Source organism: Lagopus muta, chromosome 3, assembly GCF_023343835.1.
Source record: "Lagopus muta isolate bLagMut1 chromosome 3, bLagMut1 primary, whole genome shotgun sequence".
Lineage (NCBI taxonomy): Eukaryota > Metazoa > Chordata > Aves > Galliformes > Phasianidae > Lagopus > Lagopus muta.
In genome coordinates, this window is record NC_064435.1 from 28,950,560 (window position 1) to 29,021,353 (window position 70,794).

At 39.5% G+C, this 70,794-nt stretch overlaps 1 protein-coding gene across 2 annotated transcripts; it reads right to left on the reverse strand.

The window, feature by feature from the left end:
- Positions 1-25,848: 25,848 nt before the first annotated feature.
- Positions 25,849-60,520, reverse strand: ZC2HC1A (zinc finger C2HC-type containing 1A). Of its 2 annotated transcripts, XM_048939355.1 has the most exons (10): positions 60,435-60,520; positions 48,855-48,928; positions 48,033-48,149; positions 47,697-47,832; positions 44,324-44,472; positions 43,238-43,340; positions 42,245-42,353; positions 36,085-36,207; positions 32,096-32,203; positions 25,849-31,530 (listed from the first exon to the last, which is right to left on the reverse strand). In XM_048939355.1, the coding sequence occupies exons 1-10, from the start codon at positions 60,448-60,450 to the stop codon at positions 31,344-31,346; spliced, it is 1,122 nt and encodes a 373-aa protein (XP_048795312.1). In that variant the 5' UTR covers positions 60,451-60,520; the 3' UTR covers positions 25,849-31,343. The 2 variants fall into 2 exon arrangements, with proteins under 2 accessions (XP_048795312.1, XP_048795313.1); XM_048939356.1 differs by lacking the exon at positions 36,085-36,207.
- Between the last annotated feature and the right edge of the window lie 10,274 nt (positions 60,521-70,794).

Genomic DNA, 70,794 nt, shown 5'->3' on the forward strand with positions numbered 1-70,794 from the left:
TCAGACCTATTTATTATTTTCAGTGTTGTAGCTCTGTGCCCAGAGATCCTGAAAGCTGGGATGGGAAGGCTGTCACACCCCAGTTTCCTGTGAACACCAGCCACCTGTGAGACTGCTTTATTCTCAGCACTCTCAGGCTGGCATATCAGGACATGCATCCCCAGTGCACGCCCTGGGTGCAGGGCTGAGGAGGGATGGAAGGAATCCCTGATTAACTAATAAGTTTGTTTTCCAATTGCTCCAGTCCTCTCCTGTCTTTGCATATGCCATGGTTTTTCCTAAGGCATTCATCCAAGCCTTGCTCTAGCAACTACAACCTTGAAAGCTTGAAGCTTTTTGAAGTGGCTCTAGAAAAGGCAGAACAGATTTCCTCAGCACCTGGAGAATCTGGGAGATAAGTATCCCACTGAAGGCATCTCATTTGCTTCTTTATTTGATGTCCCAAGGAAAACACTTTGATCGCTTTCTGAAGCTTGTATTGGAAATATCTCCTGAGCAGGGATCAGAAGAAGGTTGTTTCCCCTCTATTTCTGGACTGCCTGAGTATTAGACCTCCATCTTGGTTTTAGGTGAGCTTGAAAGTTCACTGGAGGATGTAGAGTTCACTGGCAATGGATGGAATCTTTGCAGATCAATGGCTAGTAAGACAACTCATGACAGAGTTAGAGAGGCAGGTTTCCAGCAATGTAAACTTGATTCCAGCATCTGCTTTCAAATCATTTCAGGACCTTTCTCAGGTGGCTTTTAGATGATTATAGGAAGCTCGTTACATGAGGAATGTGTACTCCAACCAGCGTGAATACAAAGGACAGAATAGGAAGAGACTAATAATCTTTCAACAAATGATGTGAAGCTGAAAATCTGTCAGCTGAAAAGCACTTCCTACATAGTAGACTGCTAGTCCACTCACATGCCAAAGTCCACGAAGAATCTAATCCAAGAGAGATTAGTCCTTGAGAGACAGTCCAGCTGGTCATGATGACAGCAGCACCCATACACCATTATATCTTCATGTTGTTCTTTATGTAGTTCACTTTCAAGAGAAAAAACACTCCTGATATTTCAGACCAAACTTCATATACAGTGTTAGCTTTGCAGTCATACAGGTAACTGTTCTATCAGCTAAAATGCTGCTCTGTGCAATGCACTTAGCTTTTAAACTATTTTCTAACTTGGTCATGTAGCACAGGGCTTGTTTCTGCTGTTTTACTCAGCTGTGAGGAGGCAGTGGGAGAGGCGTACTGCATACAGGGTGTTTCAAGTCGCAGACTGCTGTGGATCAGTGGAGTTTTTCATACCACACCGAGATGCTGAGTGCTACTTTTATGGGTATGTTCTCTGTTTACCATTTCCAAGTGCTAAGAGACAAGGCAGCTGGTTTATTCAGCTTGTATCAGTAAAGAGTTCTTTTTTGCCAGAGGTAGAACACATGGTACTTTCTTTGTATCATGTCTTCTGACTCACTTCCCCACAGCCTCTTTTCTTGAAAACACAAACCCAGGAAGGTCCCATATCTTCTGATTGCCAAACTAATAATAATGGTGAGATCTGATTATAGCCTACAGGCTCTTCCTAGAGAGGAGGAGAGGTTTACATGCCAGGGAAATGGAAGAGACTGAAGTTCAAGCTTCTGCTCGACTGAATGCTCCACTCCAAATCCATGAAAGCAGATGCTTGAGGTTTTGATCTGCCAACATATACCCATAAAGAACTGGGGAAAAGTTTTTGCCCAGGTTCACATGCTGTGTTATGAGCAACACTGTGTAATGTTTACATTCAGACAAGACCCTTTTAAGTAGACCAGGGGACAAGGAATCCTGAGTTGCAGCAGAATAATTACAAGAAGGTTGCAATATAGATTTGAGACTGGTGTTTTGACAGAGTACCTCAAGTATGGGAGCTCTGGAAGTAAAAGCAATGCCTTAATGGCTCTTATCAGAAATATGAAAACACTGGGAAACTGGGATCGCTTTTAGGGTGCTCCTCAGAAGCAACTGAAGATGTTGCATATGATGTCATGATATCTACAGGACTCTGCCTCCATGGAATAAGATGCATTAGCACTACAGCCTTCTAAAGCCACTCCTGATTTAGGAGCACAGGTTGCTAGCAAGGGAAAAAAACTCCCAGAGGCCCACATTCACCTCACTGCAACACTCACTTATCCCTTTTCAGTGTCACAGTCACGTGGTCTTACCTAGACACATTTTGCTGGCTTGCCCACTGTCATGCCCTAATCTTAGCCATACACAGGAAAAGGCACCAAATTGCATCATCTGCTTCAGACAAGATAAGAGACAACACTGGGTGTGACACACATTGAAAATGCCACAACTTCTCATGACCCATATAAAAATGCATCAAACAAAACCAGCAGCAAAATGGAACTTTTTTTTTTCTTCTGAGAAATGGATGTGAATTAATAGCAAGATACTTTTCCTCCCAAAACTGTACAGCCCAAGAATCAAAGAAATAAACCAAAGATTAGAGATAAGAAGTGCAGAGTATACATACTTCTTCAATATTTCCAGAAAAGATGAGTCTAAAAACTGCTGATTCAGGAGACCTGTTTTATAGGACTCTACCTTCAAAGTGACACAAATGTTCAAAGAAAAGTGGTGCATTCTAGAATGTTTTCAAAATCACAATATCTTATTAGAAGCGGAGTAATTGTGATGTGAGGAAAAGAGAGAGAGTTTGGGAGATAATGTTTAGCTTTGGTCATTCACCATCATTTCAATAAATGTAACTGTTGAATATTTTGAGAAAAATTTCTGAGTGTCATATAAAAGAATTAAAAAGCTACTATTGATCAATATTTTCTTCCCTTTAGTTTTAGAGTTTAGATCAGAATTTGGTCCATTTTTGTAGGTTAGAATGTAAAGCTCTTTACGTATTTTCATTTCAGGTCAACTGATATCTTTGAACCTGTGGTGATGTCACCTTTGCTAAAGAAAAGAAGATAAATCAGACACTGAAGGTCTTGAACACCACCTTACAAGCACCCACTTACCAATTTGCTGTTTCAGAGTGAGCCCTTTAAAATGCTACAAATGAAGCAAAACCTGAAGTATCTGTATAGTGTTCTTACTACAAAATACATTTGGTACATCTTCAGGTGATATTTAGATACACATTCTCTCATAAAAAGATATTCAAGTCTCAGCATGACCCACTGGCTTTGACTTCCCAACTGGTGTTTGTTGGATATATTCCATTAGCACACCATATTTTGACTGTAATTTTGTGTCCTCCTTTACACTCCTCTCCCATTCTATGCACATATCTACCTATCGTTCACTTCAAATGATGAAGAAAGGCACATTTGTAAACAGGATCTTGAAAAAAGATACGTGTTTGCAAATATTTTAGGGTAATTGCAAACATATGCAAAAAAGTCAGAAATACCCTAAGCTTCAAAAAGCAGATGCTTCATTTTCATCTAAGTTTCAAACCTCCAAACAAAACTTTTGCTTAGGAGTAAGCACATAAGTTAGGCGTGCTGAAAGGGGAGCTAAACAGGCACTTGTCTGTAGGGTTAGGCCCACAAAGTCCACAATTACAATAAGTAATCTCTCTTTTTAAGACTGTATTTTTATCAACTGATTTTTTATATCAATGTGCTGAACATACTTCCTCTTCAAGATCATTTGCTACCATGCAACAACTGAAACTGCTTGGTAGAAAAGAAAGCATTTTGTAAGAATTTTTTAAAGTACATGGATTTAAGCAGGTTTAAGTAATGATGTTTGAATTTATTTTCACCTTCGGGGAAGCTGGTAAGAAGTTAGAAGTTAGCTTTTTGTTACGTGTTAAAGACACCGAATATTCTTTCATAAGATTAGCATTATTCTGAGAAGGGATTGTAGATAATAATGATAATAATAATAATAGTAGTAGTAATAGTAGTAGCAGTAGTAATAAACCTTTCCACTGGAAAAACAATTTACCAGAATGCTTGTAATGGGACACATACATGCATTCATTAATTTACATCAAAAGCAAGAAAATAATCATGAGTGTCTTGCAATATATTCCCAACAGTTCATGTCTGAAATTATTTCCTAGGGAAGGGACTTGCTCTAGAAAATTGAAGATATATAATTTGACCCCCTTGCAGTGGCTCCACTAAAATTGCTGTCCTGTCCCAGGGTGAAGCTCTGGACTCCAGAAGAAAGAAATAATAAAAAATAATATAGAAAAAAAAAAAAGAAAAAAAAAAAAAAAGAAAAGAAAAGAAGAAGAGGAAAGAAAAAGAAAAAAAATGAGGGGACAGGTTATTGTGGCTACTACTCACTGAAACGCATTTTCTAAAGAAGGGAAGGGAAGGGAAGGGAAGGGAAGGGAAGGGAAGGGAAGGGAAGGGAAGGGAAGGGAAGGGAAGGGAAGGGAAGGGAAGGGAAGGGAAGGGAAGGGAAGGGAAGGGAAGGGAAGGGAAGGGAAGGGAAGGGAAGGGAAGGGAAGGGAAGGGAAGGGAAGGGAAGGGAAGGGAAGGGAAGGGAAATAAATGCCCTTTCGTATACATATATGTAACACTGTAAAAAAAGAGAACTCACTAGAAGAAATGCGAGTTTTCAAAAACAGCAAAATATAATTGATTATAATTTTAGGAAAACATTCCTAAAACCATGTACCCAAAACCACATGAACTCCCATGACTGTAAAATGCAATGAAATTTTTGTAATTACAGTATGGGTGTATGTCTGTAAAGACAGTGCTAATATCAAAAAGAAACATAAAGGAAAAAAAAGGTTAAAAAAATAAATAAAAAGACAAAACATACTACAAAGTTGTATTTTTTAAGTAGGAAAAGCAAGAGAAAATGCATTAAAACAGAACCCTTACCCCAATTCCTTCTTTCTTTTATGGCTTGTTGAAGCAGAAGCAGGCTTTCCATCACTTATCTTGGCTGTGGTATTTTTTTCTCCCATTCACAGCACTCTTCTGTAAGGCACCAAACAGCCATCAAGCAGCTCAGACACTTCCACACAATTATCAGGACAGCTACACCAAAGTCCTTCATAGCAGTAACGTGGAGAGTAAGCTGCTTCTCACCCACAGGCAAAGCCAGTGCAGATTGCTGTCATACCCAAGTGTCGACGTGCAGAAGCCCCAGTGGCTGGGAGTAGATCTGTATCTTGCCCTGGAGAACAGGTCTGTATCTTGCCATGGGGAGTAGGTCTGCATCCTGTCTAGGGATCAGGTCCACATCCTTTCCCAGGGAGCAGGCCCGCATCCTGCCCCAGTACCAGCCACCACTGCTGAGTGTGTTGTACAACTGAATGAACAGGGAATGGGAGCACTAACAGAAAGTCTTGATGGTCCATTTAAAGTTCTGTAGCGTATTTCTGAGGCATTTGGATAATGCCCTCAATAGCATGCATTAGATTTCTGCAAGCCGTGAATTGGTCAGGAGCTGAACTTGATCACCTCCTGTTGGGATTCTGCTCTAGCAGGATGGTGAACTAGCTGATCACCAGAGGTCCCTTCCGACGCCTATGATTCTGTGATTCTCTGGTCTTTGTAGCATCCTTCCAACCGAACTATCATAAAAAACGTAAAAGCAGGATGTTAGGTCATCGGTTCCTTCTTCTTACTGTATCTCTTCCTACCTGCCTTCAAATAACATCTGCGGTAACTCAAGAGCAAATGGAAGAGCATTAGCAGAGAGGCCAAGAGAGCCCAAAACCCAGCACCAACTTGAAGCCATTGACTCTAGCCCTGGCAGGCAAACGGGCCTGGGATTTCAGGGCATCTCTTGCATGTGGGGTGAGGATACCAACAGCCTGGCTTGCAGTGTGCAGGGACACGAGTAACCCCTTCGCCTGCCTGATGCCCAGATGGGTTCAGCTGTAGTTCTGCAGCTGGGTGGCAGTACCCAGGCAGACAGCAGCTAGCAGCCTCTTCCCACTGGCACTGCCCTGAACATACAGTCTCTTGAGCCTTTGCAGTGACGTGCTCAGGAAACTTCCCCACCCCACTGGGGGTTTATCAACACCCCCTCAGTTATCACCTTGTCCTTGGTGCTATAAGTTTCTCTAGTCATCCACTTGTCCCACGCAATAAAAAAGATAAATAAATAAATTACTGCTTTCTATTGAAGAAATAAGGTTTTTCACAGTTTAACAAAAAATTCCCATAGCTTTCCCAATCCCTGTCTTAAGTTTTCCAGGAATATTTTCTTTTCTTTTCTAGCTTCCATTGATAAAATTACTTTAAATTCTCATCCCCTAAAAAAATGAACTAACAAAAAAAAAAAAAAAAAAACAACAACCAAAGAGGCAGACACCTTGCAGCTGAACAAATGTATGATACAACTCTGCATTAAAGCAGCATGTCAGCCATTTCAGTTGTTCTTCCAGCACAGGCTCCTATGACAGTGATCTGTGCAGAAAAAGCAGCAACTCTAATTCAACGAAATGCGTGTTCTAGTGCAACAAAGTTAGATTGCTTCTTCTTGCCTAAGTATAACAGAAGATAAGAGCTTCCCAAACCTGAAAACCAGGGAAAGCTTTGTGTGTACAACAAACTTAACGCCAAATGGCAGTTCGGCTGGGATCCTTTTGTGGTTTGGGGTTGTTTGGAGAGTGTGAGTAGGACGGAACATGTCTGTGCTTGTCCTCATCCTCCTCAATTAGATGAGGACAATTTAGGTACCAGGAAGATTCATTCTTAAAATAAACTTTCACAAAAGTGACTGTGCTTTCCTGAATTGCACCATGCGTGACAACTACAGCATTTACCTTTTGTTCTAAAATAAAATCTCTTTTTTTTTTTTTTTTAATTTTTCAATTAACTTTATTCAGTAATAGAATAATTCACTAATGGTTATGAGGGCTGCAAGCAACCTGATGTGAAATCTGAAGTCATGAGCAAAAGATCTCAAACCGACAAACAACGGCTGCAGCAAGACAGCAAGATTCCCAGAAATATGCCTATTTATTTTTCTGACAATTGTATCTTAACAAGAAATCATGTGCTTTGCAATCATGGCAAAGGAATATTGGCATATTGGCATTCTGATGGATATTAATGTGTGAAATAGCTGTTCTTCCAAGAAGCAGATTTTAACAAGTCAGGAGGCAATTAGATCATTAAATTAAATGCTTAGAGAAACTGCTGCACAGTTCTGCTTAGTACACAGAGTGTGTTCATTCTTGTACAGATAAAATCACCAATGCCTTTCAGGTCTCAGCTGTGCAATTTTGAGTGTTTTCTTTTATGGTTTTAAAAGTTATTCCTGAATACTAAGTAAAAGGAAAACCTGCATACATCTGTGCTAATGCCCTGCATAAGGCTGCTTCTTTCCAGAAGTCACTTGCTTGTAATCTTACTCAGTCAAATTATTTATGGAGCAAAGGCAGCAAACCTGTATCAAGACAGCTCCATGAATGGCTCTGTTAAAAAGAGGTGGGACATTTAACACCTGAGAAATCCAACAGGAGGCTTTCAGTGCCACTGCCCTTCCCAAGCCTCAGCCACAGCCACAGCTCCGTTCTGCCGCACAGGGGCTGCTCGCTACAGCCTGGCACCGTGCAGGATGGGCAGGCTGGTGTCAGTCATATAGACTGGGTTTCAGGGCAGGGAAACTTTTATAGCAGACCTTCAGGAATCTTTGCGTGAGTTCTTGATTAAAACTAGCTATTAAGACAATATTAATATAGTCAATATCAAATGCTTTGCTTGAATTGCAACTGGGAGGTATCTGTTCATTCTTAAAAAGAAAAAGCAACTGTGGGACATATTCTTCTGAAGGTTTGCATTCGATCTTTTTAAAGATGATCTTTTTTTGAGAAAAATCTTTATCACAAATGGAAACAAAAGGTATGGAATGATTCAAAATATTTTTTTAAAAAGGCATAAAAGTTACAGTCCAACATAAAATATTTAAGAACTTCCCGCAGATGAATACATCAAATAACATCTATATCATAAGTTGTATGCTCCAGTCCAAGTTTAGGTCACAGAACACGGATTCATTTGGAACTAAAGATGTGATTAGGACCAAAGAACAGATCACATTGCTCAAAATTTGTCATTTTGACTAAAGGAAAAGTTCCACATCTGTTCAGCGTGCAGACTCTCAATCTCCTTACACAGCAGCAAGGATTCTGTCCCTACCACAGAACAGAACCGATTCCACACTCCCGCATCAACTCTCAGAGCCTTGATCTTAGTGATCCCACTAAGATGCAGTGCTGCCACGCTGACTTGTTCCATGAATCACAACCAGGTTTTTTGAAAATTGACATGGGAACAATGATCAGACTGCCTGGCATTTCAGACAGCTGGAAAATCAATGTAACCAAACCAGCTCGGGGTTCAACCTAAGCTAAGGATGTCTTTCCATGTGTTTTCCAACCTGACGATTTACTGTGCATCTGCACAAAAGACTTCATTTTGTGAGCACACATGTATTGCCATAAGAAAACAGGACTATGTGCTTGGAAGGAAAGCTGATCTTGTGTTCTTGTGTGATTCGGGCTTTATACTCCACAGCAAGTTTTGAATGTGCACAGAGAGATATCTTCATACAGCATTTGGTAGAAGAGGGAAGACAATAAATAATAATAATAATAAAAAGGTACAGCTGAAGAAACATTTAAGAATTGGATCAGGTACTTATTAGAGTGACAAAATCCTCTTTCAAATTCAAAATCCAAGCCACCTGCCAAATACAGTCTGGCATATATGAAGGGAACAAGCAATGACAGGATCTGGCAGTCTGTCTGGAGCTCTGTTGGTATTGATCACTGCACACAAACAGTGCCTTAGTAATGAGCCACTGTTACTAAAGTCAAATTGCTCAAAGCTGAACAGGAGGAAAAACATCCTCATTCTCGGTTCTTGTTATAATACAAGAATTAAAATGCTTTCCAAAGAAATCCCAGTGAGAAATGTACACCCAAACCAAAGCAGAGACAAGTCCCCTGCAGGTAAAGCGCCAAGTACCGCCGAGGCACGGGTGCCTGAATAAAGTGGCACAGTTCCAGAGAGACTCGGTGGAAACCATTCTGAGCAGTGCACAACTTAGCCAAGTCCTCCTTGTTGTTCCTTGTGGTCACACCCTGGCAGCTCCTGCCTTACTCAGGTAAGCAGTCGTGTGAGAAGGGAGAGGGCTCTGGGAGTTGGAAAATGTATGCGGGGTGGGAGGAAGTGGGGAGAGGACTCGACAAAGACATTTCACGTCCTATTTTATTCCAAGCCTTTCCACTTGCAGTGAAGCATCAATTTTTGCATTCTGAATTTACCGAGGAAAAACCCAAGCTACAGCCGTGCCTGTTAGAACTCGAACTGCTTCTACGCTACGCTTTGCTCTGCCATTCAGAGCTTCCACTCAACCCTTCCGGATTTCTCACACGTCGTGTGGAACAACAGTTCGGGCAGTTCGGGTGAAGCCATCGCTTCGTTCCTCTCCTCCGACAGCGGCCGCCCTGCCAGCCCGGACCTGGGCCGGAGCGCCGGGGCAGCCCCGCCTCTTCGCCGCACCCGTGGACAGCGCTCTGCAGCCCCACCACGCATCAGCCACTCCGCGACATCGCTGTTTGCCTTTTTTTTTTTTCTTTTTTTTTTTTTTTTTTCACCCCCTCCAGGATTTCCTCCCCGCGAATGAGCGGCTCTTTCCACACGCACTGCCAAGGTCCATCCTTCCTTCCCTGGCCGCGCACCCGGCGCTGGGCGTGTAACCGGGGCCCTATGTAACCCCCGCTCCAGTGAGCCTCGACGGGCCGCTGTCCGCCCGCTCCGTTCTTCCGCGGCTCTCCGTTCTGCTCCCGGCCCCGTGGAGGAGCGGGGATGCCTCCTCCCCTGGCGGCCCGCCAGCCGCCCGCCTCGCCGCGCTGAGGCCGCGGAGCCCGGCGGCGCTGCGGGGAACCCGGCGGCGGCCGCGGAGCAGAAAGCGAAAGTACCTGGCGGCCGGCGGAAGCCCCATGGGCACGGCGGAGCGGGGCCGCGCCGCAGCCGGCTCTGACAGCGCCGCGCCCAACCCCTGCAGGCGGGCGTCGGGGGCCCGCTGAGCCCGTCCGGCCGCCGCTCCGCTCGCCCCAGCTCCGCGGGCTCCGCGCACCATGGGCGAGACGGAGCCGCCACCATGACCGCCGGGCCGCCGCCGCTCCCTGCCACCCTCCCCCGCGGACAATGTCCCATGGTAAGGAGCGCGCCGCACAGCACCGCAACGCAACGCACCGCACAGCACCGCACCGCACCGCACCGCACCGCACCACCTGCGCCCGGCCGGGCTCCGCCGCTCCGCTTCACGCTGCCGTTCCCGTCGTTTCTCTTCCTGCGGTGCCGCCCGGTGCCCTTTTATCCCCGCGGTGGCGGGCGGGGGAATTCCCACTTTTGCTTTTTCTTTCTTTTCTATTTTCCCCTTAACCCGAAAATAAAAGCTCCCGCTTTCCCACAGCGGCCGCTACCGGGAAGCAGCGGGGCGGGCGGCGGGAGGGCAGAGCCGCGCGGAGCGGAGCGGGCACCTGCGATCCGCCCCGCCCGAGCAGCCAACGAGCAATGCAGCCGGGGTCGCGCCGCGGAGCGTGGCAGAGGGGCAGAGCGGAGCCGGGGGGCCCCGCGGGAGGGAGCCGCGGACGCGCCTGGTAGGACGCTGCCCTGCTGCGTGCACTGAGGGGGTTTTGGAAGAAAAGAAAAAGAGAGGGGCTTTTTGACATTTCGAAATGCTGGAATGCTGGCTTTTCCTGGCTTGCCTCAGAGAATTTCGTGGGGTTTTCCGACTAAGGAGCTTTTGGGAAGTTTACTGAAGGGATGGTTCTTCCCAGCAATGCAAGCTTCCCCTCTTCTGAAATACTGTAATTGTAGGGCTACTGCCATTTCTGCTCCTTGGCAAGTCACCTAACAGTCCAAAGCCCCTGGGATATTTTAAGACACTTGTGTAGCAGCTTCCAGAGGACTCGTGTAGGGATGGCTGAACTGTTTGCATTGGGGTCCTGCTGTCCAGGGACCTTGCAGCTGTGCAGCATCCATTTCAGCATTACCTGCTGCGATTTCAGTACCCTTTCAGTATCTAAAGGGGGACTATAGGAAATAAGGGGACAGACTCTTAAGCAGGGTCCGTGGTATCAGGAGAAGAGGAAATGGTTTCAAACAAAAAGAAGGGAGATTTAGGTTGGATATAAGGAAGGATATAAGGTTATATTTACCATCAGGGTCGTGAGGCACTAGAACAGGTTGCCCAGAGAGGTGGTGTGTGCCCCATCCCTGGTGATGTTCAGTGTTAGTCTGGACGGGGTTCTGAGCATCCTGTTCAAGCTGTAGATGTCCCTGTCCATTGTAGGGGAGTTGGACCAGATGACATTAAGGGCCCTTCCAATTTTGTGATTCTGTGAATCTCATTTAAGTGGTTCACCATCTGTCCAACACAGAAAAAAGTAAAGCCAAAGGAATAAAGTGACTTTGCAGTTTTCACCTGAATCTCCACTTGCTGCTGGACAAACCAAGTTTTAGAAGTAATGGAATCAGTTACTTTGTTGGTTTTTTAAAAATTATTATTATTATCATTATTCAGAAGATTTTTTTGTGTCCTTTGAAAAGTATTTTTGAAGTAACATAACCAAGTTCTTTGCACCTGCGATTTGTAAGTATTACAGGTGCTTTTTTTTTGGTGCTGGAATCATGAGGTATGCTGAAACAACACTGTCCTATAACTGACTTTTAGCATGTTTGTGCAAACATATTTTTAATATAAAAGTCCTAGAAATCCCAGACATAAACAATGATAGTTCTCTAAGATTAGTTAGCATATATACATATGCAAAGATTGAGCCCTGTGGAAGTCAGATGTCCATCTGGAGACATATCTGCCTTGCACAGTCAATTTTTTATATTTCCTGCTTGTAGGATCCATTAGGATCAGAACTCTTCAGCCTAGATCTTTCTTAGATACTCATCGACCATTGCAGATCATTATGAAAAGGTTAAATAATTTGGTTTTCCCTTGCAAGACTGGCAGGCAGATTTCCACTAGAGCAAAAATTTGAATTCACTTTGTAGAGGTGAAAATGTTTCTCTTTGGTTTCTAGAACAGAGGTGTACACATGCTGTGGCATGTTCACAAATAACAAATCAGAAGAAAAGACTTTGGTAGGCAGGAAGAGTGACATACATTTTGGTTTGAAGCAGCAGCGTGTTGTGGGGATGGAATGAACTGTGAGGGAGTTTATATCTTTGAACAGCAGGAAAGCATGGCATGACTGGTGGAGCACTGGCACAGGCTGCCCAGAGAAGATGTGGATGCTTCATCCCTGGAGGGGTTCAAGGCCAGGTTGGATGGGGCCTTGGGTAGCCTGATCTGGTGGGTGACAATCCTGCCCACAGCACACGGTTGGAATTGGATGATCTTAAAGGTACCTTCTAACCCAAGCCATACCATGATTCCACAATTCTGTGATTCTATGACTCTGGTTCTTGCATGATAGAAGTTAGGTGTCTCTGTAAAGATTATGATCATATCTAATTGATTTCTACTTTGAAGAGATACAACCAGAATCTGTATTTTAAAAAAATATTCGGTGTTTTACTTTCATCTCTAGTATTCTACAGTTATTCAGTATTTCTCTCTGGGATTCACTGGCGATGCCCAAGTCTGGAGATTTTGAGTGTTGCACTTGGTGCTGCCGGTGTTCCCATCCTTGCCAGGGAGAAAGAAAGCAGAGAAGCAGTCAGGTCAGGGCATCCCTACTGCTGTGCTATCTGCCAGTTGCTCCGTGTTGGCTGTTGTTTTTACCAAGTAGGAGAGATGGATACAAGCAGCTCGTATTACTGTGAGGGTATGCTGTGATCTTTGATAATCCCCCAACCTAAATTTCTAGTTCTGTTTTATTCATTTATTCTTTCTTTTTTTACAACCTCCCTTGTAAGTACCATCCTATTCAGTCTAGCTGTAGGCAGTGCCCAGCTAGCTTCCTAATCCTGTGTTGTCCTGTATGCATTTTTCCTCCTTCCCAGGATCAAGCTGCTCACCTGCAGCCTCCAGTTGCCCTGTCAGCCTTTTTGGGTGGACCAAATGGGTTTTGGTCCATTGGAGCTGACCAGGTGTTTTGGTCCTTTCTTTCACTGCCTATTCTTGCAGAGTTCCAATTTCCTGGATATCAACCAAGGCCAGAAACCCAGTGGTATGTTGAGGGGAGAAACTGAGGAGCAGTGAGACTTAGTCCAAAAGACTGCAAAAAACTTGCAGAGAAGGATACACTGCTACCTTATCTCACACTGTGGCCACTAGGATGGATTTCTATCTGGGCAGCCTGAAAATGTGCTTAAACATACAATGACAGATGTTGAGTGCTTGTGGAATTCATCATATGAAAAAATCAGTAATTAAGCTATACTTGGACATGTACACCTATTTGACCAGCCTACATTTGTGCTGGATGGTTAAGGTCCATGTTGTGGTCAGTGATGTGACCTCATCAGAGCTTTCAGTGAAGACCGGAGAGAAGTTTAACCCAAGCAGATATGACGCGGTTGGCCAGCCACATAGCTGAAGGATCTCAAACCACACTGCCTAAATCACTTCAGTGGGAGGGAATTTAGACATCCAGGCAGAATCTGGAGCAGAATCTTTCCCTCAGGGTGTAAGCCATTTGCTTGTATAAATGTCCCCTTTAAACTGTTCTAAGAGATTACGGAATTTATTTGTTAACACAGCACTTAATTTACTAATGTTATTGTAATCCAGTCTTTTTTAGATCTATCCTTCGGGTTCTGCCACTACTCCTCGTTCTGTCACCAGTGAATTCATCTAGCTGTACAATGGGAAATAAAACAACTGAGATCCGTGTCAAGTATGAGAACATACTCAGCCATGACATCGAAGAGCTGGTAGGTAATAGCTTTCCCAAAATGTTAACTATTTTTAGATTATGGCAAATAATATTAAAAAGACAGATCTCATATTAACAAATTTAAAACAGTGTGTTGTATTGGGATCCTGGCTTTGATACATGAGTTTGTGCCTGCATGCCAAGCAGTTGGTAGACACACATACCATCTGGACTAAGTAGTATCATATATTTAAAAAGTATATTTTTCTGAAGCAATTTCATGAATACATGTGTTTATATCTTCTAGTCAAGAGAAGAAAGCATTCTACAGCCTGCAGTTTGCTCTATTAATTTTAGGCTTCTTGACTTTAGTTTTTTGTTGTCCACTGAAGATGAATAACAGAGGCACAGAATTTGAGTAATTGATTTTCAGACTGATTTCTATGTTAGGTTTCAGCCATTTTACAGCTGAAACCCTGCTATTAAACCTTTAGATTTATTTGGATATTTCTGAATACTGAAACATTTCTTATGGAGAATGATTGAAATCTTTCACTCTCCAACTAAGATTTTTACTTAATTAACCAGCTAACGGATGGTATTATCATTTTAATAGTCCTAGGTGTCACTCATATCACTCTCATCATAATCATCTAGAATTACAAGGCACCTTCTTTAACACTAGCCAACAAACTAATGTTTCCATACAAATGATTTAAAACACATGTAACAATAAAAGTTAACTTGTATTTTTCTGCTAATATATCTTATTTAACCAACGAAGAATCAAGTTTTCTAGATAGCAGCAGATAAAACCTTAAATTTCTCAGTTACAAACAGCACTCTCTTCTCTATCATGGCTTTATCAGGGATATTTATTACAGCTTTGTAAACAAAGTACTGTAACAGTTTACTGATCCGTGTTCTATACCCACCTTGTGACTTTTAATAGAAAATTATTAACAGATTCATCTATCAAGAACATTTGCATAGGAGAAAGCACTTTCTACTGTTGGATTTTGTTTTTTTATCAGAGAGTGGTGAGGCACCGGCACAGCTGCCCAGAGAAGCCCCATCCCTGGAGGCATTAAAGGCCAGATTGGATGGGGTCCTGCACAGCCTGAGCTGGTGGGAGGCATCCCTGCCCACAGCACAGGGTTGGAGCTAGATGATCTTACAAGACCCTCCCAACCCCAGCATTTTCATAATTCTATGGTTAGCAGAGGCATTTCTATGAAAATCTGTCAGACCAAAGGAAAACTCATCATTCTGTTGCAGTCTTAAATTGAGCTCTGTTTGCATGAAATGCAGGTGATATATGATGCTTTTCCAAAGGTTAAATAAGGATTGTATTTCTATTTGTATCAGCTGTTGTATTTTTTCACACTTACCATCCACCACCATGTTTATCATTCAGAGCATTACATCAGTGGTTCCCAGCCTTTATCTACCAAAGCACATGGAGAGAGAAAGGCACTGCTTTTCTATGTTCTTCATAGATAAATCTCATTATCCTCAGTATGGCACCAGAAAACGAGGGAAAAAAATATAACCATATTGGAACAAATAAGTAGCTCCTTTAGTTTGTCATTTTATTTCTAACAAAGATGGATGTTTCCTGGATAACAAAAATGAAACCACTTGAGCAGTCATAGAGCAGCTGGCCTGTAGGAGTACAACAGGAAGAACGGCGTCTGGGAGCCAGACCTCGCTGCCTTCCAGTGGGGGAGAGTCCTGGATGCATCCCAGCTCTGCAGGAATACAGGGTTCAGGGGAGCCAGACGGTAGCATGGGCTGTGGGCAATGGTACATTGTCCACACCAGTTCTTCCTGGCTCATTTTGAAAGGTGATTTTTTTTTTCTTTTTTTTTTCTTCTTTTTTTTCCCCCCAAATAACAGTATTGCCATCCATAGAGTTTTTTTTTTTAGGAGATTTGTGAGAACTGAAACTGTTTTCTATTTAAATAAAAATAAAAATATCTTCAAGAGTTAATAACTGTGAAAGGTGGTGGAAACGTATTGAACTCAAGTTCTTAGAATGGGCATGCACAAGCAACTGCAGTGAAGCTGTTTCATTCTCCAGTCTATATTTTCCCTTATTCAAGAGAGATTTATTTATGCTTTCTGTAAAATCAGTGTATAGCCTTCTCACTACAGCTTAGTAGCAAATCCTACGGATATTGCCCTTTGGGTAACAGCAGCTGTCCACTAGAAACTGCATAGCCAAAATCAGTAACTTTCAGTCCCTCAACCTGACATTTGGAAGTAGTCATGGAGATGACTGGTGGGATCCATGCTAGACCTGGATGGGCATCTGAAATACAGATGTTATACAAAAATCTGCAGAAAAACACTGAGAATGAGGCTGACCAATGTGCTCCTATGCACACTTCAGTGAAGAGAGCTAATACAAGATTGACATAAACTGTCTTCTTTTTTAAAGCTTTTCTGGTTGCATTAAGTTATCTGGATACAGGCTGAAGAAGAAACGGAAGTATTTTTGTTGAGCTAGACTCAATTGTCATCTGGATAACAACTATGGAAACAAAAGAGAGGGGAAAAAATGTTGATGGAAGATACACAAAGGGAGCAAGTGGTCTGGCTTTGGATACATTGAGATACATTTTCTCTTAATCCACATGCCAAGTGAATACATGATGGCTGGGGCTTATATTTATTGAGATAAACATGGACAAATGTGTTTGGTGTCTGTATTATTTCAAAAGTTAAAAGACCAGATATTCAATAGAATGTGAGTATGTATTTAAGGATATATATATGAGGATTCAAGAGAAATAGACTTATGTTCAGTTCAGGTTGCTGCATTACAAGAGAGAGATGGAGATCCTGGAGAGAGTCCAGTGAGGAGAGATGGACAAAGGACCAGAGCCCTCTCCTGTGAGGGCCTGTTCAGACTGGAGGGGGCTCAAGGGGATCTCATTAATGTCTACAAATACCTGAAGGGAGGGTGCAAGAGGACGAGCTAGGCTGTTTTCAGGGGTGCCTAGGAGCAACGGGCACAAACTGGAACACAGAAGGTTCCTGTGAAAGGTGGATGTGCAATATGTAATAAAGGTAGCACTTCTTTACTGAGCATCCTCCTTGGAGATTTCAGAAGCCTCCTGGACTGGTCCTGAACACCCTGTTCTGGGTGCCCCTGCTGGAACAGGGGTCAGGTCAGAGGGCTCTGGAGGTCCCTTCTGACCTCAGCCATGCTGTGATTCTGTGCAATTCTGTGAACGCCCTTGCAAATGGTAGTTGAATCACAGAATCACAAGTTTGGAAACGACCTGCAAGATCATCATCATCGTTGGATTGAAGTTCTCTTTGTTTGTTCTCGAAGGAAAAGCTCAGAACTGTACACTGATACTGCTACACCCGAGCAGATCCTATGGAACAAATTAGCGTTGAGTGTAACCAGCTGTTAATGGGAAACTTGGCTCACTTGATTAAAAGTACTCTCACGATTCAATAAATATTATATTTTACAGGTAAATATGTCCACAGAGTATCGTGACAGATGCTGCAAGAATAAAAGGCATGAGCATAACAAAGTGTTCTTCTGCAATGATACTCAGGTAAAATTTAACTTCTCAGAATTTGCTTTGGAGAATATAAACTGCAGTAAATTCTACGTATAATCCACTACCTGAATAACATATTTTGATAGTGAGTAGTCTAGTCTTCTAATAGTCAAATCGTGGTGTTCAGGGATGTTCCTTCTTGGAATGTGGAATAATAGAATCCATCCAGCAGATAGATATTCTTTTCAATTAAAATATTAAGCAGTACCATATCCAAAATTTTTTTCCTACTGCATGAGTTGCTTTAAATTTTAATACAAATTAGTACAGAAAACTGGTTATAATTTGTAAACAAAAAGTAAGCAAAAAAAAATCCCAGTTCCTTGTTTTCATTTTTCTACAGAAATCGTATTACTGTATTATAATCGTATCCTGCAGCATAGGAAGTTCCGCACAAATGTGTGTAAGAACTTCTTTACAGTGAGGTGACGGAGCACTGGAACAGGCTGCCCAGGGAGGTGGTGGAGTCTCCTTCTCTGGAGATGTTCAAGACCTGCCTGGATGCCTACCTGTGCGACCTGCTGTAGGGAACCTGCTTTGGCAGGGGGGTTGGACGTGATGATCTTTGGAGGTGCCTTCCAACCCCTATAATTCTGTGATTCTGTGATTAGCTAAGCTTTTCACTTCAGATCACAAAGCTCTAAAGTAATAGTTTGGGCAGATCTTAAATGCAGAAAGTAAAATCATTAGCTGTAGTTGCAGATTTTATCATGACTTGATAAAAGGACTGACTCCAGAAACCAGGACATTTTTTTCTTGCTCTCTTTACAGGAAATAGGATCACTACAGAGTATGGCATGTAATATGCTCAAATTCTTTAATAAGCAAAAAATCAACAAAGAATTTAGGAGGAAAGCAGCATTAGTCTCATGTGGAACATTACAGGTTCTACACTGCAAATGTGGAAGACATAAAAAAGAAAAGGTAAGTGGCAGTGGTGGTCTTCAGCTTATTGGAAATACATGGCTTACTCTTCAGAGCTCTTCAACACAAACTATCATATCTACCTCTCAAAGGTACATCTATCACACACATTTTACATGTGTGATTAATTTTGCTCTGTATAGCACATCTTGTAACAGACATTAAGCCCAGTGCAAAGACTAGTTAAGTCAGGGACCTGGAAATCTGTAGTCAAGATAGGTACCCTGGTTCAATAGTAATTCAGTAAATTCTCCAGTAAGTATAAAGGTCAGGCTTATGCAAGGAACACCTTTGTGTATGTAAAAACATATTTGTAGTTAGCATTGAGGTTTTACCCTAAAATTAATGTTTAGGTTATTTCAATAAGTAATTTGTAGGAGTTTCTCTCTTTTCCATAATCCCTTTGATTACTGATTTTTATTTTTATCACAACATCTCAAACTTAACCAGAGTAATTAGCTCACAGTTATCTATGGAGCACAACAGCACAGGTCAACATTAAAAAGCTTCTATAATAGGCACCAAACTGTGTAATTCTTTATGGTTGTCTTACATAGCTAGATTGAAGGCTGCATTTAAGTCGCTCTTTAACTCCCTTAAAATGGAGAAACATAAAACCTTTACAACCCAAGATTAGTTCTACAAAGTAACATTTGTATCTGTATTTGGCTTAGACTTCGGCTCTGGTGAATCCCAGTTTAGTCACAGAAGTTGGAGCATCACCTTGTCTCGGGGATGCCCAATTTTATTTAAGGACAAATTACATTAAAGTCATTTCGTAAAACTCTGTGGTAGTCTATAAATGTCTATGGTGTCTTGTCAAAGATTATGCAGTGAAGATAAAGCCAGTATCTGTTCAGTGGTTTCCAGTGACAGAACAGGAAGCACAGGCTGGAACACAGGAGGCACCCTACAAACATAAGGAAGCACTTCTGTGCTGTGCAGGAGATGGAGCACTGGCACGGGTTGCCCAGGGGCTGTGGTGTCTCTTCCTTGCAAAGTTTCAGAAGCTGCCTGGACCTGGTCTTGGGCCCTCTACTCTGAGTGTCCCTGCTGGAGCAGGGAATGGGCCAGATGGACCCAGAGGTCCCTGCCAACCTCATCTGTCCTGCGGTTCTGTTAAGTCACAGCCATCGAGTGTGGACAGGAGCAGTCTCAATATCTTTGTGTGAGACCCTAGACATTAGGCCATAGCATCAGCCCTGTGGAACAGGACTGTTTGGTTCTGTCTTCTCAGTGTAGCTTTGGATGTTTGGCTCAAAGTTTAATTGGCTTTGTTCTTCCAGTCCTTCAAACAATTGAGGGTCATTTTCAAACCAGACAGAGGGTGTAGATGCTCTCAGTTACACATGCTGGTTTCCGCTGTACTTGCAGAGCATTAATGCTGCATGCTCCCAGACCAGCGGAAAGGAGCAATAGGGCTGTGCCAACAGGACAACTGAGGCAGGCTGTGTCCACGTCACCTTTTTTGAGGTGCCCAAAACAGTGGCTAAATTACTGTGTAGAGATATCCTGCAATACTTAGTGAGATGTAATGAAATTTGTTTCAAAAAATGCGTATATAAAAAGAATAAGAACTTTTTAATTAACAGTGTGTTATTTTTCAGGTTTGCATGCAGGTAAATGCACCTAATAATGAAGATACAGAAACAGCTGAACAACTGAAAAAGAAATGCAACCAAGAATTTTGTGAACTGAAAGAAAATATATCTAGCCTTCGATCCTGCTGGAATAAATTTGAAAAAATAATTTCAAGGTGATTACAAGTGAATCCTATTCTTTCAAAGTGACATTACTTGGTACCTTGGCATTTTGTATGCATTCTTCAAGTTACTCTGCTCATACGAACACCTTACGCCGGATTTGGATGGAAAGCTACTGTACTTTGTTACTAGGGATGGAATAAATAGAAATGGCTTAACCAAGCTACTGATGCCCATGAAAGGGAAATAAGAACCGGTGTTTGAAACAAAGAACTCCAGAGAAGGCTGTGTCCCACCTTCAGGTTCTGAAAAGTAGTCTGCATTTTTTTTGATCTTTTGAGTGACTTCATACAACAGAGATCTACTTAAACGTCTACAGCAATTTACAAAAAAAAATAGAAGCTGCAGGCCCCAAACCAGCTGACTTCCATCAGAATGAACAATTTATCAAACAAGCAGCAGCTCTTGAGTCTGTTCTGCTGATATCATAATGTTTTTAGTGTGAGCATCCAATCCAAACGATTTAAGTTTGAAAAATAGGAAAAGTTAACTTTTTCAAAAGCCTTTGAAGGGTGCTGATTTTTGAGAGATGTAGCATGCTTCTGCTAGGTGAGGCAGAGACAAGACAGTGAGGCATATGGTAGATGAGGAAACGGGCTGCCCAACTGTAGGTCTACTCAGCTGACTGCAAACAGCAATAACCTTGTGTTTGGTTATCCTAGAGATAGTTGACAGAGGACCTAGAATTTCTTACCTTTGGATCGTGATTTCTTATATTCAATTATTTTATATTATGTGTTTAACATGTTAGATGAACGTGACTTAAAACGTGTGAATATTTTCAGAGAATAATATATTGGCATTTAACTAATGAAGTGTTCATATTTAATTTTGGATAAATAGAGGTATTTTTATAGTTGTTTTTAACTCTTTTGCATTTTCTTACTTTGATATAATTCGTGGTAATAAAATATTTACCTTCTTTGGAATTGGGCTGCTAGTTTTTTGTCTGTTAGTCTTCTTTTTCACTTTTTCCCCCCACAATTAATCACTGAAGGAATAGTTACTTTTGTAACTTCTAACTGCTTGGGAATTCCCATTATAAGATGCCAATTTTTTAAATTGCTTATAACTTGGCAAATTTAAGCAGACTTCCAGACCAGGTATTCACCATGGACTAAATATTCTGGGACATCTTCAAATAAGTTTGCTGTTTCCTGAAAGAGATCAAATGTTTTCTGTGGAACTACACTCTATGCTGGGTAAAGATCTGGCTGGATGACCACGCCCAGAAAGTGGTGGTAAATGGAGTTAAATCCAGCTGGCAACTGGTCATGAGTGGTGTTCCCAGGGATCGGTACTGGGGCCTGTCCAATATCTATCTGGTGTAGGGAACCTGCTTTGGCAGGGAGGTTGGACTCGATGATCTCTGGAGGTCCCTTCCAACCCCTACAATTCTGTGATTCTGTGATCTTTTTGGATGACCTGGATGATGGGTTTAAGCACACCTTTGCTAAGTTTGAAGATGAAAACAAGTTATGAGGAAGAATCTATCTACTTGGGGGTAGGAAGGCCCTACAGAGGTTGGATAGCTGGACTAAGGCCAACGGAATGAAGTTCAACAAGAACAAGCCCCAGGCAATGCTATAGGTTTGGGGCAGAGTGGTTGGAAAACTATGTGGAAGAAATGGATCTGGAGGTGTAGGTCATCACTCAGCTGAATGTGAACCACCAGTGTGCCCAGGTAGCCAAGAAGGCCAACAGCATCCTAACTTGTATCAGAAATAGTGCTGCCAGCTGGAGCAAGGAAATGATCTGTACTCTGTACTCCACCCTGGTGAGGCAGCATCTTGAGTAGTGTGTTCAGTTTTGGGCCTCTCTCTACAAGAAGGACATTAAGACCCTAGAGCACGTTCAGAGAAGGGTAATGAAGCTGGTGTGGGGTCTGAAGCATGAGTCTTAAGACCAGAAGCTGAAGGAACTGGGATCATTTATTCTGGAGAAAAGGAAGCTCAGGTGAGACCTCTGCCTAAAAAGACATTGTAGTAGGGTGGCAGTTTGTCTCTTCTAGGTAACTAGCGATAGGACAAGAGGGAATGGCCTCAAGTTGTGCCAGGAGAGACTCAGGTTGGATGTTAGGAATTTTTTTTTTTTGCTGAAAGCATCGTTAGATGCTGTAAAAGGCTGCCTAGGGAGGTGGTGGAGTCGCTATCCCTCAGATGTGCAAGTAAAATTCAGATGTTGTACCAAGGAACATAGTTTAGTGGGGAAATTTTGGTGGTAGGTATACAGTTGGACAGGATGATCTTAGAGGTATTTTTCAACCTTGATGATTTGAAGATTCTATGAAATCTTTGGTATCCCCCAAATGATGGGATATCTTTCAAACAACTGTAGGGATCTCTTCTGATTGGACTAAGGTCTGTTCTACTGAATCCATGGAACTGAGCGTGCTCTACTTCTAACAGTAATGGAAGAAGTTAAGGGCAAATTAAACACACTGTGGTGCTTCTCCTTCCTCAACCCCACATCTATTTATAGTTAGGGAACTTCTTGAGTTAGAAGCACCTTTGTAAAAACTGTGACTGAGGCTTTCAACTATTCTTTTCAGCTCTTGATCTAAGGGAGTCAAAGTGGGGGAGAGAAGTGCACCCAATAAACAAGAGCAAAACAAACAAACAAACAAACAAACAAATAAAAACAAATCAAATGAAAAAACAATTCAAAATCCATTACCCTTCCATTAAACAGAAAAGAGACTTTCTGGTGTTGTACTGCAAATGAGAGTACCAAAACTACAATTAAACTTCTACTGAAAAAGTCCCACTTGGCACTGACTAAATTTCCCTGAAGAACAGCAGCTATTTTTTTGAAACTTAGGAACAGTTGGAAGCCAAGACTTATTTTCTAGTAACCATTATCACTTCGCAAGGTAAAGTCAGTGTGAAATACAAGAATACACAGATGAAATATTACTATTGAAATCATAACATTCAGTTATTTTAAATAATTTAAGCAGCATTCCAGAAGTCAGAGTTTGAGGCCAATCAAGCAGTTTTTGGCCTATTTTGGCCTTTCCTTTTGGGGAAAGATCATACTAAGGTCCAGAAAATAATTTTAGATTGTGTGGTTATGAAATTGTGGTTTTCCTGGTTGCTTCTCTTAATAAATATGCTGCTTGCATAATTCTTTCTGCCACTTTGCTTACATGCACAGTCATGCTGCCAAACAGCGATTTCTGCTTCTTGATTTCTTTCTTCTCAGAACCTTCTCCAGCCTTCTCTGAAATTATAAATGTGCTTAAACCAAACTGCTTTGCAGGAAATGGGCTAAGGGACCATGGTTGCAAGGAACCATGTGAATTGGACAGAAAGAGATTAACTCCTTTAAGTAAGATATTAAGTAATTTAAGTAATTTAAATAATTTCTAACAGTAAAGAGCCAGTTATGCATTCTTCTGAGAGGAAAGAATTTCTGGTGTTTAGAAAATCAAATAAAGAAAAGTCCCTGGGTTCATATTTCACTTTACACCATTTAACTGCCAAAGTTGCTCAGCTAAATCTCACTCCTGATTTTTCCTTTAGTTTCCTTCCTCTTAGGAGTTACTACGTGATCTTAGTACTGACAAGATTTTGCAGCTTTTTAGCAAAAGTTTCATCCAGAATGAAGGAAAAATATGTCTGCTTTCCTCTGGAGAGTGTGGTGAAATAAATGAAAGCCATCAGGAGGAACTTTCCCCTGAAAAGAAGAAAGAAAAAAGAAGAACTGGTCTCCACTGAGCCCTTTAAAAAAAAAAAAAAATCATGAGCCCAATCCTTTTTATAATTTCTGGTCACATAATAGAACTTCTCTGGAAGAATATAACTTCTGTTTCATTTTGTCAGCAAAACATGCTTTGACTTTATACAAAGCAGAAAAAATCCAGATCAAGTTTAGTTACAGGTTATATTTTATAGATTAAAAGAAATAATACTGCAGGTATCACAGTGACACACTCTACATCTGTATATTAACTAAGTATCCCAAATGGCTGGGAAAGGCATACAGAATTAAGTTGACAGAATCACAGAATTGTAGGGGTTGGAAGTGACCTCTAGAGACAATCGAGTCCAACCCCTGGCCAAAGGAGGCCCCCTACAGCAGGCTGCACAGGTAGGTGTCCAGGCAGGTCTTGAATGTCTCCAAAGAAGGACAGTCCACAGCCTCTCTGGGCAGCCTGTGCCATTGCTGTCAATTACTGTGAAGAAGTTCTTGAGCACAATTTTGTGGAACTTCCTACACTTCAGTTTGTGGCCATTTCCCTTGTCCGGTTGCCACACACCACCGAAGAGAGTCTGGCCTCATCCCTATGCCTCCCATACTTCAAATATTTATAGACATTGATCAGATTCCCTCTCAGTCTTCTTTTCTCAAGGCTGAACAGACCCAGGTCACTGTGTCTTTCCTTGTAAGAGAGGTGCACCAGGCCCTTTATTATCTTTGTGGCCCTTCACTGGACTCTCTTCAGGAGATCCTTGTCTTTCTAGCACCAGGGAGATCAGAACTGGAGACAATACTCCATATGAGGCCTCACCAAGGCAGAGTAGAGGGAGAGGATCACCTCTCTTGACCTGCTGGTCACACTCTTTAATGCATCCCAGGATGCCATTGGCCTTCTTGACCACCAGGACACACTGCTGGCTCACGGCCAACCTGTTGTCCACCAGGACCCCATTGGTCCCTCTCTGCAGAGCTCCTCTCCAGCAGGTCATCCCCCAGCTTTTACTGGTACATGCAGTTATTCCTTCCTAGGTGCAAAACACTACAACTGCTTTTGTTAAATCTCATCTGATTTCTCTCTGCCCAAGTCTCCAGCCTGTCCAGCGACTTGCTGACTGGCAGCATAGCCTTCTGCTGGGGCAGCCATTCCTCCCAGCTTCATATCATCAGGAAACCTGCTGAGGGTGTACACTATCCCCTCCTCAGAGTTATTGATGATGTTGAACAATATCAGACCCAGCACCAACCCCTGAGGAACACCACTAAATACAGGCCTCCAACTGGACTCTGAGCCAGATCACAACATTCTGAGCTTAGTCAGTCAGCCAGTTCTCACCATCCACTCACCTATTCCACACTTCCTCAGCTTTGTTATAAGGATGTTGTGGGAGACAGTATCAAACGCCTTGCTGAAATCAAGGAGACTATATCCACTGATCTCCCCCGATCCAGTGATGAGATCATAGAAGGCTACCAGGTTGGTCAAGCATGACTGCCTCCCGAGTGAACCCTTGCTGACTATTCCTGCTAACCTCCTTCTCTTCCAATTGCTTGGAGATGGCATCCAGAAGAAGCTGTTCCATCACCTTTCTAGGGATGGAGGCGAGGCTGACTGGCCTGTAGTTTCCTGGATCCTCCTTCTCGCCCTTTCTGAGCACCGGAATGACAGTGGCTATCTTCCAGTCTTCGGGCAAAGAGGAGTTTGATGAGGCCTTCTACAAGCAGCTGGAAGTAGCCTTGTGATGCCAGATGCTGGTTCTTATGGGGGATTTTAATTATCCAGATATTTGTTGGGTAAGCAACATGGCCAGGTACGCATACTGCAGATGATTCCTGCAACGTGTTAAATTCATATGAGCAAATACTACTAATTTAAGTATTTGGTATAGATTCTTCAAGACAACAGATACATACAAATCTTATCCTGCAAGTCAATTGAAAAAAAAAATCTATCCTTCTAGGAAAAGACAGTGGGTGTGTCCTCCCAATAGGTATGGTTTCCCAGAGATGAAATACATTACAATATTTTAAATCTGAAATGATATTACCTATCCTTATGGTATTTTATTTAAGGTGATTTCACATACAATTACAAAAAATAAACATGCATTTCAAGAAGTTTTATTGGCATATTCACTTTATTGTTAACAAGTGGCAAATTAGCATCAGGGGGTGATTTACATTTATTGATGAAAACAGAATTGAAGGTCTAAAATAATAATAATATATCAAATAAAACACAAACCTAAGCATTCTGCAAAAACAAACAAAAAAACCCACAAAACACTGGATGGTCACAAACAAATATTAAGTATACTGAAGGGCAAGGCAAACATAATAAATGCAGTGCTGACAAAATTAAATACATGAATGAACACTTAAAAACATGGAACATCAATAAATAAACTTATGGAGATACATATTAAGTACCATATGAAGGATGAAGACCAAGAGAGTTAAAGCAGCCATATAAAGTAGGTTTTCTAACAGCCATGGAATACTTAACATTTTACCAGAACAGATCCAAATCAATTTGCATTTCTGCCAGAAATTCAAATACAAGAACAATGAAAAACAACATTTAGACCTTATGCTCACTGTTCAACAATATTAAAACAAGTATTTGGTTTGCTGTCTCACAAGTTGCTGCTTGTATTGGAAGAAAATGATTTATAAAACAAAAAAAAAAAAACAATAATTATTTAAAAGAAAATATAAGTGGGCTGTTTTCTGCCAACACGAAATGGGACTAAGCAGAATAGGGTATTCTGGAACAACACACATTAAAAAAATAAAAAGATAATGAACAAAACAAAATCCACTAATATGCAAGACTAATCCTTTATATCATGAATGCTTGAAAGACAGCATCAACCAAGTAAATGCTGAATACAGCCAAGAATCTCTTACTGAACATTTTTTTCAGTGACACAACAAAGTAACTCAAAATTTTACTCTGCAACACAACCATCACAAGTTGGAATGAGCTGTGCTTCTTCAAAGTCAATGAAAATATTTTCACCAGTCACCAAAAACAACTTCAAAGACGATATTTCCACTGTCTCATACAACCCAAACAATTACTGATAGCTTTGTCAAACTGAAAGAAATGCAGTTGCAACAAATGCTCTTACAAAACACACATTTTTTAGTCAAGATTTCAGAAAACTTATAAAAAATTTGTTCATTGCACAGATACAAAAGCTACGTGTTGAAAACCAGTACTTCTTGAGAACTTAGTAAGACACTGACAATGCCATTTCATTTTAGACTCTAATTACATAGCCTACATCAGTGTGCACTGCTAAATGCCGTGTTTGTTAGCATTTCAACTACTGCAATCATACCTTCCCCCTCACAGACTTGGTAAGCATGCATCACGGAACCATTCTCCTCACACACCGCATTTCAGACACTAACTCTTAACTGCAACTGTGAATTAGGACCTAGTCTCACTCAAATGACAGAAGTTCCACGATGGGTGAAGTTCACCTCAGGTCTTAAAGGACATTTTGGAGTTACCACCCTGTGCACCTTGCTACCTGCTGCATGGAAGAGCTCAGACACAGCCAGGCACACTGCAGGGAAAGGATTGGTGCCAGGAGCACCATGGAGAGCTCCCTGGTCATGCAATCCTTCAGGTTGAGCTTTTCAAATCCACCTGAGGGAGGCTGGCGGCTGTTCAAACCTCTTTGGCAAGTAAGGAAATTTCTGCCTAGATGTCCATAGTTACTATTTGAAAGGGTGCTAAAGCTTGCTCTGCCTCCTACTGCACACTTTCCTGTAGAGGTGTACACTGAGGATATAACTACCTATAACTATCTAACCATACATTTAAGTTGCTGTGAATAGATACAACCTAGACAATTTCTTTCAGAACTGGAATCAGTATCATGCGTAAATATAAACTTGTGATATCAATGTTAGGCCTTATGCTGTCCTGCTTTTACCTCTGAAGCCAGTATATTTCAAAATTCCATTGCACTTGCATCAGTACAGTTTCAGTTCTTACAGCTCCTTTCTGTTGCACAGACATCCTTTATAAATCAAATAAAATACTCACAAAACCAAAATGTGAATGTAAACATGCTTAGTTGTGCATGCTGTGCACCTCAGCAACAACATTCTTGTTTCTCTACATGGGATTTTACCATTAGCCTTTCTTTATTTCCTTCTTTTCTCATTAGTTGAATTTTATTCATGTCTTAGCAAGCACTTCAGGAACATACAGTGGCAGATGCTAAAAGAAAGTCTGTTATAAGCTCAGAAATAGACACAGGTAACATTAAAATCACATCAATAAATTCCTGAATATAGCAGGTGTATCAATTATCTGTATGGGGCTTCACAATCCCCCAGTAGTGTTCAGCATTGTTGTGTATCAACTCTGCTTCAGTGAAACAACTTTTTATACTTGCAAGACTAGAGTTCTTACACAATATATATGTGCATTCACAAATACACAACTGAAAAGACAGATGAAGTAATCGTATCATCCCAAATTTACACATTTAGTCTAAGGAATTTATGCTTTTAAGTTAAGTATCTGTCAACAAGTCACCCAGAGGATAACACTAGCTAAGTTATTCTTAGCAGTGCAGTGCATCTGGGTGCACAGATCACCTAGATATGTTATGTTTACAATTATAAAACTTTCGATTCTTGATGCATTCAGGAACTCTGCCCTTTCAGAATACGTACTGATGTTTTCTCCTCCCAGGAAGAACCAAGACACAAAAGCAGGGGAAGGAGTAGGGCAAAGGGGGCGTGAACCTAGGTCTTGTTAGACTGAATTCAGATCCTTCTTGGCAGATGCAATACACCTGAAGATCAGAGTCTTTACTTATCTCCCTTACAGTTTTTTTTTTAATTTAAATACTATAATAGATTCATTTCCATATTCAGTTCTGTAGAGCTAATCTATTTGCAAGCATTTAGATGGAGTTACAGTGATCTGTTCTGATCACGCATGTAATACTGTCTACTGTCAGCAACACCGAAGACTTCAGAAACATGTCACTCAGTGAAAAAAACAAACGGCTCATAAAGTAGATACATACTAGGTTTCTGATAGTCTGACTGTAACATAATAAGCAGCACAGTCATTTACATTTTCATTGTTACTATTGATAGTCATTTATACTTCAGTAGACATTCTTTTAAGGCCAAATTAAAAGTTCAGGAAATCTCTAAAATTTTCCTTTTGGTTCAGGTTAATTCCATTTCTAATTCTTGCTATACATCACAGAATCGTAAATAAACCGTGTCTCTCTCACTTTACTGTATGCAGCTCTGGAAGCAGAGTTACACAACTCAAAAAGCAGAAATTATTATTTTATATGAATTGATTTTAAAATTAGGAGATGTACCACTTGCAATTCAAAGGAGAAAACGTCAATATATTTCTCAACAGCGTCACTAGTCCTTGAAAACCTAGAATATATTTATTTCCTTACAAAATGTTCTCCTTGTAGAATGTATTTTCATTAAGTGGTAAAATGCATACTTCTGGCAGAAACAAGAAATGGAAATTCATCAAGTCAGATAAAGGAATTGATTACTTTATAGATTCACTAACCAATCAAACCTATTTTGGATTTGCACCTTTTCTGATGGATGCTCCTAACCTCCATCAAATGTAGACCTGCAAGGCCCAAGTCCTGGAGAAATTCTGTAAAGCAGACTTATCTGTGCAGGATTCCAATTTTTTCTAAGTACAGATAGGGACGTGCCAAAATATCCTCTGACCTAAACTAACTAGAATACAATTCGGCTAAAACTTGTCAGGTCTCTCATTAATGGTTATCCAACCTATCATGCTCTGTAGCCAGCTTATATCAACTATTTACAAGACTACACTAGGTAAAAGAATAATTTCTAGAAATAACTTTTTATACAAAGTGTAAGACAATTTCATATCATTGAAGTAATTCTAAAATACCAATAGTTTCTGGCCTGGAAGATGACTACATCAAGCCTCTTAAATCTCTTATCCTCCAAGAACAGAACCTGATTTGGAGATTAATTTCTTCATTCATGTTTACTCACAACTGGCGCCACTGATGTTAATCACGTTTTGAAAATGCGTTCAACGATTAAGTTACACTATAGTGCAACACTGCAGTATATTTTACACAAGCTAAAAAAGAAACTATATAAATTGCTTCTGATAATGTTTGTGAGCTGAAAGTAACCATTTTTGACAAAAAAAAAAAAAGTGTACTGTGGTAAAGGCACAATTAAGTCCTTCCAGATTGTTCTTCCAATAAGACAGTAGCAGTACTTCAAAATAAAACTTTACAAAACAAATCACTACGTTCAGACACAAGTGATACAGCTTGTGAATGGTTTTAGTAGATTGCATTGTTTAAAAAAATAAACTAAAACCAAAACAACCACCAAAAAAGGAACAGCTTACAGGTCCTGACACTTCATACCAATGAACTCACATGAAGACTGTCACAAACTTCATGAGGTTACTGTTCAGAGCCCATGAATACCAAGAACTGGGAAGGGGAGGAAAAAAAAAAAAAAACAGAAGAAAATCCACCACAAAAAACACATGTAGAGCTGTAAACATACAAACTCTGAACCTGCTATTTACACAAGATTAAGTATAAAAAACTTAATTTAAGTAACTACTTAATTTCTACTTTTCTAATAGTATACATTTTTATGGAACTCTTTTTGTATTGGATACAATAAGAAGGTTGTTTTTTAAAAATAAGTTCAACAGTTCTAGGTACAGTTACAATAGAGTCCCCTTCAGGAGACAAGGAAAGAGAAAAATAGGACCTTTGCAAGCCTTAAGGACAAAAGTAAAGAGCTTTCACATATGCTAGCCATGGTGGAGAGCACAGGGAGAAGAAGAAAAGTATTTATGAATAAAAGTAATTAAAATATCACATTTGTCTTTATAAATACATAAAATATTAACAAGTTCTTATTCAAAAAAAAAATGGGCAGAGCAACAACCACAACTTTTGATTTTCTTAGATGCGAATGGAATTTTCAGACTTTTTCCTATTTGAATCATTAAAAAAAAATCCTGCAAGTAACTGGAAAGTTCAGTTAGGGTATTACAGTGAAGAGGTTGATGCACTCCAGTTTTTGCACTTATAACATGGAATTTATAGGGAGTTGCTCGTGTTGTTTTCACTTACAACACAGATAGCATCTAATTACTATCACTTAAGAAACGCCTCCACAGAGAAACTTTTGATGCAGAAATTCTTCATGGCTAGTTCCCTATGGGTGAGTGACTTAAATAAATTCTATAGAATTATATAAGAAAAGTAACACTGAACCACTTCCACCACTTAAGTTACTTAACACATTTTTACCCTAATTTAAAATATTTCCAACTGTGATTAAAGAGTATTTCCTTGAATGGCACAGTTTTAGGTACCTGTTACTTTTATATACAGTATACATATTTATATATAAATTACTATGTAACCAGCAGATTGCACTCAGAAAATTATAATGCTTCAACATGTTTGCAGCATGAAGCCTAACTTGGAGTGTTTTCGTTTTCCATGCAGCAGCACGTAGCAGATGCTTTCAGGATCTCCCTTTCTCTTTGATTTTAAGAATGCATTTACACAACCATTCTTCGAATTCCACACTCACAGCAGAACTTTGCCCATTCCACTGGATACCTTGTTCCACATTCATGGCAAAATTTAGGTAACTGTACAGATGAATTTCCTTCATTGCTTTTTGAACTTCCTCCATTGACTGACGATAGGTAGCCAGCAGTGTCATTCCCAGTTTTACCATCAGACCTGAAAAAACAGATATAAAGAACTCCAACTAACTCAATTCAGTATATTTTGATCCAAAATTATTTAAATCCTTGCAGTGAATTACTGCCGTTATTTTCATGCTTACCTTGTAAATTTATTGAAATTCCCCTACTTATCTCCAGATACAAGGCAACAAAAAGTGCCAAAATTTTTAGAAGCTGGATCAAGTAAGTTCTTGAGTCTTTGTGTTAAACAGACCATTTGGAAACTTACAAAAACTAGCTTGTCAAAATAAGAAAGTCTAAAAGGAAGTCTAAAAGAATATTTTTTCCCCTTTAACAGGCACACACCAGACAAGTTCTTTACGTACCGTGCGTGTAACTTTCATTTAACTTCTGTTGAGCCACATGTCATTCAAAAGAGCATTCACCCAAATGTACAACTATTCCTAAGAGATTTTTGACATTTCTAACACTATCTCCTGCACATCTTAGACACCAGATGACAATGCTGATGTATTAGAGTAAGGAAAATATATTCTGCAATGAGTACTCTTCTTAAGTGAAGATTCTATTGCTGATAAAATAACAAAACTAAAAGCTACCTTGAGTAACTGTCTGAATTACTAGTTTTTCTTTTGTTTGATAGAGCACCCGTGCTCATAGTCCTTGCCACACTAGGAGGGGTTGACATCCGTGTTTTTGTCGCACCTCTAAAACAGAAAAAAATATTGATCAATTATATACACACAAGAATAGATATTTATGCTACATACAAAAAATTACAAACATACAAAAACACAAAAATTCAATAATCCACCCATCTGTCGCTTTACTGCATTAATAGCTTATTTCCTATGAACACCAGATAGAAAATCTTTGCTTGCTTTGGACTGCACATAAATTTAATCTTGCACTGCAAGCTCAATGATGGCACAAGTCCTGTCCTGTTCACATATTTTGTTTGTTATCATACCAAAATACAAGCAGAACCCACACTACTGATTGTTTAGTATATTCTAAGGTCTTCTTTGACAGATTGCAAGTCACTTTATAGTATTGGCAGGGATTTCAGAGAAAAAGAAAGCAGCAGACTGCAGGTCACAATGAACTGGTGGGTCTTGTCAGCACCAGCATATGATTTCTAAACTCCAGTGCACATCCTAAACACACTGAACATCTCTGTGCTTGCTTTAGTGAGTGGTAAAAACTTCAGAATTCTTTGGAAAATCTCTGCAGCACAAAGGAAAAGAAAGATAAGAACGGGCATCCTTTTTTCCATCTGTAATCAAGAACAGAATTTTTCTTCATTGCTCAAGAGACTTACTATTCATCAGGATTTCTTCCTTGCAAGGCTTCAGTGACTATGACATCTTGCGCATGACCAACCAAGTTTTTTGGTTCTCATTATTGTACACTGATGAATACATTAAAGTTGGGACGGGCTCACGGGTAAGAAGAAATATTAAAACAGGATCTCACATAAAATTTAGTCACCAAGAGACCGGTCAGTAAGAAAAATCTCAACAATGATTTTTTCCAGATGAGCCTATCTGCTCTTTTTAGAATTACAGACAACATACTCTTGGTTTGTTTTTTCAAGTGTAAATGAAGAAAAAACTTCAAATGCTTCACTGACACAAGTAAGTATCAGTGTACTAACTCCTGAATTTCAGGCAACTTTTTCTTCCATATCAGTAATATAGGCTAAGAAGGGCTTTTCAGTTCCTTCTGTTTAAAACCAGTGACTTAAAATAATTCAATGGAAAAGTGATCAAATGATTAAGCATGAAAATGGAATCCAGGAACAAAATTTAAGATTGAATCAAGTAAAGGTATCAAGTACATTTGGATAGAATATTCAGATTTAACAGGAATGGCTTCTGCATTCAACAGGCATATTGGAATTATCAGAGATTCTGGCTCACTGGGAAGAATACCAGCTTCTTCTCCTTTAGTTTTCCTATCTGTTCTCTTACTCAGCAAAGAGATTCTAAACACGATTTCATTAAAAAAAAAAAACAACAACGTGGATTGAAAAGCACTACATAATTTTATATCAGAACTAACACCTAAGTTATATCAGTTTTTCAGGAGATACAGACTTTCAGGATAAAAAAGTTTTAACCAATTCAAATTATGCTGTCACAAGTATGCACAACTGTACAGATCATAAAAACTAGCACGTGTTATCTTCTCTATCTCATTTTACATTGGAGACAGACCTTTCCTTAAATGCAAGTAAAATTCAGTAAAGCTCAGTAATGCAGGAACACATACTGGACTTTCACTTGCTCTGAAAGCTAGAAGAGTGTGTTAAGAATAACTCAGATGAAGAAATAGAAACAGTGGATCATGGTTCAGTGATGAGAGGAAAGAATGAATAGAACTGAGTCCCAGTTCCTGTTTAGGCAATGCCAGATAATTTAAACCAAATTCTTCTGATCTATTAATAAGTCAGTTTGTTTTTTTTCCCCACATTTTCAGCATCTTAAAACCATCATTTAAATGATGTCCAGTATGACACACAAGTTATTGATGAAACCAGGAAAAAAAAACACCCAAAAAACAAAGTACTGAAAAACGGCCAAAAATATTCTTGGACTGATATACTAGCCCTATAAGCAATTGCATTGATTTCTATCTTTTTACAAGTAAATCAATAGCAGAAGTAGCAGGCTGCCACTGTCTGTAGCTTCATGCATCCCAGATCAGGACACTAAAATTAGCATCAGATTAACATACATATGATAACCAGTTTTGAAACTGAATCTGCAGGATGCAATCTGATCTATGGAGACAGATGTCTTCCAACATGGCCAAAGATTCTTCATCATCTCCACTTCAGTCATACAGCTTGGTCTCTTCCAACCTGTCTAACCTCTGCTATTATTGCCATTTGTCTAGTATAATTACAGACATATGCCTCCCTATATGTAATTATAAACAACATACATATAATACCTGTTCTAAGCTGTATAACATGAAGTACTGATGGAGCCTGACAGCAGATGAGATTGTCAGTGTCATCTTTAATTCTTAACATTTAGATGTGCCTTTACAAATGTTTATTATTATGCCTCTATTTCAAAAGAATTAGGACTGAAGGTGACCTCTGCTCCTAAGCAGTTCATGTTGTACATCTAGTCGAATTACCACTGCTTGCAAAATCAAAACCTGAAACAAATTTGCATGAGAAGCTTGCCTTTTTTTGTCTAGGCATTTGCAATTTGGTCATATTTTACTTTATAAGACTGAAACACCAAGTTTACTTCCTAAACAGGGAGCATTCAGATGTTCTTGGCAGGTATCACTGTCACCCACCATACCTCGTACTTCAGGGCAAAATCATAAATAATTTTCAGCAGGAACACCGAAATCCAGGAGTCTTTGCCCTAAACTGTAATTACCCACATCACTATGTGGAATTTCACACTGGCTAATAGTTATTCACATTCTCCAGTGCCATATGAATGCAATGTATTCAATAACCTCCTGCAAGGAAGACAGGTTTAATCCACAATTCCAGTGAACATTTGAGTAAGTACAACTCAAACAGTAAGGTTATGAAGACCACAGTAAGTGCCTAAATTCTTTAGAGAATTTTTTTTAAAGAAGTCAAAGGCTACTGTAAGCATGCTTAGGAACTACTGAGATACTGAAAATAAGTCTTAGTGAATGCATATAAAATTTATATTGACCTAATTTTCAAAAGTTCACAGGATTCATGCCTCCAATTAGGTGTGCAAAGGAAGACACATACAGACACACACACTCTGTACCTCTCTTGGAGGCATCCCCTCCCTTTTCTCCTTTTGCTTCTTAATAGGAACCAAAGTTGAAATATTTTTAGGATAAGGCCAGAATATTCAGCTTTAGTTACAACACTAAAACAGCACTGCAAGATTTAAATACGTTTCTGCTATGTATATCAGTATATTCCAAATATGGGCTACATAATTCATTACTAATTACTCTTCTGCAATACGCTTTGAGGTATTTATGAAGAAACAGTCAACTGTAATTTGAAAGATGTCAAATTCAATTATATTATGTTAACATTTTAATAATTTCCTTTTTAAAAGATAGAACACCATTTCTTCCAAAGCAGCCTTGATTTTAATCTTTCATAATCAAGCTTACCTTACCTACACTCTTGGACAATCACAGCTATTTTATAGAAGAAGAAGGAAATATTTGATTTCAAGAGCAAAATAAAATTCCTTTCCCATAAAGTATTAGCATGTAAAGCAATCATTTATAAAGCTATCAGCTGTTCTACAGGTTTAAATGGTTGCTTAAGTTTTGCATCATATCGCTTCAGTTTTATCTCAGCTTTACAGAGCACATTACTCTGAGTGCAGAATCAGTGACAAAAGAAATCAAACCCAAAGAATGTTTTCATCCCCTTTCCATTCCTACCATGAGGCAATTTGCCTGATGTGAAATAAATACACTAATTATATTCCCACAACATTTATAGCGAAAACGTACTAGGAAGCAGATATCTATCAAGGCCACACTTCTAATATTCCAATGCTTTTGAGGAACAGTTCTGTATAACTGATAAATCAAGCTCATTTGTGATACTTACTTCTTTATAGGCAACAATTCATTTGGTCTTTTGATGGTACTGTCTGTTTTTCTATCAGTGTCATAAAACCTTTGCACATCTCTTCCAGTTCGCAGTGGTGGGCCTAACTTGTCCATCTTACTACTAAAATATATAAAGGGGTACTCATAAGGAGATTGTCAAATTGCTGTTTAAGTTATTGCAAAAAAGTACTTACAATTACATCTATATTCCCAAAGAATTCTTATTTACCAAAAAGACATTTATCCAGCAAACGAGAGGGAAGTTCTTACTTTAAAAAGGGGATAATTTTGTAGGCTTATAATTGGATTAAGTTTCCAATGCATATGTTTATTAAAAAAAGGATAAAATTATTGCTAGTTATATTCATAGTTTACACAATACACTCACATTTAGGTTTTTTTCGTCTTAAGAATCTTTTTCATAACATTAAATTCATCCCCATCTAGAAAACGAGGTTCCTATTTACAACTCATGCCAACTGTATTAAGATGTTAGAAAGTAAAAGATGCAAGTACGAGCCTCTTTGACTTCAGGATTAGCAGGAAAGAAAAACTGTTTTCCCCCACGCAATTTTTTTTCTTAAATTAAAGCGTTGAAGGTTATCTGAGAAGAAATGAGGAAAAAAACCCAGAAGAAAGCCTGAAAGAAGAATAAGTTTGTTTTAATCATTAAAACACCCACTCATAGCATGTACGTAGCACTATGTACAGGCGGTACTTTTGTAATAGTTTTTTTCCCCAACTATTAGGGATAACAATTCTGAACCAAAAAGATTATTAAAAAAAAAATCCACAGAACACTACCTCTCTCCCTTCAACATCATCAAAAGAGACACTAATTCTTGAGAAATCATAATTTGTATCAGAAAAATTATGTCTTACTGTAAAATTCTGCTTTTTTATCATCTTGAAACAGTAAAACTTGCAAAATTCAATTATATCTCCATTCCCATGTCAGCAATGTAACAAAACATTTCTTCTTATTGCCAGCAAAAATAATAGCTCTAACTGAAAAACTAAGACAATCTTAGAGTATTTTTATTGATCCTTCTGAAATTAAAGAGCTATACACAAACAAGCCAACCAAAATTGATTAAAATGTGTAGGCTGCTGAAGCTAAGCTCTTCTGAAGCTCCCTACCCTCCTGGGAAGTCATAAGGAAAACAAATGAATGTAAGTAACAATGAAAAAAATACACTCTCAAACTGAGAGAAATAATGCAATAAAATTAAAATAAAATTTTCTGACTCTTGTCATCTAACCTCGAAGAACTGCAATACTAGAAAAATAACTAAACATCTGTCAAGGAAGCTCACTGTTTTCATGTAGCTTTTAATACCTCACCAAAAAAAAAATTACAACAGTAGAAAAAGAGCTTGTGAACTTCCAGCATTTGTATCACACAACTTCTCATGCTTCTTCTGTATTAGCATGTTAGAAAGTACAGGACCTATAAATTTTACGAAGACAATTTGGATTTTGAGACTCTTTGCTTGAGAACCTTTCAATCCATGTTACATCTGTAAAGCATCAAAGGAAATCACCTCATAGGGAGCAAAAATTGAACAATGCTAAGTGATAGTCGTTCATTATGAAATCAGAAGGGAGCACTGAGATATTAGTCTGACAATTTAGCTCTCAATGCAGGCTATCAGATGAGTTTCCCTTGAGTTCTTCTTCCCACTCCTCCTCCCAACAGATGTTCTAGCTCAAGCTAATCAACTCAGGAAACATTCAATCAAATCCTGCTTGGCCAAAGACATTTCCCAAAAATGAGAAGCAAGACTGAGGTTTTTGACACTGCATGACACATACTGCAACCTGTTGTGATTTCCTTAGCTCTCTTTTGAACTTTCAAAACATGATAGGTGAACTCTGGGCACCTGCAATATAAAATACTGAGGAGTATCCTAGCAGCAGTCATGACTGCCAAACTGAAGCATTGCAATATCCCTCAACAGACAAAAAACAAAAACAACCCAAAACATGCTGAGCCCTTTCAGGTACTAATGAATACAAGTGCAATCAAAAGAATCTTTGACCACCAAGATGACTTATTAGCCTTGATTTCACTGAACTGTGCTGTCTTAGAGTCTTGTTTAAGGAGATTGTTTTTAAAGGTTACAGGTACAGTATGGTAAACACCTATGTGAAATTTACAATATACCTCACAAATAAAATGAGAGAAATCTCTAAGGGCACGTTTGCCCTACTGAAAAACAATTTTCCAAGCTACAGTGAAAAAATATTAATGTTCATACATGAAATACGCAGAGATGAGAAATTAATCTGTATATGCAAAAGGTGATTGGCCACAAAGAGTTAAGTTCTGCCGTGCAAAACATAGTTTGTGTGGGTGGAATCTGGCTGCTTGCTTAGCAGTAGAATAGGAAGAACCTACCCAATTTTCCCTCCTGGAGTTATTATTTCTGGCAGCTTGAGAACTGCCCTACCCCTCAAGAAATGCAAGACAAGTGTTAAACTTTGTGTTCTTATGAAAGATGTATCAAAGTTTGGGTTTTAACATCTCACATCAAAATGTAAACCCAACTACAAATTTACGTAGAATTTTTCAAGTAAATGGAGGTCTTCCTAGTGAAGCAGTACATGGTCACACACTACTCTTGCATTCTCACTTGCTTCTCTAGTACTCAAAAACGATGCCCTTAAGCCACATTTCCATTCACATTTATAAATAGTTGTGCTTTTATTCTGTTAAGGTAGAAAAAGAAAACTCTCACAGCCAAGCTCTGCTGACACACTCAGACCCACATGCTCACAATCAGTCTGAATAAAGCTAAATTGAGCTTATTTTGTTGATGCTTTAACTGTGGCCTTCTACATGGGGAGTAAAAGAATAGAAATATTATATCAAAATGTTAAAATAATGTAATTCATATATTTTGGTTGCATTTCTGTTCTGATAAAATAAAAATACATACTACAATACTGGAGTTGAGCTTCATATGAAATGAAGTTACATAACTTTTTCCTGTACATAATGAAACACCTGAGACACTGTTCTAGCCCTCACTTGTAACAGAAGTGCACCAACAGCTTCATTCGCCTCTCAGAACAGCTTCTGACAGCAGTTCAAGAGTGCCATCTAGAGAGCAACAGTGAAACTGCATTCCCGGGCATTTTAATCCCTTCTAGTTTAATTAGCCAAAGATTCCAGTTTCTTGTCCCTTCACATAACCATCACAGTGAACAGGTACCTTGAAGAGGAAGAGTCAGTGTCGGATTAAATTGCCCCTCTCTAATATCCACTTAATTCATCCTTGACACGACACATTATAATTGTAATTCTATCCAGCCTTAAAACCTCTGTGAAATCTGGAATTAAAACAATCTAAGCAAAAAATGGAAGACCTCACTTTATGAATACAAAAAAAAAAAAACTCAAAATTACTGTTTGTCTTAGGGTGTGAATAACACTTCAGGAGGTCTTTTCCTACAGCAAGACTGGAATTCAACCAAAACAACAAAAAAATCTCAGCTCCTGAGCAGCTACAAAAAATAAAAATAAAAATAAAAATAAAAAAACAACAAAACAACCAATGTTAGAAAACTAACATTCTTAACATTGGAATGACTGCACTTAAAACAATATATGTGCACACTGTACTCAGTAAATCAGTTCAATAACAACTCAGAAGGAAGAGCAGCTTTTATAAGATATAAAATATTTTAAGCTGCAATTAGCTAAAGCTTTAATTATTTGACACTCCAATGCCTAAAATTGGTTTCAATACAATATTAATCATTTTTACTCTGACTGCATTGTGTTGACTGTTAATGTCTTGTTCTTTACTCTGATAGAAGTCTGTAGGTATTTCAATAGAGCCCTACACATTTCAAATGTATACACTTCCTCCCAAATACTACAGCTGAGGGTAGATTAAGGCCGAAATTTTCCAGTAGTGACCAAAGTGAGGCATCTAATTTTTCCATGTTGTAACTACTCCCGTGTCTCTTTGCTTCAACATAATTGCTCTCAGAAGTACAACACACACAATAGAAAAGTTCTCAATTAGAATGCTTAGAAAAGATACTCATTAAGTTGACTTCTTGAGAAGACCAGTTAGTATGACCACCAATGAAACACAAGGATTGCTTGGCAAAGGCAAGAATGGGATAGAAGTTATTTGTTTTTGTTGTTGCTGTTTTTTCACACAAAAGGGAAGTAAGAAGGACTGCAGGCAGAAGCATTCATCACATCATCACATTCACACTCTTTTTTTAAAAAAAAAGGTACAATTGTACAGGCAACTAAGTGACATTATGAGCCAAGCTAATATTCACCGCCTCCCTGCAGAGAACATTATCTGAGAGCGATGCCAAAAAGAAGTCATCTATTTGCAGGCAACAGCATGTGAAAACAGAGAACATGTGCTAACACCTCTCCATACATTACTGTTTGATCTGGACACATCACAATTCTTCCTCCGATCTTGACAAAAATAAATAAGTTCAGTGAGCAACTGACTGCTAAAATTCAATAAAACTGTCTTGTTAAGAAGGGAAGATCAAAACCTGCATCTACTCACAAACTAATAGACTGCAATTGGAAACTGTCAGTAGGAAAGAATCTTTCCCAAATAGCTGTGATTGACCACTGGAGTCAGGAACATGCCTTTGACTTATCTCAGCTGACTTGTTTTGCAGGTCTTTGCAGACCTACTTTGAATGTTAATTCAACTTCTGCAGTTCAGCCATCTGATTCTCGCTGTACGTAGTTTTGAATTCCATTATTTCCCTCCCACAGTTTAGCTACTCTTGATGGCCTTCTGCAACCAGAATTTCCACCTATTCTTTCTTCCTTATATCACCGTTCCCTACCATACACACAATGATCATGGCTTAACATGCTTGCCCACCTGTCCACCAGCAGTAATGTTCACTTCTCATCATGCCCAACCCTGTTTCCCCTTTCTTCCAATAAAAATAATTTCCTTCTATTCACATTCAACTTATTTCATTTGCCTGAAATACACAACATGAGCTTTTTCTTTCCTCTCATACTCTACTCATTTGTTGCCTCTGAAGACTTACGTCTGACCAAATCATAGTTATCTACAATATCCATAGCCTGATGATTCTCTGTAGCCACTTGTTCTCACAATGACTTGTATCACTTTAATGAAATCTTACAGTTCTGAAGGAAAGACACAGGAAAAGAGAGCAGCAGGAACAGAAAAGCAGAAGTCTGATACAAGGCAAAGAAAGAAAAGCTAAGGTCTTCACAGTGCATGGCAAAATAACAATCCTTTTCCTTTCCCATTTCCAGTTACAACGAATTTCTTCATCTAATACTAAGATTCCTTCTGATTTCAAAGGCTTCCAACCTCTCTATTTCTTCTTCTTGGAGATCTTCAAAAACCACCTGTACACAGGCATGGGCAGGCTGCTCTGGGTGTCCCTGCATGAGCAGGGGTTGGACCAGACAGCTCCAGAGGTTCCGGCCAACCTCAACCATTCTGTGATGCTGTTCTAGCACTTATCTTCAGTTCCCCCTATACATTTCTTCTTCTATAGAGCTTGCACTGAATATCCCTTACCAAACACTAGTAACAGACTTAAGCAAAATAGACACTTTCAGGAAACACTAATAATATCTATATCTACCATTTCTTGTTACTGTTGTAGAGCACAGGATTCTACTGCCTTCATGTGTTGTCTCACCTATTTTACAAGGAAGAGAGGAGGAGAGGTGCCATTCTGTTGTGAGAGAAAGATTTTGTCACAATTGCCTTGTGAGCCATGGCAGAAGTGTCTTTATTTTATTTTCACAAAATTCTAGAAGTTATGCTTGGTATTTTCTCTTATTAAAATCTTTTCAATTTTACAAAGAAAACCAGTACAGTTCCAACTGCTTCTGCATATTCTGAAACTATGAAATCTTTTTAATGCAGTTTTATCACTTCACATCCTTTGCTATTATTTTAACATTAGAAAATGCATCTTCACCTCCTCCAATGTCCCTTAAACATTAATTTTGTCTATAAATAAAAGATGAATTCCAAGCACTGCATTTTGAAGCTTGCAGAAAAAAGGACAACAAAAAGAACAACAAAGAACAGCCCAAAGCCTCTTCTAGAACTAGTAGAAATAAATATGAAAAAAGCCATTAATGACAACATTAAATGAGAACTTACCCTACTTGTGGGTTCACCATTCCCAATGAGTTTTTATGAGCTGGTGATAACGACTGAATTTTGCTGCCACTGGATCCAGCTGAAGACAATGCTTTACTTGAAGAGGAACCTTACAGTTGAAAGCAAGCAGGGAAATACAAGAAAGCATAAGATTTTGCTATTTGAAAAACATTCTTCACTATAGATTTATTGTAAAATTCAAAACAATAGTTATAGAAGTATGAAAGTATTAACAAATATCAAGATACTAGGAAAAAAAATAACCCGGTGAGCTTCCAAAAGTTTATAGCATATATCCAATTGAGAACATTTTCTACTCTGATAAAAAAATCGGATCTCAATTTCTTCAGAAATAAAGTCTAGAATATCAAAGTATGTACGAACAGAATCCTATCAGTAACTGAAATCATAGTAAGAGTAGTCTGTATAATTATAACATACATGGCTTGACCGTGTATTTTCACCAATTCACGATCACATTCAGCATACAAGTTAGTTGCAGAATGAAGCAAAAGAAATAGCTAATATGAAAGATCAGTATTAAGCAAAATTATGCATTTATTTCATGAACTGCTTTTACAAGTTTAATTTTCAGAGAATCTCCAATTTGACCTGATATACAAAACACAAGATTTCTACATGCTTTAGGGTCTCGCTGAAGAGGGAACAACCTGTCATTTCCAATCTATGTTCTCCCCATCTCCCCAGCATCTCCAAGGAATGGTGTAGATTTGAACAATGAAGTACAAAGCTATCATTTATGCAATCAGAAAAAATATCAGGCAACTAAAATATTAACTCTATCATGAAAGACAGAAACCATCTTATCCACTCTTGTAACACTGATCTCCTCCCATGAAGTTTTTACTCCTTCAGTTTAAATCACTTGGCAATGCTTTAGAAATCCTTCCAGCTATTTTACTACTTCTACTACATAGCCTGAAAAATAGTATTCAGAAAAGAAATGCAAAATTGCTAACATTCATTTCATACCTACAACTGCTTTGCTAACACCACTTGGCTGCGGTAGACGTGATGATGATGACGGTGGTGTTGACACTGCAGAAGGCATCTTCTTAACTGCAGCAGGCTTGTACTGTAACAAAATACAGCCTAGAAATTTAAGCAATGAAGTCTAACTATCTATGCAATATGACAGCTAGTTATTTCAGGCACTATGGGAAAACAAACTGAGTACTAGCAAATAGCTTGTTGGTACCTGGCTTAGACAAAAGGTTACTACTAGCCTGCAGCCTTGTACATGTTTCTTATTTAACCACATGGTACGTTCTTTCCACTTTTCTACTGCTTTTCTCATATATTCTTTTTTTGTAGATTTCTTAAGAGCTTAACATTACCAATTCTTTACCTGGTAATTTTAAAAAGATATTCCAGGGCAACATGTTAAAATAGGATTTGAAAGGCAAAAGTGATGTGTGTTCTCATTCAGTCCAATACTGATTTAGAATATAGTACAAGAATCACTAGACTAACTGCTTGTGTCTGTTTACTCTTCACAGCCTCCAAAAAAACCCAACCAAACAAACAAACAAAAAAAACACCAAAAAACTTCTTTATTTCACCACGAAATGAAGAATCACACTTAAATCCTTCACTTGTTAATCCGCAAGTTAACAACTGCAGTCCTTGGCCTGATTTGCCTGAATTTTCTAAGCCTCTATTTAGCCAAATATAACAATGCTGTACCTTTATTTGCCTACTTAAGGAACAGTGTTGAAGTGGGTTCAGAAGGCACAAAAGAAATGAAGCTTTGTTTGCAAACACTGCATTTATACTTCCTTCTCCTATCTTTATTGGTCATTTTCACAAGTCTTAATAATATTTGATAGCTTTCAGTTTTGCAGCTGCTACTATTTCATTTACCAATCTCTGATTGCAACTTTCATAAACAAAAACTTCTCCAATGCTTAATGTATAATTTAATAATATTATAGTGCATAAAATAATAAAATTACAGAAGAAAACAATTAATTCAATTTAAGCGCAACACAAAATATTTAACAAGCTTGATTTGATACCAAAAGCAAAGTACAATTTAAGAAAAATATTGTTGTTCACCTGTGTTCGAGTAGGAACCTTCCCTTTGGTATCAGCTGCCAGTTTCCCCTTATTGGTAATTCGTGCTGCTTGTTCCTTACAGAAATTGATGTGCCTGTCAGCTGCATTTTCATTAAATCTCCTCTGACAATACGGACATTGAATGTAATCTTAAAAAAACAAAAGCATAATGTTAGTAATGTGTTTTAAACAAGCGTTATAAAAAGTGTTTTGAAGTCTTTTAAAGACCAGCTCAAATCCCAGAGAAAATTAAGGTCTTTTGGTTTTGAAAATGAAATACACATTACTGGGGAAAAGATTACTGTGCAATGATGTTTCTTGCTTGATGATAAGAATGAGAAGAGCAGTTGAAGATCAGAGATAATTCATGTGAAAACAGGAATAATCTGAGAGATGCTATTCAGCATGGAAGGTAGCAAAACAGGTAGATGGAAATGGTTTGGAACTTATCTGGCAGAAAGTGCAGGAGAGGCTAAACAACGAATGACAAGTACAGTTCTGTTTGTTCAAGATAAGAAAGAACATCAATAACTTTCCCATACAAATAGCTAAAGACAATAAATTCTCTTTCCTCCTGTCATTTTGAAAGAATCGAGATGTATCAACTGCAATTCTTAAAAAAGGATCATTTAAAATAAATGATAACATATATATATATAATATAGTCAACATTTCATGTTGTATAAGTATTTAAAGTATTACAAAATCCTTCACCTGAGTGTTAATAATATAGCCCTTAAAATGTACTGCCCCTGGACAGTAAATCGTTATAGTTCAGTTTCCAGTAGATATCTTAGCATCTAGAGATACGGATGTTTAATTCCTCAGAGTACATTATTCTAAGCCATGTAAATATCAAACTCAGAAGATGTGGGCACTATCACAGCAGTTTAAATTAGCATGTTCCCATGTGTTTTTATAAGTGCATTAAGGAAAACAAAGAAATGCAACAGTCACTGCTCTTCAAGATCACAGACACATACAATCCAAAGTAAGACTGAGATTACATGTTACTACTCCAAACACAGCAGATCTGGATTACAGTTATCTCTTTTTATCCCTTTAAAAGAAGAAAATCTCGAATAGTTCAAACGCTTAATGGTTGGAAAACTATGAATAGTGACCTGAAAAAGAGAGTGAAAGACTACAAGAAAAACATAGAAATCTGTCGCAGAAGTGATGGCATGGGAATCTCACATGGCAACACTGATTGTTTATTTTTACATAAACTCCACTACTGACAGAATTCTCAAACATAAACTACACCTTAAGAGATGGAAACTCAGAAATTTTAAAAAAATTTAAAAAACATCTGTGGTCAAACCATGTTAGGACCAAACAGAAAGTATAAACATAAAATTAAAAAAAAAATAATCAATTAATCAAGCAATTATGGAAGCCCTGATAGCCTAGGAAAGACTTTCAAAGCTGACTAAAGTAAGTGAATCAGACAACAGAGGATTAACAAGTATTTTCTTAAGTATAAGGGATTGTATCTTTATCCTTTCATAAAATGCTTAGCACCAGGCAGCCACCTAGCTACCATAGAACAGTACAGCTGAGGTTGAAACAGATCTGTGGAGGCCATCTGGTGGAGGCCACCTGTGGAGGCCCTACTCAAGCAGGAACACCTGCAGCAGATTGCCCAGGACCAGACAGTACAATCCAGAACAACTGTTAAGATTCAATGTAAACTCAATACAGTCCAAACAAATCAAAATAAATAGGCAATAAACATACGTAGCCAAGTTCAGTGAAAATAGGAATGACTTAAAATCCTTTTCAACATCATCAGGTTTTTCTACACTGTTTCTAAACAAACATTGGAGCAGGCGATCAAAGAAGGAACAATACTGCCTATTTTTTTTTCCCAAACTCAAAGCAAGCAGTTAAAAGAAAAATATTCTGTATTGATATTTCCTACTTAAAGGAAAAACAGTCTAACAGCTACCTAGAAGTAGGCGTACCAAAAACAGAGCTGAGTAGAAGAGGATGGATATACTGCATGATACACTGTATAATTCCTCTTTCTTCCCATACATAAAGTGAAAAAGGCAGAACTGTAGCTACCTCTGCTCTGTTTTGTTGTTTGCAGGTTTTTGTTTTGTTTTGTGGGAAGAGTCCATAATTAACTGACACATCTTTGTTCCTGGTTCACTCCTTACCCACTGCAACAGGATGAAGCAAGGAGACTATAAATAATAAAGCACAGCTTGGGAAAGTGAAAAGGAAGGAAGATAAACAAAGGCATAATACTGTGCTCTTCCCTGTACCTCTTCACACTCAAGTGAAGTGAAGAGAGAAACTTTCTTCGCATCGCTTTTACTTGCATTCTTTTGCAGACTGGTGCCAAGGGAATCCTGCTTCAATAGCTTCTGCGTGGCAAATTTCATTCTGGTCTTCTCTTCTTGTAATTCAGAACCTACACAACTAACTTATTGATCTTTTCCATGATTAGGCCTAGTGTTTCCTAGCATCCTGAATAATATGACTCTTCACTTCTCAGTATGAATGCACAGCTACAGTCCTTATACTAGGACTAATGCATTTCCTGAGGAGAATGAAGGCGTAAACTACTGACATCCTCACAAGATCACAGACAGTCAGAAGCAAATAGATGACTTTTTATGTTTTTTTCCCCAATCTTTCTGAAAATGACCACTGAGTTAATCAAATGGCTTACCACTTAAGACCTGAACAAAGATATTCTCCAACCTACAATCACATGACAGAAGTTCACTTAAAAGTGTTTTTCCCTTATCACCCCAGACTGCTTGCATGCTTATCCTAACTCAAGGTCTGAGGGCACTGAAGAAATGTTACTCGCATATTAATACAAGTTCCACTGATCTCACATACTCTAAAACACAAGTCTTCCCCAGTGCACAAGGAAGGATCACAAGCATGCCTAGAACAGTTAAATACATACAGTGCAATTATGAAACTACATCTGAAATCAGAAAGAAATGGTAGACTACACTGGACAAACACACAGCTTCACAATATATAAAGGATGTAGATGTCCAGAATTGGCAGCCAATTAAAAAGAAACTTTGCTCTGAGTTGTTCCTCTGCAGTAGATAGAAATAAGGTGCTGAAACAATTTGTACAAGCTACAGTATGTAACATACTAGCAAGTTGGCTATGACCACCTTTTGGTGCATTAAAAACAAAGTAACAGGCATGGAAAACCACTCAGGACACTAGCCAGTCAGATCCAACAGTCATGAAAGAACATTTGCATAGGGATAACCAGATAGGAATCTTCAAGAACTCATGAATATTGTATTAAAAAAAAGTCCCCAATATACAAAATTTTATATATTGTTTAAGTTACATAAAAGTCTTTAAGGAACTCAATAGTTTTACGTACCAGGGTCATATGATGGCGGAGGTGGTGGAGGAAGTTTTCCACCATCTTTAAGATTAAGTCCTTTGGCTGCTCGTATAGTGGCTATGAATTCCTCATGCTTTCGTCTCCAATTGGATGGCTTTTTGGGGGGTTCTGGCTAAGAAGTCAAAAAAAAACAAACCCCACAACTTTTTATGTTTGAAGCTCTTATTTCACGTTAAATACATTTATTATAAATTCATTCCAGATCCTTGTTGATCGATCTAATTATCACAAATTGCCAGCAGAAGTAAACCTTATTATAACGTATACATATTTTACCTAAAATGTTCATATAGGGAGTAAATTATAACATACCCGTGGCTTAAGAGGTTTTACTGTGGGAATGTCAGTTCCTTCTGCTCTCTGGCGGCTGGAATCGAATGTCTTCCTTTTCTTGGCAGAAGTTTTTTGGCAAATGGGTCCATGCTTTTTCTACAAATAGAAGAAGAAATTAAAGAGAAAGCAGAATTTATTTTTAGAAATGTGTTATTAACATGTTATTTTCCTCTTTCTAGATGTGCCAATAAGCAAATGAGGCTCAGGTCCTGATGAGTAAGATTAGAATGCTTTCACTCAAATTCCTATGCCAGCATTACTTTTTTTTTTAACAGACATACAGGAACTGGGGTATGGGGTCTGAGCAAGGAAGAAAAAGGGAGGCATCTGTATTTGCTCTTTACAAATAAAGAAACTGATAGGTTGTAGGCAGCATTGGTATTAAGAGGAAAGATGGATCAGAAACTGTCTGAAATTCACATTTATATTTAAGGACAATTCAACTTATATTAAGACTGAAAAGGCAGGAATTTTGAAAACTGCTAACAGAACACTTCATCTGCTAGCTAAGATCGAATGGTGTTAGGCCTTACATTTGCAGAGACAAGGAATGATTCTGTGGCCCCAGAGAAAACGTCTTTGGAAGCATCTGAATTTCCAGAATGTGACAGGATGCCAAAATACAATTAATCTTTAAATAGCTTCAAGACTGAGACAATGGGAATTGTTAACTTGAGAAAATAGAAATAAAAACAGAAAAAAGCAATAATCTAGATCTTCTTTATTTAACTATTCTGATCACTGCTTAACTTTCGTATTGACTTATCAAACGTAAAAGCCAACAGTGCTCATAGCACTTACCAGTGCTGCTGGAAAGAAAGTCCTTCCACAAATCCTACATGGCAACAGATCTCCAGTTTGCACTGCAATCTCACCTTAAAAAAAAACAAAAACAAAAAACATAGTTCTATAAGAAAATTTGTTTAAATTTGTACTAAAAAGAATTCTTTCTGGCTTGCTAACCTCATATACTTGGCAATAACAACAGCTGTCACTGTTAAAATATGTGTTCTTTGAACTGTGCAAAGACCGCATTGATCAGAAAGGAAAGGGTGATACACAACTCCTTACGTAACTTTTCAAAGCAGCCTGGCCCAGTAAAAAGTCAGCATGAATTCTAATGATCTAGAACATGAGACTTTGCACCTTTAAAGGAATGCCTGCACAACAGCACGAAAAGGACTCATTCACACCAAGTCTCACTGACAGCCCAAACAGAAATGTGAAGAACAACAATTCTTAGTGAGGATGATGTCTTTGAAAGAGAACCACCTGTCAAAACATCACAGAGAAGCCACATCTCATCACTTATTTCTCTCTATTAAGTTAAACTATTTCACTTTGCCTTAGAAAAATTCTTGAAGGCTATTTTTATGAGACATTTGATATAGGTTATAAGCTGACAGTTTACACAAACATTTCAGATCTTTCTATTAAAGCTCTGACTGATTCATAGAACCAGATTAAAAAAAAAACCATAACAAGTCACAGTATCCAAGTTCCTTCAAGCCAGTATATTCATGTAGTATGTATTACATGATGGAGTTGAGGCAGAGATGAAAAGCTACATAAGGCTTATAAATGACATGTATCTATTATATAAAGCACTGTAACACAGCTATAGGAACATACGCATACACATCAGTAGAGGGAGTAAATTTGGATCAAGCTCAAGACGTACTAGTTTCTTCCTCTGTACTCAATCTGAAAGTGCAGCTCTTTGCCCTTTAGGCAAACTAGTGGCTGAAACTACAGAAGTTATAAACATAAGAAAGTTCAAAGTTCCTATCATTTTTTTTCCTCAGTTCCTCAGTAGTAAACAGTTTTCCAACTAAACATACATACACATCAATTAGGACCACAGAATCGGTCCTATAGAAAATAGAAAGCTGAACAAAATGTTACAAGGCAAGTAAATGCAGATTCAAGTGACCATGGCTCCCAATAAATGCATTTTTCAAGTTTAAAGGTTGAAATTAAATGAGATTTCTAGTAGCAACCATTAAATCTGCTACTTTTACGTACATGTTAATTGTATGTAGCATATTAATTCATTGTATATTTTTACAACACAGTTTTTAAGAATTAAAAATCATACAGAAAGTGTTTTCCAGATGAACACGCTTCTGTATATACTGTGTCTTCATTAATTTACACACCTTTTCCATGTAGACACGAGTAGGCCCTTATCACAGCATAGCAGGACTGCACAGACAGTAACTGAGATGTGTAGTTTAAGTAATAATTAAGTGTTCGTTCCTGTAATCTAAACGCATTTGTATTTACACAAGTAGAGGGAAAGCAGGAAAGAAAGCATTCCAGGTAGATCTTGCTTTTCATCTATTCTTGCATCTGAGTTACACTTGCATGTTAACAACACAAAACAGGAAGGGTTATTATTATTTTTATTATTATTATTGTTGATGGTATCTTTCCAACCTTTGCTTTAAACACTCATACCTGAAATTTTTACCACAGGTCTGTTCCTTTAAACATTAATCACAAGTAGCAAGATGCAAACTTCTCATGCATAGCTCTGACAGCTGGAACCTCCCTCATTGCTTTTCTCAAGGGCAAGCAAAGAGGCAGTGGTTGGAGGCACCCTTCAATTCTCCCAATCAAAAATACCAGATATGCACAGACTTTCTTGTTCCATTACTTCATTCTTCTGGATTCTCGGCACTCTTAATAGTGCTGACAGATAACAGTGCAAAGTCACTTCCGTTTTAAAAAAACCAAGAACTTTATTTTATGACATTTTCCTAATACAATTCTCAGATCTGCCAACAAGTAAGAGAGGCATTTCATAGAAATACAAAGTGACACCCTTTGTGTCTTCAAGAAATTGGCTGAAATAAATAACTATTAGCGATCTCATAATCAGGTGTATAGCATAATATAATAAGATTTGACTGAGAGATGAATTCTTTCAAATATCTGCCTTGGTGAATGAAGAATAGAATTATAGAATTACTCAGGTTGGAAAGACCTTAAAGATCATCAAGTCCAACCACGACCCAACCTACTATCCTAACAACCCACAACTAAATCATGTCCCTGAGCACCACATCCAAATGGTTTTTAAACACATCCAGGGATGGTGACTCAACCTCCAGCCTATTCCAGTGCTTAGCAACCCTTAGCAACCTCTTCTATAGAAAAGTGTTTCCTGATATCCAACCTAAACTTACCCTGGAGCAACTTCAGGCCATTTCCCCTCATCCTGCCACCTGACACCAGTGAGAACAGACCAACCCCCTCTCGCTGTAAGCACCTTTCAGGTACTGGAAGAGAGCAATAAGGTTTTCCATCAGTCTCCTTCTTCCCAGACTAAACAGCCCCAGTTCCTTCACTCTCTCCTCGTAGGGCATGTTCTCCAAGCCCTTCACAAGCCTTGTTGCCCTTCTTTGGATCTGCTCCAGCACCTCAATGTCCTTTCTGTATTGAGGTGCCCAAAACTGAACACAGTACTATAGATACAATCTAATATAGCACAATAGCTACATCTTCCACCATATTCTTCCTTTTACTGCACTTAGGAATTTATGTTTATATTTGAATTCACCATGAAAAAAAGCAGACATGACAGATGCTCAGCTAATCCAGCAGTATTTACATAAGGCATTTCAACACATAACAAGTGCTAATTAGCACTCACCAGCTACAGTTACTGAACTCTATTTCCTTCCAGCATTCCTAACTCTCCTGTGCTGCTGGCAGGTACTCAGCCACATTTGTCAAGAGCTACTGCCAAAACTTCCCCTGTAACACAGATCACTGACCCCAAACCCACTGTGTTTATCCCTTCACTTCTTCCTCATTGCTTTTTTATTCTTCAGTAAAAACAGAGAATTAAAAAATAAATCCATAACATGTTAACATTTCCTTTTTAAGATCTCAGGAGCTTTACAGAAAGGTGAGTAACATCAACATGAAACCTGCTGATTTTAAAACAAACGATGGCAATAAAATTGTGAAATTGTGAAAAAAGTTGGTGAGTTTGCTTTTTTTTTTTCCTCCTAAAGGCAATAACATACAATACCTAGCACTTGTTACACATAAGGTATGCAATTAACAAGAGACAAAATTATTTTTTTCTCGCTCATCCAAAGTTGTATTTACATCACAACTAACTTCAGCAAGGTTTTCCCTAAAGTAGCAATTCGAAATGTAGCAGCAAATGGCAGTCCCTAGGGATCTCTTTTCCTGATTAAGGCACTCCTCAATGCATTTAAGACTTAAAAGCAATAACAAGTAAGAATAAATCAAACAGCAGAATCCATTTATTAAGGAGCACAAGCTGACAGTTCTGGTACTGTATGAGTTCTGTGCTGTATGAGCACCCAGGACAGCTCTGCAGAGGAACCTCCACAGCTGTGCACTGGAACTCTCTCCTATCACGATCACTTTCCATCCTGGGCTGTAAAACACTGTGAGGAAAAGATCCTCCACCATGGCCTTCAGGCAAGGCCGATGAGAAGCACGCCACCATCCCAACACCATCAAAACCACTGACAAGAGAAGGGAAGGGAAAAGGAGTACAGCAACACACGGAATAATAAAGATGCAAGTAAGAAAGGTAATAGATTCAACTTGGTTGTATGGGAAAGAAGATAAAATAGAAAGGTAACACCCGAATCAAGAAACACAAGAAAGGGTTTATTTGGCACATGAGTAGGAGAATAGAAATTGGCTCTAAGATAGCATCACAGCAGTTTGTAAACTTTTGTTCAGTCTTCTTTGAAGTCTGGCAATAGTGCAGGGATATCACCAGTAATTTATGTGCCAATTTTAAACATGAATAACATCAGTTTATTTAAACAGTAATAATTACATCATTTTGTAAGAAAATTATGTTCAAGATGGTCATGTATATACCAATAAAAGAAGTATTTTCATTGAATATTGCCAGAACTATGACACCCAGGTTTACACCCAATTCTACTGTCTGCCTGAGACCAGGTCTCAAAAACAGAGATCAACCTACTAAGATGTTGGTTGTCAATCATTAAGTCATCAGATTGTTGCAGCTTTGCTCATAAATCTCCCGATCTCATGACCAAATTCATCCAAATTCACCACTTGCATTTCTGAACAATCTTTCATTTCTTTTTCTACCTGCACATGAATAAGTTACCCCACAAATTCTTTTCGGATGTGGTCACAGTCTAGTTTCCTGTACTTTCTCTTCTCAAGGCTGGAGTTTTGCTGAGAAGTCTGGGTGGACCTCAAAGTCCGACGACAGAGCCTCACAGAGCCTCTCAGGCAGCACGGGGCTTTTAGTTCAACTACAGATGAATTTAAACTTCTTTGAAAGCTAGATTTCTAGGGAACAGCTTCTCTTCTTCCCACCACATTCAAACACAGCAACTGATTTAGAGTGGAAACTACAAGCTGTCAGTTCCCAGATTTATCTTCTGTTGTACAGTAATGTGTGGGCCCACAGAAACATACAAGTTTGATTTGATGCAGTCCCAGCCATAATGTTAGCTCCTACTGTCATGCTGAAGAAACAAGCAGTTGTGTAAAATAGACTGCATACTGAGGAGCAGAAGCCTTCAGTACTGCTGAGCAATTCATAATTGAAGTTTCACTACAGCTTACACTTTTGGAAAGCTGTGTGTTTCCATGTACGTCTGCACATACTTAGATATAAGGTGCAGGATGCTCCAAAGAAATAAGACTACAAAGATTAAAGCAATACTTGGTCTCAATAACAGTATTTTAGTATTTTGTAATGTTATGAGACCTGTTTGATTGCCCTTCTAAGCCTTTAATTTATCTGCAGCAATGACAGTACTAAATGACTTTGGCCAGACAACTGTAATAACAAGAACCACCAAGTGCCACTGCATTCAAACATGCAGAAACACTCTGGTATGAATTCCAGCTTTGGCATTACCTACTTGACAAGTGGTCTGCAAATACTGAAAGTTATTTGTGGAAGAGTGCATGCCAAATTTCCCTGGAAAATTGAATGTATTGTTTTTGGCACAACTCCCATCCCCAAAAGCCAGTTATTTTGTGCTTAAATCCATATGCTTCAGCCACCAAAAAAAAAAACCCAGTCTCATTGACTGAGGAATTGTATCATCAATCCACAACACCATTTCCTGGGGACAGACTCCAACATATGTCAGCTAAGCAGCACTGACCTGGTGCTGAAATGACTGAAAAAACGGAATATTAATTCTACAAGTTTTTGTCTGAAGCAAAAATGAAAAAAACAAAATCAAACATCATCCTGCTTAACAATGGACAGTACTTTGCTGAACACTGATGATGGAAATGATTTACATCCCAACCTAGCCCTTAGTAGCTCATGCCACTCACAAGTACACAGGAAGAAAAAGCAAGAGGAAATCATAGTAAAGTCATTCTTTACTATTCAGCCTTCTTGCATAATTCAAAGTTTTTATGTCATCAGGTTATTCACAATAAGTAGTAAACCAATCTACTTCTACCAACTTTTTACATGGTCTAAGACAAGGGGGAATTGCTTCAAATCAGAAGAGAGGAAATTCAGGGGAGATGATAGGAAGACATTTTTTTACTCTGAGGGTGGTGAGGCACTGGCTGCCAAGACAAGCTGTGGATGCTCCCATCTCTGGAGATGTTTAAGGCCAGACTGGACGGGGCTCTAGGCAGCCTCATCAGCTGGGTGGTGATTCTGCCCACAGCAGGAGTTTGGAACTAGGTGTTCTTTAAGGTCCCTTCCCAAGCCATTCTATGATTTTGTCTACTTCTATCTCTGCCTAACTTCAGAGGAGAGATTAATTCTTTTTTACTACTGTATTGACAATGGAGTCTAATCTTGTGTAAACCTGTCACTTCTGCTTACTAAAGATATCAGAAAGCAGCAAAACTTCAACTCCTTCAAGCTGAAAAGCTTCAGTGAGGCTTTCATAGTACCTCCTGCATACTCCTCTATCAGCTCTCCAGCCTGACAATGCAAGCGTACTATATTTGTCAAAATTACTGCTATTGTAACGAACATGAGTCTGATTATGGCGAGTTCTGTATTACTTCCTTGAAAATAACATGTTGAGGACAACCCCTCTGCCTCAGAGTGACAACCTGGAGGAGGATTCTCTGAATAAGTTCTTTTTGTGACTGAGAAGTGAATTGCACACGGTTTAGAACAATAACACAGGCACATGCAAAATGTGTATCATGATGTGTTACACTTCTCTGTAACTCTCTATGCTTTCTTCTTCCCTTTCTCATCTGATGCATAACTTCCAATGTGAAAACATGCTGATGTCACTCTAAATATCTTCCTGAAACTACTTTTCCCCCCTCCTACATGACACTTCCAAGCAGATCCCTAAACAGGACAAAGTCTTCTCTCCTCAAGGCCAGGGTCCTGATTCTCCTTCTTGCCCTCTCTTCTCAGGACCCTGAATGCATTCACCTGATGGCCAACACACGTATGGCTGCCCTGACCTTCACCCCTGCAGACAATGCTTCCTTATTCATGCTGTGAGGTCCAGCAGACTTTTCCACATCTATCTTCACCTGGGTCAGGAAGTTGTCACTGATATACATCAAAAGCCTTCTGGACTGCTCATACTCTGCTGACTTGTTCCTCCAGCAGATAACGGTGGGTAAAATCTCCTGTGAGGGCCATGGCTCTTTCCACCTATCTGAAGAGGACTTCTTCTGCCTCAAGTGGCTTGTAGCAGACATACAAATACGACAGTTCCCATATTGCTCTGCTTGCTATGCTTGATCCTCTCCAGTCTCACAGTAAGGCTCCACTGCTCTCCCACACAAAGGCAACCTCTGCTTGCCATCTGGCTGGTTCTTCCTGCACAGCCTGTACCCAACCACAGTGCAGCAGCCACTGCCGCGTTCCTGTGGCCCCAGTGACACTGCAGTCCTGCAGCTGTGCACAGATCTCCAATTCCTTCAATTTGTTCCACACACTTGAGCATGGGTGTGCAGGCACTTTGGAGAGGCATTCAGTTGTGACACACAAAAACCTATGAGAGCTTCCCCTTCAACGCATACCACATCAAAACCCAAAGCAATTAAATAGTTCTGCGTGATCGATCTGACTTCCAAACACGCTATTTGGTCTTCTGTTAATGAGCTTTAACATCAGCTAGTCACCACTAGAAATCACATGACTTGCAAAATCTATGTGTGGTTGAAGAATTGTGCTGACAGTAAGCAGGTAGCCAGACGCAGCCCGGCCTCCTCACGCTGACCTTCACTCTGCCAGCCTTGCATTAGCAGCCCCCAAAACATTTCATTTCAGTTTCTTTCCTGAAACATAAGCACTAATCATAAATAAAAATAAAAAGGTGTCAAAAAACTAATCTTGTCCATGGTTATTCAGTGTATTAAATGTAAAAATTATATCGCTTACCACAGGGGCAAACATGTGTAAAACACAGCAATACAATGCAAAGTTACTTATTATGCTTTAATAACTACTAGAGTAGCACATTCTTAAAAATATATACATTTATGTTAGTCTTGGATTTCAGATGACAGCAGTTTCCAGCTTGCTGATTTAAGAATCATAACATTTATTTTTCCTTCTCTCAGACAAATTAGATACTTTCAAGAGAAAAAAAAGAAAAAGCCAGAATGTTACAGAAATGCAGCTTAAGAAAATGGCTGCCAAAGTAAGGAAGCTGCAGTACACATCCAGAGGTAAGGCAAAGATGTGCACCAAAGGGAAAGGAAGCTCACATATTTCTGTTTTGAAAACAAAGTAATAATTTCCTACAGCATAAGGAAAATAATAATAAGGCAAAGGAAGCGGGCATTGGCTCACTCCCAAACTGAACGCAAGCACATGCACTTGCATCCAGTGGTCATGTTACTAATACTAAGCCCCAAAGTATTATGCCTCAACTGTTTGCGCTGGGGTCTCAGACATTATCAGGGTAAGTGAAAGGTCCAGAAAAAAAAACGCTCCTTCAGCACAGTCCTCAGCTCCCAGGAGATGCTATACAGCAAGCTTTATTAGTAACAGTCCACAGGGGCACACCCAGACTGCTCAGAGCCTGAAAGCTTAATGGCAGTAACAGATCCTGCTTAGTGTGTGCAGGGGAAGCTTCAGGCTACAGCTCGCAGCCACCCATCCCCTTTGAGCCCTCCCTGGCTGCTGGAGCTTTGTGGGTGCTGCCTTCATCCACAGCTGCCCCGTGCCCTTCACCCTTCAGGCAGCAGCCATTCTGACCTGCTGAGATGGCTGTGAACAAGTGTGGGAATAAGCATTTCTTCAGCTTCGGCAGCTGCTGCCAGCACCCTCCCAGAAAAAAAACAAGAGCCTAAGAGTGCAGCTGATTTAATGCCACCACTGGACTGTTCCTGCTCAAGTGAGGAATTCAGTGCTTGGGCCCCTCCTCCATCATCCTCAGCAAAGCACAGGGATAACTGCACTCATGTGACAGCCCTTCTCCTGCCATCCAGCAGTGAGAGCCACTAGCACACACCAAATCATGGCAAGTGGCCTTCAGACTCAGCACACACCAGGTTACCCAGGGCAGGGCTTTTAACTCACCTTAAAGATCATTGCTTCCTGCGGTCATTGCTCTCAGTATATTCTCCAGGAAATTAAACAAATTAAACAAACGAACTGAAGAACAGTCCAACCCACACAGGCTACAAAGTAATAAATGTCAAGTCAGGAATCCCAGAGACAACTTTCAAAGCATGTAACAAATTTGTCACTTGAAATGTGCGCACTGATCCCTTTGTACAAAGCTTTGTAGTTCTAAATGTGACTTTCAACACCAGTCTAGTAATACAACAGTACTGGTAGACAACTGAAAAAATAAAGCAGACATCAAAAAACCAGCACAAGTGAACTTTGAAAGCAACATTTAAGTTGTACAGAAAGCTCCTTTGCCATTTTACTGAACATTTAAACTTGTGCATAGTGAGAAAAACGCAGTCACAACATGAAAAGTACTATTCCACTTCTTAAATGTCACTAATGCAGCTCAACAAGCCAACTAATATACGTTCACCTCTTCGCATAATGGAAAGAATCATTACAAACTGTGTAAACTTACTTCTTATTAAAAGCATGCTTGAATTGTCAGAAATAAAACAGATCTCACCTCAACGTTGCTGAGCTTCAGAAAATAAAGCATCAGCTTCTGAAGGCAAGAAGTCCTGGCCAGGCAATTCATGCCTGAGGGCCCTTCCACCACCACAAAAAACACACCAGGAGAATGCAGCCAAAAGCCAAAGTCCTGCCCTGCACCCTAATTATATCCCTCACCTCACAACTCCCCAGACCAGCTGCACAAATCAGCCCTGGGAATTGGTTTTGCTGAGCCCTAACCCCAGACAAGGAGCAGGCTGAGCCGGATTTCAGGAGCAGCCCTTGCTTCCATGCTGGATGAATGACTGGGCAACTGTGCTCCTTAACACAAATTTAATCCAAAATGGCAACCAACAACTTTCTTCTGAGTCACTGGTGAAGCAGAGACAGAGAGAAAAGCACAACATCTAGCAAAATAATCCATCTTTACTGTTGGTTTTGCCTGTTTTCCTCTCTTGGGGCCATCTTCCCATATGAACGTCATTAGAGCCTACCTTAATGTTCAAAAGAGATGTCTTAAACTGAAAAACCTGTATACAAAAGCTCTGTGTACTTATGTACACTGCGGCTCTAGGAGCACTAATAGTTTGCACTTTGATAAAAGAAAAAAAAAGCAGTATTTTGTGTTTTGGCAATGTTCGAAGACAGGAAAGTAGTACAAACTAACCCCAAAAGATGCAGAAAATTGTGTTACTTAATTTCAAAGAAGCTAGATAACAGTGTGGGATATGAGTCTTCAGAACAAAGGTCATCTTGAATTTTAGAAATGTCTCAATACCCATACTATGCTCAAATTGATCTTGAGTGCTCAGAAGGAACATTCCATGCCACGGAAAACAAAATAACCCTGATAAGCTCTAGCTTTTGAAAGTGATTTCAAACAAGGGCTGAGTAAGCATGAAAGCCTACAATTTAGAAGTTCTTCTTCCCATCACTGCCTATATCTACTGAAACAATAGAAATGTAACTCTTCTCCAGAAGGCACAGCAACCAGCAGACAGAACAGGGAGAAATCCAACCCAATAATGACAAACTTTCTTAGCCTTCTGTAATCTGTAGATGACCATTCTCCCTACCCTCTGTTATGAAGCTACTGGAGCTTATACAACACAGCTGGCATAGCTGGCTTCATTAAATTAGCTCACAGCCAAATCAATTGATGGATGGGCTGCAGATAATACGCAGTCCCAACTGCAAGCAAACATGCAGCTGACTCAAAACCAAAGCAAGCTTCCCCCTTCTGGGCAGGCAGCATAGGATCGTCATCAGTCAGAGGCAAAACAAAAAACAAAACCAAACCCAAAATATTATTTGATAAACCGCTGGCCATCACCTTTCATATCTCACTAACAGGGAAGGCATAAGAGCAAATTAAATAACAGAAAACCTCTTGGGATTTTAATGCCAAATAATGCTGCCCTATAGTCTTGCTGAAGTCACTGCTCATAGAAGAGACTGATGACCATAACATCTATGGTTAGGACACAGAAAAAGGACAGATGCTCGCTGTGAGTGACACCAGTGCTCGGAGGGACAAAGGACAAAGGCTAGCTAATGCTCACCCCTGTTTAAACACGCAGTTATTGCCTGCGAAGCTCAGCATGGGAGCCTCAACGACTGTTTTGTGACAATTACTCAGAACAAGGCTGCATTTTTTCTTAATATGGTTACAGCAGCTCATCAAATGCAGTAATGGCAGATTTACTAAGCGTTCTAAGGCAAGCCGCAACTTCTTAAGTTCCAGGCTGGCATTTCACTGCGACGGATGGTCGGAATGGTGATGATATCTTCACCGAAGCAACTGGCACGGGATAAAGTTGCAAATACTCTGTCAGCAAACACACACCTCGTTTTCGCGGCACCGAGCACTCCCCAGGAATTACGGCTGTACCATGACTTCATCCTCCGTGAGCAAAAGCAGAGAAGTGGGCACAGCCTCCCCGCAGCAGCGTCCCCCGAGCGCCAAGCGGGCGGCGGAACCGCCCAGCCCGCCCGCCGGGCTGCGGCAGCGGAGCGGAGCCGGGGACAAAGCGCGGCCCCGCCCGCCGGCACCCCCAGCCCGCCCGGACCCACAGCCTCTCCCCCCCGCTCGCCGACCACCGAAGCATGCCCGGCTGCGCTCCCCAGCACTACGGCGCGGCGAGGCCGGGCTCCGAACGAGGGGAAAGCGGCGCCCGGCCGCAGCTCCCGCCACCACCGCCCAGACGCGCCCGCAGCACCACGAAACCGGAGCGTGGCCCACCCCGAGCGGTTCCCGCTGCCCCGCCGGACGTCTGGGGCCTTTCTAGCCGCCCCCCACCGCTGCCCCTCACCTTCCAGCCCGTCCATGGCTCGCCCCGACCGCCAGCGCCCAACCCAGTCCCGCTCCGCCGCCGCTGCTGTGGTAACGCCGCCACCTCCCGGCCCGCTAACATCCGCCGCTCCCATTGGGCGGCCGGAGCGGGCGGGACGGCCCTCACCGCCCCTTGGGGCCGCAACGCCGGGCTGGGAGTAGAGCGGCTTGCCGCCTTCCTCTGAGCGGCTCCCGGCTGGCAGAGGGGGGAAGGGGTTGGGCTGAGGGCACGGCTGCCGGTGTGTGGTGCGCTGGCCTTGCTGGTGTGAAAACACGGGGCAGCCGAGTGAAAAGCACGAAAAATGTTTTTTGTGTTTGTAGGCAGTGGGTTCCTCGTCCTTTCCTCCTCAGGCACACATATGAAGGAAATGAAAATAGAATCATAAAATAGCTTGGGTTGGAAGGGACTTAAAAGATCATCTAGTTCCAACCCTCCTGCTGTGAGCAGAGTTGACAGCCACTGCATCAGGCATCAGACCAGGCTGCCCGGTACCCCATCCAACCTGGCCTTGAACACTTCCAGGGATGGAGCATCCACAGTCTCTCTGGGCAGCCTGTTCCAGCACCTCACCACACAGCAAAAAAGCTTCCCCTTACATCTAATCTTACCACCATTAGTTTAAAACCTCATTCTCCTGTTGTCCTAACACTGTCTACCAATATAAAAAAAAAAAAAAAAAATTCCCTTTATAATATCCCTTTAAATATTGGAAGGCCGTAATGAGGTCACCCTAGAGCCTTCTCCAGACTGGACAAGCCCAGGATCTTCAACCTGTTTTTGTAGGAGAGATCCTTCAGCCTCTGATCATCCTTGTGGCCCTTCTCTGGAAGCTCTTCACATCTTTCACGTGTTGAGAGCCTGGAAAAGGATGCAGTACTCCAGAAGGGTCCTGCAAAGGTCAGAGTAGAGTGGGACAATCACCTCCCCACAATTGCTGACCATCTGTCTTTGATGCAGCCCAGAATACAGTTGGCCTTCCAGGCTGCAAACACACACTGCTGACTCATGTTATGTTTTTATCTGCCAGGACCCCTAAGTCCTTCCCAGCAGGGCTGCTCTTAAGTTCTTCTCCCAGTCTGTATATATATCTAGAATTGCCCGGACCAAAGTTCAACGTCTTGCACTTGGCTCTGTTGAACCTCACTAGGTTTACCAGGACCTTTTGTGTTTATCGGGGTCCCTTAGGGTGGCATCCCTTCCTTCTCCCTTATCAACTGTACTACTCAGTTTGGTGTCATCTGCAAGCTTACTGAGGGTGCACTCAATCCCATCATCTATGTCACTCATAAAGATGTTAAAGAGCACTGGTCCCATGATGGACCCCTGGGGGACACTGCTCATCACTGCTCATCTGGAGAACAATCCTCTGGCTGTGGCATTCCAACCAGTTCCTTATCCACTGAGATTCTCTCATGCTACAAAATCAACAGGCTACAAGGCCCGCTTTTGGAAAACAATACCACTGAACTGTCAGTGACTATGCTTTTGTGGTGCTTTTTACCAGAGCTCCTTTTGATCTGTTAAAACTTCACATCTATAGCAATAAAAGCATTTCAATAATTTTTTAGGATTACTTTTTAAGCTCCCTTACTTGTCTTCATGATGACAAACAACTAATAAAATTTCTCAGTGTAAACAATAATAAATCTTACCAAAATTATTTCTGTCTTTTCTGTGCACTTTGAAATCATATTTCCTTGTCCATAGGATCACTGTTACGATCACATGAGCTCCACAGATCTAAGTGCTGCATGCCCAACACTCAGCATGTAAACTATGACAAGTATATGTTTAAATCATCCACTGTGTCAAAATTTTGAAGATGTGCAGTAACTCTAGCTGCAGTTTCTCTGGGTGGTTCAGAACCATGCTGAAAATGCATTTCAAATTTGCCTTTGATCTGTGGAGCTCATGTTTGTAAAATTACAGGCCCAGGCAGAAGAAAGCTGTTTGCCACTATGCTGCAGAGACCTAACGCTTGCAAATTGTCCATTAAATCTTTGTCATAAAACTTGAAAGAGCCAAGGTTTGTCATAGTTGCCAAATGCTGGCTGCTTACCTAGCTATGAGAGTAGCAAACAGAAGTTCACTTTCTTTTGTGATATTTCCATACTTCTGGGCTGAAAACTCAAAAGCAGAGGCTTAGGGTAATCTCATCTTTCAGCAGACAAATCCTTTATAATGAAACCATAAGCACAACTTTTATCCTGTGTTTGCAATGTAGTGAATAGTTTGTATTAGAAGATCATTTGGCTTGGTTTGGTTTCTTGTTTCTCTTTGAAAAGTGTGGTTATTTTTATTAGCAACCAGAGCAGAAGATGACTTCATCTCATCCAGTTTTAAGGGTCTACAACATGGTGAGCTGAGCTAATTGTCAGATTTCCTATTATAGTCAATAGGAATTTGTTTTTGTAGATTATGCATTCTGTGGGATGAGAGTGAGATCCATCTGGCCAAACATACTGCCTGTTTCCGGGTGACATGAATCAGAACCCAACCTCTAGCCAGAGGAAGAATTAGACTTACTAACTCTGCACTAACTACAAAGTGAAGAGGTATTAGTGCCAGGTGACGAGCTCAGATGTAGACAACACCCACATTAGAGTAGTCAAATTCTACCTTAGATGTCTTCAGACTGGATCCTGTACTGGAAATAGATGTACTGCTTAGTTTTGCTCTGCCAAGGTGCGATTGACAGACTGTGTCATTTCATTACTCGTCTGGGAAGTGAAGGACGTAAGAAATGACTTACAAAGCTAGTAGGCAAGTGGCTGTTCTGCAGCAAAGCTGAACAATTCTCCTGTTTTCTGTGGCTGGTGTATGAACTTCTGTTGTGCAAATATGCACATGGACAGAATATCTTAAAGGATGCCCAATGCTGGGTCTTTCAATTGTTGTAAATATACACTATTTTACGTATTGGAACAAAACAAACAAACAAACAAACAAACAAAGCAACAACAAGGAAAAAAAAACAACAAAAAAAAACATGCCTATACTACTTTGCTCTAGACTTACTACTCCAAAAGCAAGTCTGACATTTCTATAATATTTAGGATTTCCTTTCCAAATTATATGCTAAATCTATTAATTACTGGTTTGCAGTTTGTCTTCTTTTGCCATCGTTGGTTTCTAGTTTAAATATTTATCTCATTGTTTATCTCATTGATGTATTTATAGGCAATCAGCCTATGTTCTGTTCCAGTATTTGCCTTGTTAGCCTAAACAAAGTAGAGCTCTTCTGAACTATCTTCATAAACTTCCTTTCCCATTTCAATAGTCATCACGGTATCCTTTTTTTTCCACCAACCTCTACCACATTAGTTCATATTTAGCAGAATTACAGAATCAGAGAATCATAGGTGTTGGAAGGGACCTCTGGAGATCATTGAGTCCAATGCTCCTGCTAACGCAGGTTCCATACAGAAGGTTACAAAGGAAAACATCCAGGTAGGTTTTGAGTATCTCCAGAAAAGGACACTCCACACCTTCTGTGGGCAGACTGTTCCAGTGCTCTGTCACCCTCAGAGTTAAGAAGCTTTTCCTCATTTTGCATGTGATCAGTGTCTTACTGTAAACATCTGCTAGAGTTCTTCACCTCTGATGGGAGTATTTCTACTAATGCATCTTAGGTTACATTTGCTATGCTATTGTAAACTTGTAGGCACCTAGTCTATATTTAGCTCCTTTTCCATATCAGCTGTTTTGCAGGGGCAGCACTGACAGGAATTTTTGCCTCTACTCTACTCTCAGACTCTACAGTCTGAACACTTTCAGTTCAGTTTCTTCGATATCTCTGAGAAGGAACAAGAAAACATGGCCATAAGTGCAGTGGTCACATTTTCCCCACTCACATTATTAGAAGAGTGGAAATATAAACACTGGCATAGACACAACTACACCTGACCAAATTCCAGGAGGAATTCCAAAGGAGGTGAGAGTTGCACTGCAGTCAGCTCAAACATCAGGCAGGAACATACAGGTACCCTCTTAGCTTAAGAGTCAGTTTGCAGAAAGGCTTATGTGTCTCTCAGAAGGCTATTTTTTTCAGAAGAGTTTCTCAGTTTTAGTTGGTATAAAAGAGGGGCAGATTATGAAGGCCCAATTTCCCTGCCAGCTATGGGCATAGAAGCAAGTTACAGTTTAGTCTTTGGTTGCATAAGGCAGCATTTTCAAAATATTTGTTCACTGTGCTCTTGACTGGTTACACAAGGAACTCCAGCTCTTTCTTGTGTGCAAGCTCTACTTCCCTACTTCTCATGCAGCTCTTTGTATGATAGAGATAATTGGATTATGATAGTCTGAAAGGTGCATATTGATAACAGGATATATTTAGTAAAATGCAATGGGAATTGAATTCTTGCCCTTATTCATTTGGCCAGCACTTACTCCAGGTAAAGACGGCTCCATGAAATAGACTGTAAAACTTTTAAATTGTTTAGGCTGGCCAGTGGGACTTGAGGAATAAATATGTATGTATATTTTAATATAGCAGATTATCTAAACTGGAGCATTCAAAAATCATTAGTCCCTTTAGAAAGTGACTAAAGAGTTCTGGGATCCAGACTTTGGCAATGTATTGTCCTAGACCTTTGCAAACCTGTGCAAATCCCTCCTTTGGGTCAGAAGAGTCGTAAAAGGTCTAAGTCTTGTAAAATGATCAGAATTCCATTAACGTTCCAAATGCTTTCCTCCACCATTTAAATCCTTGCCACAATGACTAAGATCTGTATAGAAAATCAAAACCTGTTCTCTATCTTTCATCTTAATAATGAACATGGGATAGAGAAGGATTTCCCAAAGTGGCATTTTAATTAATACACTTTGCCTCACACTAGCTACTGGGAATTCAGATATGCTTGCACGGGGGAGTTTAAAATTTAAATATTCCTAATAAGCTTTTTCTTACAATTAACACTAATTGGGGACTACAGACAAGAATGATTACTTTCCTACCGAAATAATTCCTCAATTGAACTACTATAAGAGTGCCTTTTGTTCTTTTGTGGCTTATAGACCTGATTTATATTCAGAACTGGTGTATTGTGATTTTCCCATCAATCTTTTTAGCAGCCTAGCTTTTTGCTTTTTCTTTTTCTCAGTACACATTATAGTTTTGTTTGCTGTGAGACTCCCATATTAGATGGAACAAGACCAGAGGCCACAAAGAACACTGTTGAGCAGTGCCTGAGTGAACAGATTTTGCCTGTGAATTGCTCAAACATGAATTGCTCAGTGTATAAAGCTGAATGTAAACTGTCAGTGTTAGAGCAAATAAGATATAATAATGCCCCAAACACTGATAAAACAATAAACATGCTAGTTTAAATTCTAGCATGCCATGTTGTTAGATGTGTTTTGTCAAGCCAGAGGAGGAGTCCAGGGATTGTGACTTTGTTTCTGAGTCTGTGATTCTTCAATTGGACAATAAACAACAAAAGAAAAGCTGTTGTTTTTTATTTCATCAGACACTCTATTGCTTTACCTTCTTGATCTGTAAACCATTGCTGCCACTGAGCCCAGCTGTCCTCTTATAACCATTGTTTCTCAGTTCATCATTCTGACCTCTTCCTTGTGCTGGCCCAAGTGCTGCTGTACTCAAGTAGTTTGGAAATTTATCCAATCAGCATAAATTCCCAGGGCTGGGAAAGTGATCCTCAACCCTCATCTGATCTGCTTGTCTTTATGGTTCCCTATATGACTACATGAACTGTGCCATCACACACTGGGTGTCCGCATTAAAATCAGAATGGGTAGCCAGCATCTTTCAGGAAAACAGAGCTGATGCTTCCACTGGTGGTTTGTATTAGTTTAAAGAGAAGATAAAATCAGGAATTTCTCCAGCTTGGTTTGTTGGACATGTGACAAAATACAGAGGATCTTCTCTGTTGATAAGTCTGAGGACTTGCAAAAAGCCTGCGGGTTTCTCATCTCTTAACTCTGATGTTACATATCCTTTCTGATCTCTTATTTTGTTTTTAAGTGAATAGCCCTGCCTTGCTAAAAAGCTTCATCTTTTTTTTTTTGATCCAGAAGCATGAGAAACAAAGAACTTAAAATACGGCCCTGTGTGTAGGATTGGGCTGTGCTGTCTCTAAAACATATATGAATCTTTACCAGGTCTATTATATAAATCCGATAGGACTAATTTACTTATTTATTTTTTAATGAGCCCAAATCCTTTCATGGTTTTGTAGCAGCCATTTTACAAATAGAAGGACCAAAACAAGGAAAGTAGACATTCCTGTTTCTTACTTCTCAGTCTGGCTAAAATATGAAATGTTGGGAGTTCTTCCTTGTGCTTTCAAGAAATCCTGACATTTTACTCTGCCAGATTGATTAATATTTAGAGACTGTGCCAAAATAGCAGCAGCGGAAAGTGCTGTACTGTTAGAACAGCAGGAAGTTGTGAAGAAATAGGTTTCCCAAGCTGTGCTTCTGCTGGACATGTTCTCCTATCAACCTTTGCCCACTCCTGAGAGCACCATTGCTCAGAGCAGAAGGCAGAATCCAGAGCTCCAGAAGAGAGCGAGACCAAACCCCTGGTGTTCTGGGTTGCAGTTCAGGGTGTGGAGTCAGTGTCCTCTTGCTATGTGATAGCAGCTTTCTTCTAACCAAGTATGCTTGTGGTGTCAGTAAAGCTGGGATTGTGAAGTCCAAGCTTTAGAGCTGAAGAAACACAAGGTTCTTTGAGTTCTTCACTTTCACAAGTAATTTCACATATTTGCTTATATTTTCTCCTGTGAAACCTGGAGGAGCCTTTTTTAATTTGCGAGGGGGGTTGGACTCGATGATCTCTGGAGGTCCCTTCCAACCCCTACAATTCTGTGATTCTGTGATTCTGTGGGTCAGGGCTCAAAATTCAGTAATTCCAGACTTAGGCATTGAGCATAACCTTCTAGTCTCTACATTTCTATGCTGAACTTTAAAATGACATTATATACCCCCTTTTTCTATATCACCTTTTCTTCAAAAGCCTCATTAGAGAGGCACTTGAAATTTTACAGACTGCAGTAGTTCCACTGTTTACTTATTGCTATATATTGGCATTTGCAACCTATATAACAGTTTTCAAATGTCGGGCTGTTTGTTAGTTTTCACAGCTCTACTAGCAGGGTAGTTCTCTAAAAAAAATGAGTAGGAAAATCAGAGCACGGTCTACATAAGGCAGACATCGACTTTTGGTAAATCTCATGTACCATATGTGCTTTATTTCCAACACACTGCCACACTTGAGCTTGTTGTTTTAGGACCTGGTCTTGTTTTCTGAGGCATGGCACAAGCCAAAACTGAGAGATTGCTGAGAAGCAAAACAATACTATAAAGGTGATTTAACAAAGCCATTTGATGTGAGTTTGTGTGCAAAGTAGTTTATGCATTTCTGTACCCTAAGTGCTTGCTTAGAAAACTGACTTTTCTGGGTAGGCATGCAAAAATTGGTTGCATTTATGTATTGTACAAACCAGTAGACCACAAAGCAGGTAAAATATTCTAGTTTTCTAGAATTATCCAAATGTCTTACATGGCAGTTAAAATGAAAATTATACATATATATTCTTAGTCTTGTGGATAGAACAAAGGTGGCAAATTCTGTCCTAAGAATTTTTTTTTGTCACTGAGATTACATTTCAATTTATATTTTTGTGTGATTTTCATAATGTTCTTTTTTAATATTCAGAGGAAAATGTGTTAAATCATAGTAACTAATGGTGTAAAGTCATTTGGAAATGAACTTTCAGAATGCTTAGAATAAATATTGTTATATTTGTTTCCTTTTTTATTTATCACTGAATATACTCAGCTTCTTGCAGTTCTCTGTCTCAGAATGTGATCTCATGATTCTTCTATTCTTAGACAAAAACCTACCTACAGATTATGCAGTGTCATCACTTAACACCTTGTGCTATGTGACTAAATTTACACATTTTTAATTCTATTGGGTAATATGTATTCACAGACTTGATTGTAAAAATTGTTCTTAAAACAAAATATTTTTACATATCAATTTGGCAAAGAAAGAAAAACTTAAAAGCAATAGTCTAAAAGTACATTTAGTTTCATCTAACCCAAATGCGGTTTCACTGCATTTGCTCTCTTTGCATTATACAGAAAAAGGCTAAAGTTCTTTACTATGAGAGTGGTGAGGTGCTGGAACAGGCTGCCCAGAGAGGCTGTGGATGCCCCGTGCCTGGAGGTGTTCAAGGGCAGGTTGGATGGGGCCCTGGGCAGCCTGGTCTGGTATTAAATGGGGAGGTTGGTGGCCCTGCCTGTGGCAGGGGGGTTTGGAGATTCATGATCCTTGAAGTCCCTTCCAACCCTGGCCAGTCTGTGATTCTGTGAATTCTCCAGACACTCTCTAGTTGGAGCTGACCTCCTTGTGATTGTCTCTCATAACACTTCCTTTAAAGATCACAACTTTACTCCTTATACACCTTTGCCTTTTCTCCCTTTACTTGCTCTTATGAGAAGCATTTGGTATATCCCTATGGTGAGAATTCATTCTGTGTCACAATTACGTGAGGTTTTTTGGTTTTATTTTGTTTTGTTTTCTGAATGCCAGATATTCACATGTCCCATGTAGTATCAGTGATTACACCTACTTATGGTGCAGGGTGAAAATTGGCTCTTCAACATTTCTGAAAGCCAATCTAACAAGGTATTTAAATAGACAGCCTTTTAGGCATAGTCAGTATACTGAAATCTAAAAAAAAAAAAAAAAAAAAAAAGGAAAGAAAAAAGAAATATCTTATGGAAAATGCAGTGACCTTTGGCGTGAGCTGAACTGACTTTCTCTGTCCATGCCAACTTTGCCATGTAGTCAGACCCTTGGATAAAAAATTGATTTCAGTATTTACTTCAATCCTGGTACTTGCAGATTCATATAACTACTTAACACATTATATAACTATAACTATAACTATATAACATTCATATAACTACTTACACATTTGGCACAATCTAGATTGTAAAATATTATTCATGAAGATGAAAGTTGCTCATGAGTAACTTTAGTCATTACTATAGGCTCTAACATAAAAGAAAAACATACAATGTGCTTTATTTTTAAACTTAGATTTACAGTACAGTGTATTCTTTTTTAAAACTTTATAAGAAGTCACCAACTATACAGAAGCTACAGCAAGAAATACTGAATATTAGTCAATGTTTTCAGTTTGGGTGATGGTCCCACAGTATTGCTGGTGTCATACTGGCTTAATTCAACAACTTTTCTGTGGCATACTTCATTTTTAATAAAAAAAAATCAATAACTGAGAGAACTCATGCCAACAGAAAATAATTTTTGTAATGTATTCCTAAATGCTTTTTGTCATTTGATCAAACTGTAGGATTTGGAATTGCAAAAATCTTTATTTGATTCACTGGCGAGTATCTGATTACACATAGCTCAATGTTTCAGTCTGTCTGGATGAATATGAAATTTCTTACTGATTTAAAAGAGCTACAAATAATAGTCTTGAAACTGAAATCCACTGAGGATTTCTATTTTTGTTCTATACTATGAAGCACACTGAACTCATAGCCTGAAGTAAGCTGATCTTTGCTCTAAACTATTCAGCCTAAGAAAAGTATTTGGGTGTAGAAGCTATTAGTTACAACAACAACAGCCTGCAGCTAAGGACATTTTTTGATCTCAAACTATCGCTGAAGCTGGCAGCATAAGACTTGGAAAGGGGAAGTAAAATTACACAAAATGTCACATGCAGAACTATGAGTCGTGAGATTGTTTTCTGTGACACCCCCTCTGTGTCCTGGCATCACAGTCATCTTACTGTTTGCATAGAAAAAGCTGGATACTCGTAAAATAAATGGAAGTGAGTTTGACATTCGTTTAATACTAGGAACTGAAGAAGATTTTGAGAAAACAACCTTACACATGGATTATCACACTTTCAGTGATTGAAGTATGGTCTGTTTGGTTGTTTTTGTTTTTATTCTTAAATCATTTTCATGTAATTTTTGAGAAATGTGTTGATTTTAAACAAGATTCAATTATATTTACCGAAAAGATAATATATAAAGTATGGATAAGGTAAAACAGGCAGGACAAAATTCCTCTAATGTGTACTTTTTATTTTGTGTATACGTCCACATCTCTGACATCTTTTTAGTCTGTTACTCACAAACACATTTTAAGTGCTCTGCTTAGTAGCTTTTTGTGTCCATTAAGGAAGGCCGTTTCCATCTCAGATGTATCAGGTGGTGCCAAGTATTGTTATCAGAAATTCAAACGTCAGCTGTAGGCAGAAATAAGAGAAAAAATGGGTGTTTTGCTGGCAGGCACTTTCCCCCTCCTTATTGATGTGTGCCTTTCATTTTT

Bases quoted from the DNA above. Each gene is read 5' to 3' on its own strand.
- ZC2HC1A (XM_048939355.1), bottom strand. The intron at 36,208-42,244 runs GTAAGTTCTCAT...TATATATTTTAG, and splicing joins ATGGTGAACCCACAAGTAGG to TAGTAAGATGGACAAGTTAG. The intron at 32,204-36,084 runs GTAAGTATCACA...TTTCTGTTTTAG, and splicing joins GAATTGTTGCCTATAAAGAA to AGGTGCGACAAAAACACGGA.